Source organism: Ammospiza caudacuta, chromosome 13 (genome assembly GCF_027887145.1).
Source record: "Ammospiza caudacuta isolate bAmmCau1 chromosome 13, bAmmCau1.pri, whole genome shotgun sequence".
Taxonomy (NCBI): domain Eukaryota; kingdom Metazoa; phylum Chordata; class Aves; order Passeriformes; family Passerellidae; genus Ammospiza; species Ammospiza caudacuta.
In genome coordinates this window covers 4,476,758-4,548,169 of record NC_080605.1, presented here as the reverse complement: position 1 = coordinate 4,548,169, position 71,412 = coordinate 4,476,758, and the positions used below count along the sequence as shown (strand labels likewise).

Below are 71,412 nucleotides of genomic sequence, written 5' to 3'. Positions count from 1 at the left end.
GTGTGAGGAGAAAGACAAAACTTCAAAAAAACCCCCATATTCCTGCCAATAACTGAGATTCTTTGGAATTCTGAAGGCAGCGAGACATCCATCTGCCTGCACCACTGAGGGGAAGCAAAGAACTTGTTTGGTTTTTCATCCCTCTGACACACTCTTATCCCCTCCTTCAGATATTTTTGCCTCTGTGTGGAATTAATAATATAGGGGTGGTAAAATGGGATAATTGTCTTTAGCAATTGTAGTTTAGGGCATACAGTATTACATGGCAATGTCCATTGGAAATTCCTGGAGCAGTCACAGCTCAGACCCACAACAAAAACTGACAGAAGGAATCACTTTGATGGAGACAAAGTTTCTTTACACCTGACAGATAAATTGCCTTTGGATTAAAGGATGTTGATGTCCCATGATCACAGATACTTCCAGACACATTTTATACCTGAAGCATTTTTATGCAGATTATCAAATTATGGTATTTGATCAAAGCAAATTTTCTATTTTCACTATAAAACCAGAAATGAAACTGGATAATCTGTGTGGTGAATAGTTCTCATGAAATCCACTTCCCAGACTGGCTGGGTGAACTTTCATTTCCAAGCTCCTCTGGTTCTCACTCACGTGAAAGCAAATTATTTGGAAGTTGTGCTGGGGAAATGGGAGGTCTGCAGGATCAGACACTCTATTTTCAGTGCAATTACTTCATGCTTCATGGCACAAAGGGTATACAGATTTCCTTAAGACTTTTTCTGTCACTTGATGCCAACTATCCATTTCTCCAACTTACACAGAGTATGAAAATATAGAGCAAAGCTGAAACTCTTATCTGTATAATGCTTTATTTCTAAAATAATATTTCCATTTTATACGGAAAATATAAAATGGAAGCATTTATTATTTCCATTTAATTTTTTATTTAACTTTTAATTTTTTATTTTTTAATTTAAATTTATTTTTACTTTTAATTTTTTTATTTAACTTTGCACATGTCAAACCCAAAGAATTACGAACTTAGTGTAGGAAGCTGCTAAGAATCAAAATTCCAATTTAGAGTGTCTAATTATTCTGAATATTTAATTCATTTGAACAATATGCTTCAGAAGAATCATTATCACACTGAAATCCCCAATATTATCTATTATTTGCACAAGTGGCCCTTCATGCCATGAGTTCTGGCATGGTGAATGGGTGGCAGCTCCAGAGTGGGTGTGCCCTTCTGGAGGCAGATGGAAGGTCAGTGCCACTTCAGCCACTCCGAATTCTCCACTGGCCTTGGAAAAGTTCATCATTATTGAAGAGATTATTGCAGCATTTCTTCTGTGCAGAAACGTTCAATAAGGGTAATTAAAAATAAACATGCCAGTAGAAACACAGAAATATTTTGATGTTGTGGGTTTTAGACATAGAATGGGTTCCCATTTTTTTCCAAGTCAGTGGTAAATTTCAGTTGCCTTCAGTTTTGCCAATGTTTTATGCAAGGGCACTGTAAAAATACAAACATTGTGAAAATGCATGAGTAATATTTCACATTCTCTGAACATATCATGTGGGATTAGCAAGTGACCATGCTTTTGTAGTATCTTTGTATTGTAAGTGCTACTCCTGGATGTCTCTACAATATCTGATGGTTTTTTGTTGTTCTGCTGTAAATCCAGGTTATCTTTGTTCAAGGAGAATTTACTGTTTTCCACTAGGAATCACTGATATCATCAAATTTCATGATGCCTTCTCATATTTCACAATGTTGTTGTCTAATATGACACAATCAAGAGTGTGGTTCTATGCTTAAAAATATTTTTTTTTTAATTTAAAGAATTTAAAATAAAGAATCTGTTAAAAATTTATAAGTTGCTTTCTGCAGATTCTGAATATATGTAGAATTCTTGTTGAAGCATTTTTAATATATTAAGAAGAACAAATGATGGTTTTAGAACTGCTTAAATCTATTTTCCGTGTCTGGTTTTATCAGCGGCACTGGCATACCTCATATCAGCCACACAAGGTTAGGCAACCAGTAAAACTCTGTTTCATGATCCTTTAGATCACTGAAGATCAGTTAGATCATTATATATTGTTTAAATTAATTTAAAATTAATTATGGGCAAAGTAGTTTGTGGAGAAAGATGAAGTGGTAACAAAATTAATGGGCTCCCTTCTCTGGGAATTTGGAAATTTTCGTTTTGGCTACCTGTGCCTTTAATTCATGTAATGGAATTGCAGAAATCAAGCAGGAGTTTCTAAAATGCTGATTTAACTTTCAGTTACAGCCCAGGCTTCCCTCTGAATTGTGACAGGTCAGGACTAGTGGGATGTAAATCACAATGTAAATTATAATGTAAGTTGTAGAATCATAGAGGGTTTGGATTGGAAGGATCTCATCCTGTTCCAGCCCCTGCCATGGACAGGGACACCTTCCACTATTCTCAGTGAAAATGAAAGTGCAGTTCAGAGTTGTTTTTCCACTGTGGTCTGCTCAGGAAGAGATTGCCTGGATGTTCTTTCCTGTTCCTGAAAATTCTCTTCCGCCTCTGATGGCCATTCCAAGGATGTTCCTCCCTCACCTCAGCCAGGAATGAGGAGGTCCCCAGGGAATCTTAGAGAATGTTTGGGAAAGGACAGTGAAACAACAAACCTATATTTCATCTCTGGGAGGAGAACTGGGGGAAAAAGCAGAATTTTTGTTGGTGCCAAGGGCTGCCATGCCCATATTCCCACACTGATCCTGCCTGGCAGTGAGCTGTGTGTGGGGACCTCTCTGCAGAGTTGGTTTTGCTAATGGGAGCTGTGACAGACCTCAGGGCTGTTCATTAGCAGCCAGTTCCTGCCTTTGATTCCTTTTTCCTGCAGCAGTCTCCATTGATTTCAGTGGAGCTGCACACATGCAGATCAATGACAGGATCTGTGCTGCTGACGGACTCACAAAAAACAGCAGCAGGGAATTTATGGTGGCCTGCCTGCTCCCAGCACTTTCCTCATGCATTTTCAAATTGCAGAGGGTTTAGAAAACAAAAGAAAGAAATTGCTTTGAAAAAGCCATAATTGTTTGCTTAGGGAACCATGAGAAGGAAGCAGTAAGGAAAAATAATCATTTGGGGGAAGGAATACATAAGGCAACATAATAAATTTTCCTAAAAGAAAGAAAGAGATGCTTCTGATTTCCTGAAGTGTCCTATTTTTAAGGGGCATGTCAAATTTGTTATCTGCTTCCTAAGAGTTAGCAATGAAAACTTGTGGTGGTTTTGCAGTAATTTTGCATTAAACATCTGCCATAAATGCCTCTATTAGGTATAAAAAAATTCTATTATTAAGGAATTGCTACATGCACGAGACCAACTTAGGAAAACTGATCTTTGCTGAACAGTAACTTACAGTTTATGTAACTACAGTTCCACAATGTCAGAGATATTTAAAACACAGATGTGAATCTCTAAACACGCACTTCTAGTTATAGAATCTCTAAAGGAGATATTAATATGTATTGCCATGAGATCTTTTGGGGCACAAGTTAATTCTCTTTTCAGTTTTGTACCATTCTGTCATTTTCTGGTAATATAAATGTGATTCTTGGGACAGCCCTGTGCAGGGCCAGGAGCTGGATCTCAATGATCCTTGTGGGTCCCTTCAAACTCAGGATATTCTGTGATTCTATTAATTTCATTTTCTAAGTCTGTCTTTATTTTGCCATCTTCATATTCACCTTAAAGTGCACAGAATCACATTTTTTAACCCAAACTTCCACTGAAGTCATGGTTGCCATTCACAAAAAGCAGTTCTTCATCACAAACTTAAGCATGTGGGGTGGACACAGATTGAAAACAGCTCCTGGTCAGCAGGGCAGCTGTGCACTGCATCATTAACTCAACTGAAAGGCTGAGATGCAAGTTTATTACAGAAATTCAGGAGTAGATCTGAGGAACACCAAAGTAGTGCTTTTAGAGGGACTCTTTGTCCCACAGCAACCTGAGGTTCAAACTTCCTGCCCGTATTAGGCTGTACAGGAGGGAGAAACAATTAATTAAACTTTTCCTCACTGTACAGATTTTGGATTCCATCTTCTATGTGAATAAGTCCTTGAAGCAGCACAGAAAATCAGATATAGGTGATTCTGGTAACCTAAAAAGGCTTTTGATCAGCTCCTCTCCTGGCTGTTAACAGAATATCCAGCTTTCCCTTTACAACATAAAGAGGTTATAACACAAGTCTCATGTGCACAATTGCTGAGTGACGCTACTCTTGACATGAAGTATTTCACCTCCAATTCCAACAGGGAATTGCTGATGACAGAAGGTTTTCAAATGCACTGTCAAGCCATCTAACAGATCATTTTCTGGCCAAGAATACAGTGGGACTTTGTCACCTTTGAGGCATCTGTAAGTGAAGATGCCTGAAAGGAAACTAAATCCTCAAGAGATGAATATTTGGGAAAGTAAATCCATTTGGTATTGCTGGTAAGGTCAAAGCCTTTTCATGAGGATGAGTTCTTTGCTTCAAACGTGTTCCTTTTTTTTTTTACATTGGGAAAAGCGTCCAAGTGTGCAAGTGCTCATTTTGGAGGATGGAACATTCCTCCAAAGAGAGCAGTGTGCTTATATTTCAAACTGCAGTTGGTTTGCTTAGTTAGGAGTTAGAATCATGTCAAGTTAGGAGTTAGAATCCTGTCAAGCCTGGGATGGTACCCAGTCACTTCCACTCACCCCCCACCCAGTGATAACGAAGCTCAAACTCCTCATTTTGGTTCCACAGCTGTAATGAAATAAAACATCACTGTTTGTGTTAAATGTAGTTTTGGGGCATTGTTGCAGTTCTTTGTCATTATCACTGTCCCAAAACACATATGGCGCTGCCAGGCTGCACAAAAAGAAACATTTGGGGAACGTTTGTGTTGCAAATGGAACAGAGAGTGATATGCACATGGAGCAGATCTGGCTGGGCTGCCTGGTCCCCTGCCTGGGCCAAGGCTGGGCTCAGCTCTGAGAACTGAAAGCATTTGGTGCAAGAAGAAGGAGTAATCCAACAATTAAACCTGGAAAAATCAGTGTCAGCAACAATCAGCACAGAGTAAGCAACTTTTTCCTGATCCTACAGCACAACTGACTGGGTCAGGACCTGAATAACCACAAAAGGATGTGTATTATTAATTGTTCTCTTCACTAAACTGCCATTTATAGATTTAATTGCTGGTGATTAGTTTCCCACCTGTCTTTGGGACAAGTGTCTGGGATTAGCTCCTGCATGCTCTTAAACTTGTATTCTCTGGATGTCAAAATCTACACCCCCAAACTGCTGCTCCATGCCATTTACATTCCTAGGTGTGACTTTTAAAAGTACAGATAAAAGGGCATTTGTGCATTTTTTAAAATGTTTTGCATTGAGAAAATATTGTTTATATGGTACCTACAGCTAGAGGAAGAGAATATGTTTATAAGAAAGCCAGTAAATAAAATTTATTTTATACATCTAATTTCAAAGGCCAGAAATGTTCTAAGGGAATATTATATTTGTTTTGAGAATGGATCAGATATCAAGGATAAGAATATATTTTATTAAAAGTAATTGTATTTGTGATGGTAAGAATAGGAAAAGTAGAAGTTGTAATTTTTGTTCAGAAGAGAAATGTGGCATGACATACTCAGAAAAAGTAGCCTTGAGGGTAAAAGGGAAGTTGAAGGAACATTTAAAAGAAATTTTTTAAAATCTAGTGACATATTCAACTAAAACAAATAAAAGCTTCCCTGCATATTTCCTGATTAAAAAGAATTAGAATAAATACCTAAAAATTCAAGTCTTATCTGAAATATTTAATAATGAGAATGTTTGTGCTAAGGACCAGCACATCCAAACTAACGCTACACATTGAATGTCAGTGGAGAGAGTGTCAGAGGCTGAGGTGTGTAACATTCACATTCCCTGAACATGATTCCTTCATCCAGGGTTTTTCTCCTGGAAAGCTGACAAGCCTCAGAGAAAAGGAAAACAATTCTTATCTCATTTGCTTCTCCTGTGTTGTGCTCATGTGGAATGTGTTTGGAGATTGTTTACCCACAGGCAATTGTTCCATTGCATTCTGCTGGGAGTTGTTTTCACTCTTTGGCCAATCAGGGCCAAGCTGTGTCAGGACTCTGGAAAGAGTCACGAGTTTTCATTATTGTCCTTTTAGCATTCTGTAAGCATCCTCTCTATTCTTTAGTACAGTATAAATATATAGTATTTTTAATATAATATAGTATCATAAAGTAATAAATCAGCCTTCTGACAACAGGGAGTCAGATGCATCATTCCTCCCTGCCACGGGGCTCGCCGTGCATTTACAACAGATGTGTGCCAACAAAATACCAACAGACCTGCACCAAAAGGTGTCCAAGCACTTATTTTGCCTTTGAAGGCCAGTGTGATGCTGAGTTCCAGTAAAATGCAAGTCTAAAGCCATGTGAGACACACAGTTGTCCTCCTGAGCTCAGGGTGCCCAGTGTAACAAAGCCCCTCCTATAGAGCTGCCTTTGACTGGGAGGGCAGCTGTAAATCATGGCTTCTGCATTGATTAAGATGAAGATATCATAAGAAAACTGAAGTTGTTAAAATGCAGAACAGCTAAATAATTTATAAATTGCCATCTCTGTAGCCTTCATTAGGCAATTAAATTCATAACAATAATACTTTCATCTGAGATGGCACATTTGTCTTCAGAGCGTCTGACAGTGGCGTCACACAGTGGAATCCTTAACTGCTTCTGTCTGTTCCCTTTACTATTTCAGGACTCTTAATTCCTTGTCTTACTCCCAGGATCTGACAGGATAAGTTACATCTCTGTTGCTCAGCTGTTCAGTGTATTCCCCCTGCTAGAAATTATTTATTTTACTGGCACATGGTATATCATCTCTCATGTCCAAGTAGACGAAGGATCTTCCTCCAATGTCTTTCTTGCTCTTTAATCTTTTTATGGAAAGCTCCAGCTTTCCCTTCAGACTGCTAAAGAGAATGCTTGAACTATTCTTTAAAGCTGAAGAGTTTCTTCTTTCCCCCACCACCATGTTGGGTGCACGGGAGCACTTTTGTGTGCCTTGGTTTTAGCACTAGAAGTCAAATTTTAAACTTTTTCAGGTGTCTTGGGTTTAAATGTAGTAAACTAAAACCTAAGCTGGGTGTGAAAAACACATAAATTCAAAATCTTCTAGAGTTCTACTGGAATTAAAAATCAAATTATTTTAGATGTAGAACATATTAGAAGCAACCCAGACTTCTTACTGATACTATGATGTTAGTGGTATCCTGTTAATGAACGTTTCAATGGATTTGAAAGTGTTTTCTTGCTTTTATTCCCAAAATGAATGAATGATTATTTTGTATAAAGGCAAAATATCTCCCAGAGATCTGCTTAATTTTTTTGGTGGAAGTTTTGGTGACAATCTATTTTCAATACTAGAATTTTCTCCATAATACTGTTAAAATCCCTTTAACTGCCAGTCTCTTTGCTGTAATAATACTGATTTTGAACATTGTGACATGTAAAAGACATAAATATATTCAGGATATTGCTAAGAGTACCATAATTCAAGTAGTACTAAATTTCTGGGCAAGTTGAATTCAAGTTAGGTTGGATTTTCCTATCCCCTGGTGAGTTTCTGCTTTTAAGTTGCTAACACCATGAGAATTACTGCTTCTATTTAATTAAATATTAGCTTTAATAAACCATTTGTATTGTTTTGTAATTTAAGAGTGCTATCTATAAGTCAGGGGCTCTCTATGGTCTTTGTCCTGGCTGGTATTTTGGTTTTTAACTTATTCCCCAACCCACAACTTGACAGAATATAGTATCTACCCTTTATATTTTTTTTTAGATTAGCTAATTTTACATATAAACAAATTGCTCAAATTCCAGTCCAGTATCACCAAAATATCAATATCAGCTAAAAGGTATCTTTCTTTCCCAAATTGATTGAAAGGTATTATAAACCTTCAACTCTTCAGGAGAAGTTGGAATAATTCTGATATTCTAATACAGATGTTTGAGCATTTAATTTAAATATATTTAATTAAATATGATCAAGACATATTTTAAAAGCCAGGTTACAAAAAAGGTACACATCTTAGTTTATAGCTACAGTTGCTCACAATGGATGAAATTTTTTCAGGCACTATTTTCTTTTTTTTTAAGTAAAATCACATGTAAAATCGCACGTGTAGAATCTCAAACAAATCAGCAAATGCTAAAACAACTGGAAAAAAATAATTTCAATTCACTGATAATTCATAAAATATTGCCCAGTTTTGACACAAGTAATTGCTCTGTTTTATGTAATTTTCCCTTTTTACCTCTAATTTTGTGTGATTTAAGTGTGAAAGTTGGTCAAGCACATTGTTACTCTCTTGACTGTAGGAACTGGTTGTGATGTAGTGGTTTCACACAGTGTTTGGTCATTCCCTGGGTGGAAATCTGTGGCTGCAGACTTTGTGGCAAAATCCCTGCATTATTTAAGCATATCTTTTGCCTTCTGTTGACATCCTCAGGTACAAAGTACCTTTTCCTTTAAAAAATTAAGATCATCATGCTTATCTAGATCAAAAGTGAACTTGATCAAGCATTATACTTGCTAATTTTGCACAAACAAAAAGAAATAAAACAGTCCAAATGTTTAATTGTTTTTTATCCCAGTCTTCCCTTCTCTTACATTTCTGTAGGTTTTTTTTAAAACTGATATCAGAAAATGTGAAATTCCATGAGCTGATGTGATCAGAAGTTTTGAATGTCCCATCACTGGAAATGTTCAAGGCCAGATTGGAGCACCCTGGGACAGTGGAAGGTGTCCCTGCCCATGGCAGGGGCTGGGACTGGATGGGCCTTAAGGTCCCTCTCAGCCCAAACCCTGCTGTGATTGTGCGATAAATGTTTTGCTGGTTATGTTCTGGCCACACAAGGCCACATTTAGCTTATTCTGACATCTCATCCCAAGAGAAGGGAGGACTGGAGGTTTAGGGAAGGAACACATCCTGGCTAAGGTCATTCTTTCCCAGCTTCCAGAAAGTGGAGGTGTATTGTACAAGATCTTGCACACAGATATCAGTGTTAGATAGTTAATACTAAATCTCCGTGCCCTGAGCTTCTGTAATCCCTCTTTGAAGCTGTACAGCCTTTTATCTCCACACCTTCATGTAGCAAACACATTGGCTGCATGAATTCTTTGGTTTAAAGCCGATAGTTCCTCTGAATAAACCCAGGCTCCTGTGTTTTGAGGAGGAACACACATCCATTTGCTCTTTGCATCCCTAGCAACTTTCAGATCTCCTTTATATTTGTTGTCATTATATTGCAAGGGTTCCATATTACTAGAGTTTCGTACCTCCTTGATGTTTCTTGTGGGCAGCTCCTCTAGGCACTGACTCTTCCTCATCCTCACAGTAGCCAACTGACTCCAGTTCCCCACAACCAACCAACCCACTCTTTTATAACACTGTTCTTATTGGCTACAGCTGTGGCCTGTTAAAATCAGGCCTGCTCCTAATCTTTAATAATTAACCCAGCTGCAACTCTTTAGGGGATAAGATTACTTTCTATACTACCTTATTTACTTATATTCTATCCCCCTACATATATTAATTTCTCAGGCTTTTCTTTAGGATGGGAAGTTGTGTAACCTATTTAATTTCCCATCACAGTGAACCTCTTGTGTGCTTCTGATCACACCAGTTGTGTTTGCTGGACTTGTTCTACCTCTCCATTAAACCCATTGGCCAGGTAGTGAAACTAAAGAAAGAAATCACTCAGCAATTCCTTGACAGAGCCAACAGAGTGCAGACTTCAGAATCATTATTTTTTAAATGTGTTATATATTTGGGAGAAATGCAAAGTAAGCACCAGTTAGGGCTTTGCCTGCAGTCTTCAGTCTGTAATTATGCCCTGCTGGGGTAGATTAGATACCTAATTTGTATTCTGATCACTGGAGTAGATATACATTTCAGCAGGATTTGGGGGTTCTGTGGTCTGGCATCTGGTTACTCAGAGAGAAAATAAAGCTATGAAAGTTAGAATACCCCTAGGAGTATCAGCAACATCTGCTGAAGTGAAATAGATGTGTAGCCCAGGTGAAAATTCACAAGGTGCCCTATTAGGAATAACAAGACACATTTCAAAGATTATATTTACACTGGCCTAATATTTTCTTGGTGATATTTAATGTTCTGTAAAATAATGGTGTAGCACACAACAAAACTAAACAAAGAAGTAGCAGTGCCCTCAAGGAGAAGCAGATTGCAGAGTAAATCACAGGCACCAAAGGAATGCATTTGGAGAAGACTCTATTGAGATTAACTTTTTTTAACTGTACTACTTATGTATTTTCTCAGAAGACATAAACAGACTATAAAGCAGCAGCATTCTGGAAGCCATAAACTGAATTAATACCATTAACCCATGCAGTGTTTTTTCATCTGAGAGTGTAGAATGAACCACACTGAGCAGCATCACACATCTCTGGGATATCGATGCTTCTGGTCTTTGAGATGATCGTGCTGTAAAATGAAAATAAAAAACATAACTTTAAACAAAATTTGGATTGTTGAGCTCAGTATGAAGGGAGGTGAAAATAGAGGCTTTATTGTGTTCCTGCAGCACTTGCAGCACTGTGCCAACAGTGTGCCACCTTCGTGTGACACAGGGTCACTCAGGGCAAGGCACTCCCATGTGAGCTCTGCTCAAGTGAGTTGTGAGTTTGAGGGACTGGTGAGTTCCAGAAATAGGAGCCTCCTCAAGCCAGGTCTCATGAGTTCTTGGAGGTCTATTTCTCACCCAGGATAGCTCAGCTACCTTTGGAGGCATAAAATCAGCAGGATGGCTTCTCTTGCAGTGTTGGAAACAAAAAGGTTTTAATAAAAGGCAAAATAACAAAACTCTTTACAGAGAAAAACCGATCCAGGTGCAAAAGGCCCTCCTACCCCTGGCAAAACACCTCACAAAAGCGATTAATTCCTTTGTTCTCTTCTTTTTCTAGTAAATTGCTCATGGGGGACTTTTTGGCTCCTGTCCAATTGGCCATCCTTGAGTTTGAGGTGAAGTCCCCCAGATTCTACGAGGTGTCTTTTTCACCAAATCAAGGAGAGAAACTTCTGGGCTTCTTTCCTGTTTTTTTTGAGGGGACAAAGGATAGTTTTGTTCGTCCATCAACAGGAGTATATTCCCACAAGTTCCCAGTGCCAATCCTGAACCTTTCCCTACATCCCACTGCTGTGTTTGATGCCTTGAGAGGCTGCCCTAGAACAGAGGCTGGACAGAGCTACAGAATAAAGCAGGGATTTACTAAAAGGCCTCAATGGATCCACCTTGGGCAGCACAAGAGCCCAGCCAGGGCTGCACCCAAGATGAACCAAAATGGTCCCAAAATGCACAGCCGGGCACGGGGTCTGTCACTGTGATCAGTTCTGCTCCATTTGCACCTTGCAGTTCATTGTCCCATTCCAGCCTTAGCCCATGCAGTCCCACCCTGCTTGTTTTTCTCTCTCCAGCCCACCTTGTTTGTGCTCTTGGGCTGAGATTGGGATCATTTGTCCTTTGTCCCCAGCTGGAGCAGGAATTGTTTTGTCTCCCTGCTCTGTGCACAGAGCTCACCATTCCCTCATATGAAACTCAGAACTACACACTAAAGCAGCACAGAACCTGTAAAATATAAAAGCTCAAACCTGAGGCATCATGTTCATCTCCTTGTACCATCCAATGCCAACAGGGTCTTTCACAGTTCACTTCTGTGACACCTACTGGGTTTCCAGTGCTGAACATCATTTGGCAAGAAGAGCTGGATTTACATTCCCAGAAGTGTTCCTGTACCTCCTGCACACCTGCAAGGCTGGGCTGGCAGGCTGTCTGTGCCCAGCACACTGCTCACACCCAGCCAGGCAGCACAGTCAGGTATCTCCCAAATGTGCATCCTGGGTTTTGGGCACGGCTCCATTTAATGGCAGCTTCCCCATGAAGAGCACTGTGCTGAGTATTTGGCGTTCCAAGCTTTGTTATTTCCAGGTTTTTTCACCTGCCAACCACCTCTGAGCAATAAAAGTCAAGTAAATCTTTACAGGACCATTAAATACCCCATGGAGGAAAACTGGTCAAATATGAGAATGATTTACACTTATAGCAAATGTAAATTTACATTCTAAAGAGAATTAAAAGTAAAGTTGACTCCATAATTTGCTATCAAACCACTTTGGAAAGGTTTAATCTTGCAAAGATGAGATTTTGAAAATATCAATCTTTTTACTTTGAAATGAGTGAGATGATTAACAACAGAACACTGCAGACCATTTCTGTTATCAGAAAAGCAGAGCTGTGTGTTACAGGTGTCCAGAAGTAATTTCCTCAGCATCAGAAGACATAATTAGTTACTGCAAGTTTGTAATAATTACAGCTCTGCTGTCAGAGAAATTTTTAAAAAGCAAAGCTCCAAATATTTAAAATAAAAGACAAAAAACAATAGAATGACACCTGCTTCTCACTCTGCTGTGGCCTCAATTATATCAACTCCTCTTGTTTTCCTATAATTGCTAAAATTCCACCTGAAATTCACGTGTCCTGCCTTGAGTCATTCAAATATATATTAATGGACTCTGTGTTTGTGGCAGGAATTGAACAGTGCTGGAAACTCAGTGTATGGAAAGCATTTTAAGAGAAAGGCTAAAGGTGAACAGGATTTCATGTGAACTTTTCACAATTTACAACATGACAAATTATTGGAAAATACATCTACTGCATTATTTTCTGCAATGGTCTGGGCACAAATTTACCTGCCCAACACCTTGGCTTCTGCTCAAGTTCATATTGCTATGAATACCTGAATTTTAGTGTTCTACTATTACAAATACAGCGCCCAAAATATTTGTCCCTGATGAGAACAGATTTGGAGGAGAACAAGATTTTTGGGAGGGAGAACAAATAATTACTTTATACCTGTAAGTGTGGTGGAAACTTAATTCTGATTCCACTAAAGCTCATGAATGGTTTATCATTGAATTCTTGAGCATTAATAAAGAATTAGACCAATACAGAATGATTTTAGAAATCTCAAACTCTAATTACTTTTGTATGACACCTACAACAAAATTCTGCCATTGGGTTACATCTGAGTTAACTCAGTAGTCCCTGAAATGCCATGTAATTTGGCTCCAGTTAATATTGCAACTAAAATTCATTCTTTTTGGTGAGACTCATTTTTATTTCTACTTTTATTTTTTATTTTTATTTATGTTCTTATTTTATTTTTAACATATATTCCATTTAAAGAAGCTCATAATTTTTAATTAAGTATTAAAATCACATTAAGGAAAGCAAGTATTTTCAAAGCAAAATATTTTTGCTGCAGGGAAAATAGATTATTTATCCTTTAAAGGAGGGGAGAAGATAAATATTTCATAGTGAGATAAATATGTTGCTCAGTACTTAATCTTTAACCTGTGCTGAAACCTAAGGGATTACAAGGGTTTGCATCAGTATTCAGTTTATTACTCTAAATATTTTGTACCATGGAAGTATAGTTTGTGTTTATTGTTCAACTCAATTCTATTATACTGGCTTATACATAATGCAAAATAAATGTGGATTTTAACTGGAATGTGGTAGTGGCTGGACAGAATCCCAAACACAGGGGGCTCAGCTCTGTTCCACATTGCTCAGCTTGAGCATGGACATTAAAAAGGCTTTTTCCTGCTTTTTGCCCTCCATCCAAATGTATTGTCAAATAAAGCAATATCAAACAACAGACCAAAAGGAGAAAATACTTTCAGTTGTTGGAAGGTCTTTTATTTAAAGTGAGCTCCTGCTTTTAGATGCATGTCATCCTGACAGGCCTCTTCTTTTCTGTCCTGCAGTGACACAGATGATATCACAGCCTGCCCAGGAGATAAGAGATTCTGGGGTAACAAAGGCCCAAAATATGGGACTGAGATTATTGATGCATTTAGAAATCACTTCTTTCCTGTTACAGTGAAGGTGAAATGGATAGGTTTCATAGGGAGGGGCCATCCTGAACTTAAAACTTCCTTCTCCCCATACCTCAGTGCCTGGCTGCTGTAGACAGTGTTTTGATTGTTACTACTGCAAAAAAAGTAGAAATAAAAATATGAAACAGCTTATTAAATCAATGTTTACATATGTTCTTTCAAGGAAACAATGCTGCATTATTTTTCCTTACCTTTTTTTTTATTGTGCTGTGTTTTAGGTATTAACAAGTTCCTATTTACAACTCAGAGTTCCTAATTAATCACAATGACAAAAACAATCTTTCTGTGCAGGCAGGGTTTACCAAGTGGGACTGCTCAAATCTTTTTCATTACATCCAGCAGCTTGCAAACCCAAACTAAGCTGAACTTTCCCTGCTGTTCCCAAATGCTTTGTGGTTTTGCATTATTTAAAATTCCTCGGCACTTCAGGAAGCAAAGATTCTGTCTGGAAAGGTGAGCCCTGAGATTGCAACTTCACACCAAAATGTAGGATTTTGGTGCAGTACATGTGAGTCAAACTGGGCAGGAGAATATCAGTGTAAATGGACTTAGTGCTGTTTAATTAAGTGAAGTACAGATTTAGGGCTGAGAGGGATCAGATCTTTAAATATCACTGCAGCTTGCATTGCCAATGGTCCTTGATTTAAAATAAAATAAATGGCGACTTTTTTTCTTCTCCAGACCCAGAGTATAAATTTTGCAGGTTTCAAGTGGTTGTAGAACTAATTTTGTGCCCCATGGCTTTTCCAGTCTGTCAGTTCCCCTCAGACAGAAATCCAAGGGGAAGAGTGGGATTTTACAACATTGACAGAGATGTTCACCTTCTGCCATGATCCATTGTCCACATTCAATCCCAGAGAAGGTCACCAAGCACATAGAAAAATGAAACCAGGACTTTGGTAGCTTTAATTCAGAGTTTCTTCATGGAAAATATTTAACTACAAATAACCATTTCTGGTGCAAATTGATTTTGCCCTCAATTAATCACTAAGAACACAATTATAGATTGCCCTAAACCCAAAAAACTATATTTTAATAGCATTATACTCTGAACTCTGTAGTCTAGCATTATTTATAAGTTCTACATACCTATTTTTGTAGTTCAGATCTCATATATCTGTTGTATGTAGAAGACTAAGTGATAATTTACTCTCAAAATTCAGTTTTCTGGTATATAAGAGACCAAAAATAATGAAAACACAAAGATGCAAAGGGCTTGAAAATTAAAAAGATTCAATAAGATAAATCTAAACACTTGAAATCAGAAGTCTTCAGATACCATGCAGGCTTAGTTTCTCATTGTCTTTGTATAAAACAATTAATTTTTTTTTAATTGTGTGTGTATTTCCAAGGACAGGCCAAGAGAGAACTTCTCTTTCTTTGCAGCTGGATGTGTGTGTTACTCTTTATTATAAATCAAATTCTGTGATTGGTTCTAGGTTTTGACACAGATTTAAAAGAAGATAAATTTTGTGCTCGAATCAATAAATACATTTTCTGTAAAGCATTGCCTTATTTTTAGTATATTCCTGTCTTTTAGGTCTTCATGAAAGAATTATTCTTGATACCTGTGTCATGAAGGAGAAATATCTCATCTGAGCACAGACAAGATATCCTCATGAAAACAGAGCTGTGCCTAAACCAGCAAGTGTGACTGCTCTCATGTCTAAATAAATTGAAAATTACCTGTTTCCCTCCTGACTGTGGGGTTATTGGGTGGAGCCAGTTTGCAGCTGACTGTTTAAGACCTTCAAGATGTGTTAAAAGTCCCTGAGCTGCTTTGTCCTCTCCTTTGTGCTGGTGCAAAGTTGGGATGGCTCTGTCAGAGGCAGTGGAACTCTGCAGATGCAGTCATTAAGAACAAAAGAAGCTTTACTATCTTTAAAAGACAATGAAATGATAAAAACAAGGATTTGTATTCGTTTGGAAATCAAGGTGAGTTCCAGTTCGTTACACATATTTCAAGAGAATGGCAATCTTCCCTTTGGACACCTCTTACAAAATGAAATTAATTTGAAACCTCTTGCCTGAAAATTGGAAAACCCCTGTTTATTTGTCATATTTATGGGTGATTTACATATGTTTTATGTATATCATCTGATAAATTTCACTCCACCAAAGAATAGGGGATGACAGTTTTTTCAACCCTTTTGGAGACCTCATTACTTCTACAAAATAATTTCTCCCTAATTTATTCCATGAAGAGGCATTTAAAGCAATTGGCATGATTGAAAAGGTGGAAAGAAAGGAGCTGGCATGGCAATATTCAAAAGTCATATTTCACATTTACCTCTTGAGCGGCTCCCTGTGTTTTGTCACTGAGCACAACTCAGGAAGGGAAGCAAATCCATATCCCTTGCCCACCAAAACTGAAGATGAATAACCAGCTGCCTTGCTTCAGTGGGAGAAATCTGGAATCTGGTGCAAAATGTGATGATGTGAAGGAAAAAAAAAATACCATGGCAACCTACAGTAATTTAGAGATATGGAAGAAGCATATGGAGGGTGCTGATTCCATGCACTAAAGCTCATAAATCCCAAATTACCCATAAATACCTAATTGTGTGTAATAGCAACCAAGGGGGCTCTTCTTAGGAGTTGCAAAAAACAAAGTAATTATATTTTGGTTGCTAGTAGCTTAAAACAGTATGTTGTGTTCACCAACATTTATTTTAGAGTGGTATGTGTTATGCTATTTATCAGATTCCCCTGGAGGACCCATTAAGGCTGCTCACAGTAACAAAGTGCAAATAATGAACCTGGAAGTCAGACAAGTTATTCCAAAGACAAATAGAATGCAGCCAGGCAAAGGGAGAGGATTTCCTGAATTTTGCTTGATAATCATAAGTTTAATGATCATAGCTACTCTTCTCAGATATAAACTTTCATTTATGTGATATATTTCTTATTGTCTTCTGATACAGAAGGTGCTGACAAATTTAAGGGCTAGGAAGGCAGCTTAGTCCTCAGAACACTGAGCTAATGAGCTGTTAAAGCATTTTCTGCCAGCTTTGGAGAGAGGATTAAAAAGTAATTCAAGATGCAAGAAGTGATATAACAACTTGTTAATTTACCTAGAGGACTTGTTTCCTTTTCTCCACCAAATGTCAATTTTTATTGGCAGCTTAAGCACGGATCATGGCAAGCACATGATAAATGAAAATAATTTCAAAAAGGAAATCTTAGAATCATAAAGTGGCTTGTGCTGGAAGAGACCTTGAGGATCATCCAGTGCCACCCCTGCCATGGCAGGGACACCTTCCCCTGTCCCAGGCTGCTCCAGCCCCAGTGCCCAGCCTGGCCTTGGGCACTGCCAGGGATCCAGGGGCAGCCCCAGCTGCTCTGGGCACCCTGTGCCAGGGCTGTGCAGTGCTCCCATTCCAAACAGGCACAAATTTGCTTTTACCCTCCTTGTGTTGCTAATAACTCCTCCCTTGACCCAAACCCTAAACTCCACCCCTGTGATACCCAGTAAAAGCCCCATGACCCTGCCCTTACCCATCTTTTGTCTTCATCCCTCTCCTCATCCCCAGAGGTGATAAATGGATTCTGGAGCTTTATAAGATGAAGACTCATTTTGTTCCCATGCCCAGCACCAGCAGCTGCACTCTCCCTGGACATGATGGACTCTGTTGCAATGTGACACAACACAGGGCCTGCCCACCCTGCCAGGGAACAATTCCTCATTCCCAGTATACCACCCAGCCCTGCCCTCTGGCACTGGGAGCCATTCCCTGGCTCCTGTCCCTCCAGCCCTTGGCAATTGTCTCTCTCCATCTTTCCTGCAGCTGTGGCATTCACCTTCTCTGAAAAAATCCCTTCACCCAGGATTTTTCTCCTGGGAAGCTGACAAGCCTCAGAGAAAAAGGGAAACAATTCTTATCTCATTTGCTTCTCCTGTGTTGTGCTCATGTGGAATGTGTTTGGAGATTGTTTACCCACAGGTGATTGTTCCATTGCATTCTGCTGGGAGTTGTTTTCACTCTTTGGCCAATCAGGGCCAATCTGTGTCAGGACTCTGGAAGGGGTCAGGAGTTTCCGTTATTATCTTTTCAGCATTCTGTAAGTATCCTCTCTGTATTCTTTAGTATAGTATAGTATTCTTTAATATAATATAATATAGTATTATATAGCACTATATATTATATATATAGTGTTATAAAGTAATAAATTAGCCTTCTAATTGATTACTTTATTTATTACTAATTCCCCCGGCCCTGGTGCAGCCCCAGCACTCGGCCTTGACCTCAGCAGATTCCCAGGGAATTCCCACTTCTGGAGCTTGCCCAGGTCCCACTGCCCCCTCAGCTCTGTGTCATCTGCAAATAAATTCAAACAAGTGAAGGAGTGGATATCAAGGCTCATTTGCATCTTTTAAATCCTTTATTACACAGCTTTAGTCAATAATAACAGAGAAATTAATAATTACTTCAGTGTCCAGTATCAACTAAGGCCTGATGCTTTTGTTCTATTCATGAATCAGCTGACTTGAGATGGAAATTTGAAATAATGGCACTTTTAATTCAGTAAATGGAATTCTCAACACCCCAGCGCCCAGCCCTGCTGCTGAACACAGAGATCAGATGAAGGGGTGAAAATGCACATGGACTGGGGGAAAGTGAAAAGATTCCTGCAGCAAGAGATTTTAAAACTCAACTTCCTTCTCTGCTGCGCCTCAGTTTTTGAGAAATGATCCATTCTTCCTACTCTTCTGTGGGCTTTGGGAATGCCGCTCCTGTTTTTGTGATGTCTTCAGCTCTGGCTCCATTGTCTGTGAAATCTCTGTGTTCATGCACTCCAAGCAAAGTGCAAAATGCTGGAAACTTTTTCAAAGAATACTGTAGTACTTTTAAATCTAGTCATGTCCTTATCTAATACATCTTAAAGCTTTAATTAAGAACATATAGCTAATGCCAGCTTTATTATAAACACAGGAAATCAACTTCTCATCATTAGTGTTAGGCTCTAAAAAAAGATCAAAAGGAAGCAGATGTAATGAAAGTCTCTCAAAATCAGAAAACATTGTATTAATCTGTTTTACTGGGTAAGACACAGGTTCTCATCACAGCAGATTAGAAAAAAATTCTATGAAACTGCTCAGCTGGACTTTGACAGGGTTGTTTTCAGATGTAGGGTTTGCAGGTCTCTCTTATTTGCAAGCTGAGTGCATCATTATTAGCATTCTTAATTGGCATTATTATGTGTAATACTGAAGTTATGTCCAGAGGTGTCAATTGTGAGTTTCCCCAGCCTGTTGTTACCATGATCCATGCTGGAAATCCTCACCCTGTGTTTGTCTGCTTCAGCCTGATGCCTAATAACTTTTAGCATTTGTTTGTGAATGATTACTTGTCTCTCTGTGGAGATGCTACATCTAGTTTTTATGTGCTGAAGTATTCCTCAATTCCAGTCTGTGCTATACCTATGGTAAAAGAATATTACAGTAATTCTTTTGAATATTATTCGTTTCTCATTGTTGTTATATTACTCTTCCCTTTGCTATTTTGTTCTACCCATTATATTTTCAGGATTAATTAAACTGAGCCTAGAGAGTTTCTCAATGATCTTTTTTCAGGTTAAAGTCCATTCTCACCTCATCAGAAAATGAATATACATGCATGTGTGCTGTACCTAAGACTGAAAGGATAATTGCTTCCACTTGCCTGACCACTGGATAAAATTTTTTGCAGAGTTACAGGCAGTTCCTGTGAATGCTGAGAAGAGATTAGAGGTATGACTTTCATTTGAAAGCTATTCAGGTTGTTTATGGGGAGGCTTGTTCCAATCTATTTTGCAGAAGATTTGTCTTTTCAAAATGTCAGATTCAAGAACTTCCTCAGCCTTTGGGCAGACTGCAAATACTTTGTGGAGTCTCTAAAACTCACAGAATGGATGAAGATCACATAATAACAGCTTTAAATTCAGTTTCCACACCTTGTTTGATTTTAGAGACACTGACTTTTGTTGAAACATGCTTTGTTTCACCTACTGTACAACCATAATGAACAGCTCCTGTCTGCTCACATCTCTGTTCCCTTTGTTGTTCTTTTTTCCTCCTGTGCCCTTGGGTGGCTTTCCCCACGTGGCCAGATTCATATCAACACTTGTGATTGAAGCCTGCTCTCTGCTTTGCAGTCCAATGCTCATTTTGGCTTGGAGTTAAGTGACTGGGATTTGAAATCAATCAGGCTCCTGCTCAGAACCTGCTCAGCACTGGTTAGGTCATGTTCCTTGGGCATAATGAGGCACTGAACAACTTAAGGTTAAATGGATTTTTAAATCAATAAATACAAACCAGGAGCCAACACAATGTCACAATTTTTCCTTCTGCCCCTTTCTTTTTAGAACAAATATTGATGAGAAGCATTTCAATAACAACCTTTCCCATGGAGAAATTCTTCATGATGTCCAACCTGAACTTCCCCTGGCATAGCCTGTGCCTATTTCCTTTTGTCCTGCTCTTGTTCCCTGGGAAGAACCCAGATTCCACCTGGCTTGACTGTTTAAATTTTTTTTTAACTTCAGGTTTGTTTGGAAACAATCCTTGGCTGAAGCACAGCATCATGGCTGAAGCACAGCATCAGCACAAAGTGAATTTGGTGACCATGAAATAATTAAAAGTAAAATAATGTAGGCTAAGGCATTTTACTTAGAGAAGTAAAATAATTCCCAAGATTACTGCACTTAACTTTAATTTCTTATACTCAGTGTAGACAGTTCCAACTGTGCTGATTTGCTGCCAAGAGTGTTTTTGCCATTTCAGCATCTGGAAGCCTTGCTGTTAAATAATCAATATATATTATTAAAAATGGAGAAACATTTACTAAACTTTCCTAGGAGATTTTCCTGACATGCTTTTGACATCCCTTTGTTAATGAAAACTGTTTTCAAAAGTTTTCAATTTATTTGCAGAAGGATGAGGGCAGGAGAAGAGGCATTTCTCGTTCCAAACTTCTCAAAATTAACTAGATAGAATAAATAGTGCTTAGCAAGTAAAAATGTTGAATTTAGCATATTATGATATTACTTCTTTTAATGTTCTTCAACTTTTTTTTGTGATCAAAGGAACTTCAGACTGCTCTAACACAAATGGAAGTTCATGGGGAAAATCCCATTTCCTGTTTTGAACAACTGTAAGTTGCATAAGTAATGATTTTTTTTTTTTGTTACAAAATACACTGAGTGCTTCTGAGTTTTTCCTCTGTCCTTTGTTGTAGATTAATAAACTCTTCAAACCTTTCTAGATGCAATCTGATATTTCATAGGCTGGTATTAAGAGACTTGTCATTCCTTCAAATTTCACAATCCAAGCAAAACATTCAATCTTTTCATCTTTTTCCATTAATAAAAATATTTTGTTTATTAAAAAGAAGAAAGATCATATTCTAGACATCTCTTATCCAGGGCAGATTGGTGACTTCTTAGTGTCACATGAATACTAATCTTAGCTTTTGCAGTGCCCTTGTATTCATCCAAGGAGATATTCTTTATTTTTGAAAGCAAAGAGGAAGAATTCAAATACCAAGAGGTTTAGTTGGGTATTTGGTGGCCAGTGGAGGTGAGTTTTCTTCAGAATTAAGGTTCTGATTAGAGGAGTCTGGCTGGCAATGCTGATCATTCAGGAGAGTGCAAAATCCCATTTTGAATTGTAAAGCTCTAACAAATGCTCCTCATGGAGGAGGAACACAATTACTGGAGAAGCATTTTCCAGGTTTTTTCAAACAGTTCAGTACAGGAACATTTGCTGCCTCCCTCCCAAGTCACAGGCATACGACTCTGGGATTAATCATTCTCAGGCTAAATCCTGTCCTCACAATCTCCTCTTTTAAAACTGTGCTTACAGAGCAATCCCAGCTGAATTTGCCACGAGCAGGAAAATTTCCTTTGGGAGCTGCTGCTAATTCAAGTGACTCAAAATAGCTCATTCAAAACAATTGTATTGTTTATTCACCCAGAAGAACACAGGAAGGCCCATTCCTCTGAGAGCTACAGAAACTTTCCCAGTTTTCTGAAAGTTTAAGAAGCTCAAGCTTGACCCAAATACCTTGAGTTCAGGAGACACAGCAGCTCTCTCCATCCGTAAATTTTGCTGGAATATGAGTGCATCCACTCATCCCTTCCTAGTTTGGGGTTGCTCTGCCCAAGAGATATCCCTGAGAGATGAACCACAATCAATTTCTGTCAAACTGGCCAATAATAGCATAATTTAGTTTAAGAAAGTGAACAATGGTTGGAAAAAAATGTCAGTTTTAGTTCCTTATCAGGTTATTTGTTAGCAGCTTAAATTTAAATTTAGGAGTGAAAAAAACATCTTAGACTCATTATTTAATCTACTGTGATTACTGAAATGATGTTTATTTTAGAGAAGGGAAGGCAGAGGCTTATGTCAGGATAGTTCTCAAATATTTTAATTAGAAACTGCTGAAACACTTCTGGGCATTTTTACTGCACTTTTGTGTAATAAAAGGGCTTAGATAAAAGCAAATATTGTGATTTGTGCTTGTCCCAGAGTTCACAAACTTTAGGACACGTGGGTATGTGCTGGTTTGTGCTGCCTTGGGAAGTCAGGGCCCCTCCTCTCTGACAATTCCAGTTTTTCCAGGGTTAGAGTCACCCTGTCAGCTGTGTCATGCCATCAATCCATTTACTGCTGCCACTTGGGGGGTTTGTGTCATCCTTTGGCTCCACTATTACACCTAATTCTTCTATTTTATTTGATTTTGCAATCCTAAAGTATTAAAGGTGCCAAATTTCAAAACATGACCAACATTACCAAGCGTAACTTCTTTAAAAATGTTGTTTCTTGTAGAAAGCTTCCTATGCTAAACCTTGTACCACCCACCCACCAGCTTTTCCTTCTCATTTTGGCTAAGATCAACATTATTTAAAAGGCACTGCTTTTAAAGTTTGGAAGTGAAAAATAATTTCATTTTTCTGTTTTATACTTTTTTTAAATTAAAAAAAAAAGTGCTTATCTTTTCTGTCTTCCACACACAAGTCTGGTGCTAAATATAGACAGGAAAATGAGATTTCAAAGATGTTGTATCTGGACTTACTCTACGAAAAAAATACATTTTCTATTTTAAGTGGTGGATTTGTTTAAGTTAACTTGATAAAAGCTGGAATTGGTGACAAGATGATTTAATACAACCCTTGCTAACAAGTTGCAGACATTACCAGTGTGTCAAAACAGCACTGCCAGAGGCATTCTGGCATCATGCTGGACTGGTAACTCCAGAGCACTGAAACAGCTCCTGGCAGCTCTTTTATTCCTGAGTGCTGCTGATTAAAGGCAGCTTCAGTTACTGTTTTCTTTCCTTCCAGACATTTTCATTCACATACACCATTATTTTTGCTCACAAATAGAGAGGTAAAGATTTTTAAATGAATAAAAATAAAAATGTAAAAGCTTTAATAAAAATTAAAAAGTAGAAGCCTGTGTCTTGACTGGATGTGAACTGGAATTTTAGAATTCTTTTTTCTTCTACAGTTCAGCTGCTGTGTCTCTGTTGTGATGCACAGCTCAGGTGCACTTGGCACCTCAGGAATTTTTGGATGTTTGCCCTTTGTCCACTTCCTTCAGGAGATCTGTCAATGAAAGAGCTTAGAACTGCTATGGGAATGAATATTCCTGTCATTTCAATAGATAGAAAGTGACATTTGCTGAGAGATATATATGTAAATATTTTTTTATGAATAATGTTGGACTTGAATTTTATTCCTTTGATTTTAGGAACCCGTGGAACTAGACCACAAATGCTATGCAAAACCTTCGATTTTGATCTGAAATAAAAGTGACATTAAATTTTATACTGTATTTTATCCTTTCCCATTTCTGTTCAGGGTGTTGATAATGTCCAAAGATTTCTCCTGTAAGCAAAGAATTTGCAATTAAAACTTATACCTATCCTATCATGAAGAATGTTTTCTGAAACAGTTGCAAGCTTTAGATTAGGTTTTCAAATTATAACAGATTTCACATCAAAGGTGTGATGCTGAATTTTACTCAGAAAATTTGCTATTTCGATTACTTATTTTTAATTGGCTTTTTTATTGTTTGACATATCTTTTGTATAGGCAAATGTGGGGGAGAGATTTGTGTAAAATGAGATGGGAATTTGTGTCTGCTGGAGGTGGAAGCTCAAAACCTGAAGCCCTGAGGTTCCTGACAGGAGGATTTGGTCACATCGTTCTCATCCCTGGAAGGACATGGAGTGGTGAGTAGTGGATTTTGGGAGTGTGTCTGTGTGCTTGTGCAGACAGCTGCTGCTCATGATGCTCCAGCCCGTGCTCCTGCTCAGCTGGAGCATTGGGAAATATATACATAGGGTTGTTTGAAGTGTTTAACTCACCAGAGCTGCTTCCCAAACCTGAGCACAGCTGCTGTTGAGCTGTGTTTGTGCTCAGTGTGGCGCAGCTCCCTGAGCACAGGTACCTGGTGCTGCTCTGGAAGCACCAGTGTGACCAGGACATCCAGAGTGGGCAGGGTGGGTGAACCATCAGCTGGGTATTGATGCACCAAAGTGTCTCTGGATATGCACTTTAGTAATCTGAATTTCTTCTCAAAACTCATTCAGAACTAACTCAGGAACGTGCATGAGACAGGACTGTAAAATGTAACTCTTTATGAGCTGTGGCCACTGCTGGGCCTGTCATGGCCACCAGAGCCCTGCAAGGCCTAGAGCGTGTCCGGGGCAGGGAACGGAGTTGGGCAAGGGGCTGGAGCCCCAGCAGGGCCTGAGGGAGCTGGGAAGGGGCTGAGCCTGGAGCAAAGGAGGCTCAGGGGGCCCTTGTGGCTCTGCACAACTCCCTGCCAGGAGGGGACAGCCGGGGGGCCGGGCTGTGCTCCCAGGAACAGGGACTGGAGCAGAGGGAACGGCCTCAGGCTGGGCTCAGGGCGGGCACCAGCAGGAATTTGCCCATGGAAAGGCTGCTCAGGCCTTGGCAGGGGCTGCCCAGGGAGCTTTGCAGTGCCCATCCCTGCAGGTGTCCCGGGAAGGGCTGGAGGTGGCACTCAGGGCTCTGGGCTGGGGACAAGGTGGGCATTGGGCACAGCTGGGACTCCATGGGCTGGCAGGGATTTTCCATCCTCAGTGATTTTGTGACTCTGTTACCTTGGTGGAGTGAATACGAAAAGTAAAATTTAAAATCCCTGAGGAAATGAAGTCCCAGAGGAAACACTGCAGCAAACACAGGGCAACATGTGTTTTGTGCAGGTGGACAGGCCTTGGTGTTTAAATTGTAGGGACACTGGTAATATCCGATACTTGGCTCCAGATGTTGCATTAGTAGCCACAGATTTAAAGATAACTCTTGACATTGTCAAAGGACCTAATCATCTTCATTTTCCATTCTTTACTATTTATGTCAAATGTTTTATTTTAACACTGCACTACACTAGTGTCCTAAAGTTTAATATGTGTAATCACACAGCCAAATGCAACAGATGTGTCAGTTCTGTGGTGTATTAAAACCACAAAAATAAATGAAATGGGCTCTTTGCTTGTATTCTTGAATTATCCATTTGAGCATTTTAACTGGCAGGCTCCTTCTAATCCCCTGACAGCACCTGGAGGGGTGCTGGTAGATCACCAAAGGGATGGTGGGAGGATGTGACACATGACACTGGGGCAGGATCTGAACTCAGACAAATGAAATCTGTCAGCCAAGCACTCTTATCAGTGCTTGGTTGAGCTGGCTTGATACACAGACTTATTGTATTATTTGGCTGGTTTGATTTTCCTTTTTGTGACAACCTTACCCTGGAGACCATCCATCTCTTTGCACTGTTGGAGAATGACTCAAACTGAATGATATTTCAATATAATTTATAGTCCTACGCTGTAAACAGAAGTGATGGTTGCTTCTAAGCACTGTGAAGAATTTCAATAGGTAAATTGGACTTTTGTTTTCTTGGAAGGCTGGAAATACTTTGGAAATACTTTGGGAAATTTTTCATAGCCTAGAGTAGTAAGTTTAATAGCTATGAAAAAACCCTACAAAGGTCAGGAATTTTTTCCATATATGCCCTGGCTGTTAATGGTGTGTGTGAACAACTACAGCTGCAACAAATTATTTGCCAAAAATTGAAAAGGTAGCTATTATCAGCTTTCAGCTTAAAAACACAGCTCTGATCAGACATCCTGAGAGGAACATCCCCCAACCTGTGCCCATTCACTGTTGAGCAGGTTCAGTTTTCACTCCTCCCCATGAGCAACATCAACATCCTATTTTTGCTCTGATTTCCAACAGAAATAATGATCTTTCAAATAACAAATTAGATTGATCAATCCTTTTTAACTGCATAGCATAAATAAAAGGTTTAGTGTTTATATAAGCTGTGGCTGCCCCTGGATCCCTGGCAGTGCCCAAGGCCAGGTTGGACAGGGCTTGAAGCAGCCTGGGACAGTGGAAGGTGTCCCTGCCATGGCAGGGGGTGGAACAAGATGAGCTTTAAGGTCCCCTCCAAGTCAAACCAACCTATGAGTCTTGGATTCTGTGCAATAATTAAAAGTAAATTTTAGCGTGTGGAGTTTTCTTTTACTCTAATTGTTCAAGTTTCAAAATATTTTTGAAATATACCACAGAAATATTTTTTAATGAAGCAGCTTGCACTTCAATGTTTTATTTTTCATTTTAATAATGTAGTTACATGTGTAAAGTACAAAGACAGGCAATGTACAAAGGCTGTAACTGAAATAGAAATGTACAATATAACACAATAGTGATCCTATTAAGTAATTCTATTTGCTGATGCAATAGAAGGCAAGTCAAAAATGCACAGTCTTTTTTGTACACCTGTCAAATGGCTCTATAATAATTCAAATACTGACAACAGGCATTGTTCTCTGACGGGCAAACAAAGCAACTATTTCAGTGTTTGATCCAATTTTTTTGATTGTGACTATGTTAAATGACATACTGCATCAAACATTTACAAAAACAAGGGAAAAGGGTTTTTTCTGTTCTATGTTCAAATGAGCTAACAAGGGCTGGCACATTCACAGGTGCCAACAGCTAATTAACAAACAGTAGAAACAACTCAAATCAAGGGGATGAGTTTTTGTGACCAAAGTGCTGGCCCAGCCCAGGAGGGACCTGGAGCTGCTCAGAGAGCCCAGAGGAGGCTCCAGGATGGGCAGAGGGATGGAGCAGCTCTGCTGGGAGGAAAGGCTGGCACAGCTGCCATTGCTCACCTGCACAGGAAAAGCTTTGGCTGAGCTCAGGGTGGCCTTGCAGGGCCTGAAGGAGCTGCAGGAAAGATGGAGAGAGACAATTGCCAAGGGCTGGAGGGACAGGAGCCAGGGAATGGCTGCCAGTGCCAGAGGGCAGGGCTGGCTGGGATCTTGGTGTGAGAGGTGAGTAATGTGATGATTGACTCTCACAATTAACAGGCAAATAGCATGTGTATAGGTTTAGAAAAGTTTTATAGGTTCATAGTTCTGTTGTTCCCCCTTTGTGTGGTTATCAAGGGACATCTGGGAGGGCTGGCTTGTCACTGTGGTGACATCTGAGCTCCAATCAGGATTTGGGAAGAGATCTCCACCACTGGACAGCAAAGAAGGGGTCATGGACAGAACTTTGGGAGGGGTTAAAGGGTTAAAAGGCCAAATCTCCATTGTGTGGGTGAGCACAGGGTGGGGAAATCCTCTGCTCCCAGAGCCAGAACCTTCTCTCTATTCAGTCTTCTGTTGTGTTTTTGGTAAGGTTTAATAAACCTTTCTAAATTATGAAAAGTGAGTAAACATTTCTGACATTGGCAATGAGGAATTGTCCCCTGTGAGGGTGGGCAGGCCCTGGCACAGGGTGCCCAGAGCAGCTGGGGCTGCCCCTGGATCCCTGGCAGTGCCCGAGGCCAGGCTGGACACTGGGGCTGGAGCAGCCTGGGACAGTGGGAGGTGTCCCTGCCATGGAATGAGATGGGATGATCCTTCCAACCCAAACTCTCCTCTGATCCCATGGAAGGTGAGAGGTGAATGCATTTCCTAATGTCAGTTTGATTGATCCTGGTGTAATGAACACAAGCACCCCAAAACAATTAATTTCCTCCAAGTCTCCATTCCCAGCTCTTTGCCCACAGACTGTTCTCATATGTTAAGCACCCAGATGTCACTTGGCTCATGCTGTAATTAGAGAAGAATTAACAATGTTCCTAAATGTCTGAATTCTCATATTTGAAAGAGTAAAATGCTGCTAAGAGAGATTTCTGAGGTTTTCCTGGCCATGGAATGCTGCAAGGTGGAATTCCAGCATCACTCTCAGTAGGTTGTGAGGTGATGGCAGTCAGGTTTTGAAAACTAAACTCACTGAGGCTCCCAAATGAGACAGATCTCTTGATTATTTGACATTTGTATGTGTTTGGATGGCAAAGCTCAGCTGTTAGTGACTGTTACCTGTTCTTGCATTTTCCTGGTCAGTGTAAATCTTCTTTACAGCTTTCCTATGAGACCTTTTGTAGTTTTATTCTGGATTTTTTTCTCTGAATTCAGTCAGTGCAGACTGACTACATGCAGACTTCAGCAAAACTGTGTTCAGAGAAAAAATAATTAATTAGTGAAGCAGAGACAAATTCAACCAGGCTGACAATTCCCTAAAGATGATGATTTAGATTCAATCTCCTCTCTAACTCTGCCTTAGACTAACTTTTGGGCCAACAATAAAATACAACCAGAATTTCATCCACTCACAATTTAAGAATTTTACCTCTTTGTTTTCTTTTGCTTTTCAAAGAGACCCCTGAAACAAAATGAGGTCATTTCAAGTTGCAAAGTAAAATCAATTAAACCTCTGAAGTTCTAGAATTGATGGAGAAAAAGTGGCAAGTTTTAGTTTTAATTCGATCTGCATAGTCTTCTCAGTTTTTATTGCCAGGTTCAGTACCTGAGTCAGAAAATAAATCATTCACAGAGCTCTAATGATGTTTTCCTTCAGAACTAAGATTAGGCCATACTGATCCCTGAAGAGATACTAACTGCACTGCCCAGGAGTGGGAGTAATCCTCTCAAAATTGGGTATTGTTAGAGAAAATAATATGTTGAAATGATAATAAATAAATAAAATTTAAATAATAAAATTATAATATATAAAAATATGTTAAATATTATTAAATATTATTAAATATTATTAAAGTAGCCAGTCTGCTGGCTACTTTATCCAGAGAAGAATATCTGTATAAAAATAAAAAAAATGTTTGTTTCTCAGTCAGTTTGTTTATCAAAGAGAAAGACTGTGTATTTTGTCTTTTCCATAAAAATCCATGTATCATAAAACAGCTCTTCTGAGGAAATCTTTGCATCTTGTCTGGGAGTGCTGGTGCATTTTTGCATAAGCATTTCATACTTGTGAATAAGCAGCAGCTTCTATAGCCCAGAGTGGCACCACAGCAGTATGTGTGCAGCATCCAGCAAATAAATCCAATTTTCTGTCAGGTTTGGGAGCCTTTTTCTGCACTGTTTTATGGCTATCATGGCTTTACCTGTGAAACATATCTGAAACAGTTAAATCGTTTTATATCTATGGAAGATTATCATGTGAAGAGATGCTTTATACACAGGTTGTAGGGAGGGCACTGAGCATGTCAGGAATATTTGAGACAAGGACAGGACATGGCCCTGGATCCCTGGAAGTGCCCAAGGCCAGGCTGGACAGGGTTTGGAGCAACCTGGGATAGTGTGAATGGGGGTGGAATGGGAGGAGCTTTAGGTGCATTTCAACCCAAAGCAGTCTGGGATTCTCTGATGCTTGCAGAGCTTTACTGGTTCCAGTTCTGAAGACTGGCACAAGTTATTTTGGACATCAGAGCTCCAAATAAACTTGATTTGATAAGCAACCAGAGACTTTCCTTCCTCCTTACCCTATCATAATTTTTTTCTCTGTCCTCTTACACCACCAGTTAGTTCTGCCCTCTTTCTTTCTCATCAGATTTTAAATTTTCGAGGCAGGGATCATTCCTTTTCTAGTGCTCTTCTGTTTCCTCCCTTTCCTCCCCAAAACTGAGAACACAGTCAGAACATTAAAAAAAAAATTTAAAAAAACTCACCCTGTAAGAAAGAATGCAGTAGCAAATATTCCCTTTTCAAATAGAATCATTACCATAGCACAGCTATCCTTCGGCTCCCAGCAGCTGCAAATGGAACAGGGAGATGTTAGTGCTCACTTCCACTGATCTCATTATACAAACCACTAAGAGGAGCAAGGGAATACATTTGGAGAGCTTTCATGTGGTTAAAGCAACAGGGGAAATTCAGCCTTTGATATCCCCTTGTTCAGTATATCTGCCTCACTTTGTGCCTGCCCCTCAAAAGCAAGGCTGAAAAAATATTAGAGGCATGTTGAAAGGGATTGGAAAAATGAGAAAAGGCTCTAATTAAAAGGACAAAAATACACTTGGAAAGTGTTTCTCAGTGTTTTTAAGTTCAAAACCAGACCACCTATCCAAATCTCCTCATTAAAAGTCAGATTCAATTTTCATGCTGAGAGCTTGATACCAGGTTTCTACCCAGCCAGACAAATACTCAGTGCTTTGATTTCTACATTACCAAGGTGACTAACAGGCACTGATTGATACCTGTGTTTGTGACCTGATGATCTAGGCAGGGAAAAGTCAGCATCCACCTTTGCTAATTTGGTAGTGAAAGCTCAGAGGTCAGGAGATTTGTCCACAACTGCCTGGAATGCAAAGCACAGTCCCTGGCTCTGGAATGCCATGTCACCCTATGGAAACATAAGAACTCTTTCTTTTCTTTTCTTTTCTTTTCTTTTCTTTTCTTTTCTTTTCTTTTCTTTTCTTTTCTTTTCTTTTCTTTTCTTTTCTTTTCTTTTCTTTTCTTTTCTTTTCTTTTCTTTTCTTTTCTTTTCTTTTCTTTTCTCTCTTCTCTTTTCTTTTTTCTCTTCTCTTCTCTTCTCTTCTCTTCTCTTCTCTTCTCTTCTCTTCTCTTCTCTTCTCTTCTCTTCTCTTCTCTTCTCTTCTCTTCTCTTCTCTTCTCTTCTCTTCTCTTCTCTTCTCTTCTCTTCTCTTCTCTCTCTCTCCTCTCCTCTCCTCTCCTCTCCTCTCCTCTCCTCTCCTCTCCTCTCCTCTCCTCTCCTCTCCTCTCCTCTCCTCTCCTCTCCTCTCCTCTCCTCTCCTCTCCTCTCCTCTCCTCTCCTCTCCTCTCCTCTCCTCTCCTCTCCTCTCCTCTCCTCTCCTCTCCTCTCCTCTCCTCTCCTCTCCTCTTCTCTCTCCTCTCCTCTCCTCTCCTCTCCTCTCCTCTCCTCTCCTCTCCTCTCCTCTCCTCTCCTCTCCTCTCCTCTCCTCTCCTCTCCTCTCCTCTCCTCTCCTCTCCTCTCCTCTCCTCTCCTCTCCTCTCCTCTCTTCTCATTTCATTTTTCTTTTATTTTTCATTTTAACCCTGCCATCTCTGTGCCTTGCTGACTCACTCCTCTATTACAGGACCAGAACTATGGAAATTCTAGGATGGAAAGAAAATTTGATACTAGCCACAGTTTTCCTTGAGTAGCTGTAGCAAGACTTGAGGGCAAAACAAAGTATAAAAATCCTGTAAAAATAAATACAGTGCAATCCAGCTAAATAGGTGTCAAAACACCCCAGTAACACTCTATAACTCATTGCCTTCAGAGTGTGGCACTCTATAGGGCAGGCTGCATATGAAATGTGGCCCTTTGCATTTCAGGCTGCTGCAGAAATGCATTTATTTTGGTTTTCTCTGTCTTCCTTAGAAACTGGAGTTTGTGAAGTCCCTGCAGAACTGATTCCTGCTCTCCAGAGAATTCAGCTGCACAGCACTTCCTTGTGCAGCACTCCCAGCCTGGGGGAATGTTCTGGAATGTGACAGAACAAGGAGATGTGTGCAAGGCCACTGTGGTGGGAACTCCATCACAGGAGGCAGCAGCATAAATAGCTGCGTGCTTCCCTTAAGAGTTTAATTAGTCATTGCATTTGAATTATTCACATGGAAAAGATGCACTGGGTAGCTTTTAATCTAATTAGGCTATTAGCTAATAGTAGCCATATCTAAATAGAAGGTGAAGATTTATTTCAGTCAATCAGGGTATACCAGTCTGGGAGCTGATGCACAAAGTTGGGTTCTTCCCATGCCCATTGAAACAGGGTCATCTTAAACCCAAAGAAACAAACCTGGAGTTTAAGCTACACCTTGTGGAATTTAGATCTACCTTGCAAAACTGAGTGAAAGTACTTACAGAAGGAGAAATTTGTCTCTTAATACAATAATTAAAATATATATAAGGAAAATATATAGACAGAATACATATAAAAATATATTTATTTATTCACTGCCAGAAAACATATCCTGTAAATAGTGTAGTTGTCAGCTCTCACAGGACAAAAGCAATACCTGCCTAAAAATAATACACCTGCTTGAAAATTTTGCAAGAACTAGAATAATGAGGCTATATTTTAATTTTACTAAATTTTTGGGCCTTGATTCAAAGATTTATTTTACAGAATAAAAGCATTTAAGCAGGACTTAATATTACTGTTTTATGTCAGTGATAGTAACACTGGGACTTCAGTCTGCATTACTACAATGATTAATTAAAGTCCTTGTTCAGGATGAGTGAACATCATTATTGTTTTTAAATAGGAAAGGCAGATAAGCATTAGTGATTACTCCTCAATTCCCAGTCTCTCTTGTTAAGGACTAAAGAATACTAAAGGAGGTTGTATAGTTTTCATGAAGCTATAAGCAGAGCCAAGAATAATAATATTGCTGTGCAAAGGTAAAGAGTGAGAGCTGAATGAGCTTTAAAATTAAAGCTACAAAAAATCTGCACTGCTGTAAGTGAAAACATTACTGTTATTTTTAGTAATAATGTAAAGGAAATGTGGGCTATAGCTTTCTTTTAAACAATTTTTGGTCATTACAGGATTTTTAGAATGCATCCCTGGATGCAGCTGCATTACTTAAACCTGTAAATAAACTACATTGCCTTAAAAAACCATGGAGAGGAATCCTGTAGTCTTGGATATTTTCAATATATCAGTAAGAATACTGAAATACAAACCTGGCTGCCAATTAACTGGTCATTAGAATTTACACACAGTAAAAATAAAAATCACTGAGAAATGCTTCTGTTGACTTGGCTGAAATCAGGAATTAAAGCCATAAGAAGTGGAAGCCATTTACAGTCAAGCTTTTATGCACAAAATAACTTTTAGGATGGATTTCTACGGAGATATGAAACTCCAAAACTTTTGTTTAGATTCATCTTGCATGTCCAAGTGGTTGGCTTTGGTTTCCAGGTAGGAGAACAGAGAGCAGATTTCTTTGCTCAGTCAAGCAGCTGCAAATTGTGCTGCACTTCCAGCACAGCAAGAAATGTGCACACAAAACCTTTCAATGCCATGATGCCCATAATGAAGTTAGAAACTGGGAATTACTGAGCACCTATGAAATTGCAGGGAATAGAAATGAATGTTAGGGAATAGGACTGAAATCAGTCAAGACCAGACAGATTTAAAAGTTAGAGAAATTTGAAAGCTGGAGAAATGTACATTCTTTGTTGTGAGAGGTTTCATACTTGCTTTTTTCACTGAAAAAAAGGCTGCCCAGAGAGCTTTGGAGTGCCCATCCCTGCAGGTGTCCCGGGAAGGGCTGGAGGTGGCACTCAGGGCTCTGGGCTGGGGACAAGGTGGGCACTGGGCACAGCTGAGACTCCATGGGCTGGCAGGGATTTTCCAACCTTGAGGGTTCTGTACAAATCTGTTAGGCCATGCTCAGAACCCATGGACTCACGTGCTTTACTGAAGAAGGAATTTATCACCTTCTTTCACTGAAGAAATAAGGAATAGGTAAAAGTCTGAGCTTAATAAGAGCATCACACAGCTTAAATGTGGTCAGAAAGTAGGAATTATGTCAATTATCTGTGTTCTTCTCTGGCAGTTCCTTGACAGCAGGTCTCAGAATCTCCTTGTTCTGGCTCTCAGCCTCAGTCAGTGCTCTTACTCTGCAATGTAATTAATTGTATTAAGTGTAAGTGTCCTGCTGCATCCACTCACCTGAGCCTTCCATTGGGCTTTTCCCCTGCAAAGTCATGATTTCTTCCTGGCACCAAAATCCTAAAGAGGACAGATATGTAGTGGTGTGGTTGTGTGTAAGAGCTGTGGAGGGAGCAACTCCCAATGGCCCCTGTGCCAGAAGGAATCCAACAAATGAAGTGTTGGGAAGTGTTGGTAAGGGAAGTGTTGAGAAGTGTTGGGAAGTGTTGGGAAGGGAAGTGTTGGGAAGGGAAGTGTTGGGAAGGGAAGTGTTGGGAAGTGTTGGGAAGTGTTGGGAAGTGTTGGGAAGGGAAGGGAAGGGAAGTGTTGGGAAGTGTTGGGAAGGGAAGGGAAGTGTTGGGAAGTGTTGGGAAGTGTTGGAAGGGAAGGGAAGGGAAGGGAAGGGAAGGGAAGGGAAGGGAAGGGAAGGGAAGGGAAGGGAAGGGAAGGGAAGGGAAGGGAAGGGAAGGGAAGGGAAGGGAAGGGAAGGGAAGGGAAGGGAAGGGAAGGGAAGGGAAGGGAAGGGAAGGGAAGGGAAGGGAAGGGAAGGGAAGGGAAGGGAAGGGAAGGGAAGGGAAGGGAAGGGAAGGGAAGGGATGTACATCTTGTAGTGTCACAAGAGCAGAGCTCTCCTTTCTCTGCTGTCCTCTGTGGAGAGCCTCCAGACAAACCACAAAAGCAGAGGAGGTCAGAGCTATTTCTAATTTATTACAGTATTAATTTAGAGCCATCAGTAACTCAGAGAAATGTGTCCTGAATTAATCCCTTTAAAGCACACATGGTCTGAAAAGATGAAATCCCTATTAAGGGAAATGCATGCAGCAATAACAAAACCTCTCAAATCATCTTTCAAACAAATAAGTATTTTGAGAAGACTTTTTGGGCACATGCTGCAAAGAACAGCAAAAAATATTTGTGGTTCACACTGTTACCTGTCTTTCAGAAAAATATGAAGTGAAGCTGAGCTGAAGCTACATCACAACAATCTCAGGGACCAAGAATTCAAATTTCAAAGGAGATGCAAGCAAACAAAAATATCACCAAAAGATATAAGTTCACAAATAAGAAGAAAATAGGCAAGTGATAGAGATAATGTGTTCTTTGCTGAAGAACATATTTCAGTCACATGAAATGAAATTCATGAATTCATGAATTCTTGTGGTAAAATGATTCTTCCATCAGGACATAAAAGATCATTAAATCAGGGCAATTAATTACTGGCCCAAAAAAACATTTTTCAAAAAACCTTTAATATTCAGGACCCGACTTGGGTACTCAAAACTTATATGAAACCATTATGTTGCCATTTTGGCATTGTCCTTCCTTCAAATAGAAAATATTTACTTCCTTCAGCAACACTGAAGAACTGGAAAATGGAGAATATGGACAAAACTGCAGAAATTTATCACCACAGATGTGAAATCCATCTTTGGTATGATATAAGGAAGGATTATTCAGTAGCTAAGGGTAATCTCACACTTGTGTTGGCTCCAAGTGAGGCACCAGATGCAGTTGCCATCCAGTTCTTTTGTTTAATCTTTATGAAAATAGAGCTGAAGGGGAAGATGATGCAGAGAGCTGGATTAGGGGAAAGGTCAAGGTCTGTTTTCTGTCTGGTTTTTGTGATGGTGTGTCTCACTACTGACCTGGCAGAAATATCAGAATTTTGACCCTTCCTCCAAGTTTCCTGAGGAGCCCAATTAATTTTATGGGTTTTATTTCAGGTCTGTGGGGTTGCCTCAGAAGGGGAAGGTTTTATCTGTGTTTCTGTGTGATGGTACTCAAACATCAACCCTTAGAGGCTCACAGGTTATGTTTCACTCCTAGTTTGGAAGATCCACATTTAGATTCTACAACTGCTCTCTCAGGGCTTCAGACAGTCATGGAATCCTGGAATGGTTTGGGTTAAAAAGGACCTAAAAACCCACCCATGGCAGGGACACCTTCCCCTGTCCCAGGCTGCTCCAGCCCCAGTGTCCAGCCTGGCCTTGGGCACTGCCAGGGATCCAGGGGCAGCCCCAGCTGCTCTGGGCACCCTGTGCCAGGGCCTGCCCACCCTGCCAGGGGACAATTCCTCATTGCCAACATCCCAGCCAGCCCTGCCCTCTGGCACTGGCAGCCATTCCCTGGCTCCTGTCTTTGAAAGGAAATGTTCCATACATCTATGAATCCTTGTGAAATTTTATTATGTATTTTTTGCTTTTTATTAGAAAAATCTGGCCATTATATGTAAATGAGCTATTCAGTGTCCAGTGAATCCCTGAAGTAAGTGAATATAGTAATCCATAGAATCAGCTTTAGTTTTTTGGTGGTTTTTTTCTTTCCCTAGGTATTTTGGATTAAATTAGTTAAATCTGCTGTCTGTTCTAATCCAGTTGTTCTTTCCAAGGTGAATTTTCATTGCCACCAGGGAAGAAACTTTTAAGATGTGGATAAATTTTGCCTTCTCTGCCCCATCCCCTGATATGTTGGTTTGTTTGGTTTTCCTATTCAGCATCATGTATGAACACAATCATCTTTGATACCAAAATTGAGTCATTTTACAGCACAAAAATCATCTTGATTCTAACAAATCTACTCCCTCATTTGAGCAGACATTAAAACATTGCCTCATACTCTCAGCTTTCAGCACCAGGTGAACACAGTCTGTCACTCAAGGTCTCCAAGCAGCATTAAAAAGAGATTTCCCTTTAGACTCCAGGATGCTGCCTGGCACATACAAATCTTTTTCTTTCTTTTAGTTTAAACAAAAATCCTTTACATTTCATTATTGGAAGATTAAGACATTCAATTTTTAAATTTTTTTTTTGTGTTTTGAGTTTAAAACAAACTCATATTTTGTTGACATATCAATCAATTATATAAAGAAATAAAGGTTAAAATTATCAAGGTCATATATAAAGACTGAAAAGATGAAAGATGAAAAATGCAAATTCATAGCCATTTAAGCTCAGTGACATAAATTGAGTCTAAGTTTTGTCTTTTATCCATAACTTATATATAACCTGCATCATACATATATATAATATATATATTTCCAGTGATCTTCATCACTCCTCTCAGTTTTCCTGCTCCTAAATAAGAAGTATTTAGGTTTTTTATTAAAAAATTAGTAAGCCTCTCCAGAAATAAGCAAGGGGTTAGTGTTTCATCATCTGTTTCAAAGTGAAATACTGTATGAAAAAATAACCCTTTCAATTAGATATGTCTTAATTTTTTCCTCAAAACAGCATTTTTCAGTGATTTTGTGCAGTTTTTTTGCATTAAATAGTTTATTTTGTGGTAAGTGATGCATTGCAGGTTGCCCCAAGGCAGGGATGGTTTTCCCCTCACCATTTTCTCTCTCCTTTTCCATCTTCAAGTTCTGTTAGAAATCCACCAAGCCACTGCTCATTTTCTGAAGGTTTGGACACAGAACCGAAACACCCATTATTTTCCCACCTGTAGCAATGCTCACTCTGGAAAGCTAACTTCGAGCTGCAGAAAAATAGGTTCATTAAATGCTATTTGCACAATAATGCACCATGAAGAAGTTATTATTTTAGATTTAAATTACTGTAAATTAGAGAAGAAGCAGGATTAAAATATTCAGAGCAGCTGCCTGAGCTGGTTGCAGCTCTGCTCTGAGGATGGCAAGCTGAGGTGCTGGAGCTGGGCTGTGCAGCTTTGGAGCTGCAGGAAGGTCTGTGGGATGCCACTACCATCTTCAGGCAAGTCAGGGCATAACACAGCAATTTCTCAAAACTAAAGGGCAAAGCATAAATCAGCCTGAAAATCAGCCCTTTCACTTTGCTCAGGTGTTGTCCTTTGTTAAAGTCAAAAATGTTGTATTTTGCCTACTCTTGAACCTGCTCATGCACAGCAGTAACAGATTTTTAAACACATGCAAAGTAGGGTATTCTTAATTTCAAAACAAAAAGGTTATTAATTTTCTTTTTTCAAGTACTGACTGAATGCAGACAGAGGGGACAGACCTGAACATTCCTCATCAGTACTCATAAATTAATTTAAAATATAATAAAATCTAACGTTTACCTTGTTAAGCACTGAAATCCGTTGCTGTAGGATGTGATAATTTATTTTTGATTTGACTCTGAAATGTGAAAAACAATCCATCAAGAGCTGTGGCAATAAAACCACACCTCAAATTGTTGAGAGAGAATGTTTCAACTACTTATTCTTTTTCTATTATACTCTTTCATAAACAACCAGTTGGAATAAGAATAGTTGAGCAATCAAAACAAATGGGGCTTTGATAACCAGATTTTTGGAAAGCATTTGGGTAAAGTGGCAATTTATGCATCTTTAGAAGGATAATTGGACAATACACTAATATTGGAAAACTATACTACATGATTTTCCTGAGGACACACCAGGTTTAATTCTGTCAATTCAAATATTTTGGGTCAATTGCAGAATCAATTTTGTTTTCATGCTGCCTGTGAGGAAAGCTTTTTTCTGTTTAAGTCTTTTTTGATTTCTAAATACTCTGTTGTCCCTTGTCTTAGCAAATTTTCAAGTTTCATTAAAGGCAGTGTTTCAATGCTGCTTCTAGAAACAGTCTGACCTTGCCAATCACTTTTTTTGCTGGTGGATAATGTTGGTACCTTCCAGTTTCTACTTATGACTTGTCTTTGAAATCATCAAGGGGAGGGCTGCTTCAAATTTTTGTCCTCCACCCCTCAAATTCAATATTTACTATCAATGTGGTGTGTGTTTTAAGACATTTACTGCTCTGCATGGAATAGAGTAATTTTTAAATATATTTTTTTTAAGATTAAGAGTAAGAAAGGTTGTGCATAAAACATATTCCATATTATATGGCTAAGGCTTTATTCTAATTAAGAATTATGGGTATGATGGCTGTTATTACTGTATAAAACTGCACTGTGATTCCCAGGAGATTTAGGGAAGCTTTTCAACAGTTGGATCTTGAAGTTTTATTTTCTGTTTCAGAAAGGGAAAACTCATTTGAGGCTTTCAGGCTTCAGTGATTTTGAAATTAAGCTGCTATAGAGAACTATCACAGCACTTCTTATCCATGTGGAAGCTCAGGCCAGATGATCCAAGCTGGAATTGAGGTCTCATTTCTCACTTGCTGGAGTGTGGATTAATATGTCAGAGAGAAACTGTAGCATCAATACAAAATGCTTTTGTAAAAGCCTTTGCCAGCCCTTCACTCTGCCCACTGCAGAGCAGTTTCATGAAATCCTGCACATTCATTGCTCCTGCACACCTGAGAATTCCTGGGCTCTGAGGCAACCCCATGAAAGCAGACTTGGAGCTTCTTAAAAGTCCAAAGGTGCCAGACCTCTGCTGAGGGAAGATTTCTGCTGCTTTTGGTCCCTGAGCTTTGGTGAGGAAGAGGAGGATGTTTGTTGTCAACGTGATCCTTTCACCATCAGTTTCAAGCTCCTGAGATGTTTATCTATAGCTAAAAGTGACAGGAAGTAATAGAGAAATATGTCACCATTTGCCATTGCTTGGAGAAGGGACCAATGAATTTAAGATTCACAGTGAGTACATTGGAAAAAATAAAGCACACAGTCATTTCCAGCACTAATTTCTTTTTGAGCAGGGGGAGGAGGAGAAAAAGGTAATACTTGTATATAATTAATTACTAAAAAATAATTACTAAAATATGGGCTAAGCAATTTTCTTCCTTGAAGTTAACTAAGAAAGCCAAAGGGAAGTGGATTAGGAGAGTTTGAATGGAGAACAATCTCTTTCCATCTTCTCATAGTGGTGTTTAAGATGAGAGAAATCTGACAGCAATGGGTGAGTATTTCCATCTGGTCAAAGGTAAATGCTTTCACATTGAGAACACTTCACCTAAGGCACTCAGAGGTGAATTGCTGAAAATAAGGCCTTTGCAATAAAAATACGAAGCAAGATTGACACCCAATTCTATGATGTTACTCAAATTTAGGGTGACTTACAGTTCTAGAATGTTGAGAGTTTCCTGATTTTGATTCCAAGCTGAACAATGACGCCCTGCAGCCAAAACTAATTTTTTCCTTTTCTGTTTTGATTGCATTTCCCTTCTGTAGAGAACAGTGCTAATGGATGAAGTTGCAGGTTTATTTTAACACAGATCATTAACTGGGAAAATATTCAGGATGACTGTATCCTATTCATAGTCTAAATCTAGTTTATCAACCACACCAGGCAGTGCAATTCCATGGCTTGCGGGACAATTTTCCTAAAAAGAGAAGCACTTGAATAAAGCAGAACTGCAGAATTCTGTGATCTGAACCTGTGTAAGTGTTAGACAGAGTTAGAATAGGCTGTGCTCTGCTTTGGGTCAGTAAAAATGGGTGCCAGTGCTGGCTGTGCCTCAGAGCTTGTGGGAAATCGGGGGCTGATGGTCAGAATCTGTACAGCATTGGCTGTCAGAATTTATTTGCCAGCCACATTTCATATTGCCCTGGATCACTGAGACAGCAGAGGACACATGACAAATCTGAGTGGTATTCTGGTTTAAACAGGGCTATAAACTGTTGCAGTAAAGTAGAAAAAATATAAAGAAAGGCCTCCTTAGATCAGACCTGCTCTGGCTAGCTGTCATTTCTTCTAAGGCAAGCTAGCCCTTTGCAGGTTCCCATGTGAAAGCAATCCTGGTGGGAGCAGTTGGTTAACATCACAATCTAGTCCTGGGTGAAAAACAACCAGCACCTGGATAAACTGGTTTTATACCATTAGATAGAAATGGTGTAAACTATCTCTCACAACTTTCCCTGCATGTACACCCAAGGGTTTTGAGTGACCAATCAATACAGGGTAACAACTTGTTATTAACCAATAAAGTAATTGGCAAGAAAGCTCCTGACCAACTGGAGTCACACACAAGGTCTGTAATACTGCATAAATAAGAACTGTGTGAATAAAGAAGGGACTTTTTCCACCATGAGGAAAATGGAGCCCATGTGATTTATTCCCATAATAAACATGTCCCATTGCTACAGATTAATAAAACCATTGTCTTTGGTCTAAAAAAGAACCTTAATTGGGCTGGGAAGCTTTCTTAGATGGAATCTGGCACAAAGAATTAAGGTATAGACTGCTTCAAAGCAGGAGTTTTCCTTTGTCAGTGTATATTTAAATTTCTCAAAAGCACCCTTATTCTGGGGATGTTTATTTCTCTAACAGGGTGTGTTCCTTCCCATTGGGAACAGGCTGTGGCTCCATTCCTGGTGTCCCTACCTGCCAGCAGTGTTACAGGGCTGTCTCTGGATCTCCTGGAATCAAGCCTTGTTCTGAACAGGCAGAGACCATTAGAACTCTGGAAAAAGTCAGATTCCAAATTGATTAATTAGCAGATCTGCTTTAGCATAAACCCTGTTTTGAAGGATAATAGCTGGAGTCTAAATTAGAAGATCTGATGCTGAATATCTTTTTGTAAGAGAGGTTTGTTTCACAGATGATAAAAACTCTGCTGGAAAGCTCTTTGAAGTCACAAGAGTTTTCTGTTGATGTCAAGAATCTTTGGTCCAAGCCTTAGAGTAAAGCACACTTGCACTCATTTGTGCAAAAACACAATAAATCTGTGTTAATGGGCAGGTACAAGCACAGATTATGTGATAACTGTGTGGTTTTTCTATTAATGTATTCTCCCATGACTTTACATGTTGTTTCATTAATCTAAATCTTCCTTAGCACCACTTCTAATCTAGTCAGCAGGAGCTGCAATAATGTCTAAGCACAGAGAAAGAGCAGTGAAGTATTTGGTTGTTTTATTAAATGCCTATTGCAGTCCTTGATCATGAAGGTACCTTAGTTAAAACCAGTCCTAATTCAAATAAATATTCTGTGGAAATATTATGAAAGCTCTAATTAATCTAGCAATGGAATGTTTGTTTAATCAAGGTATTTCAGAAATACTTTTACAAAGCCTGATAAATTACACTGAAATCCAAGGTGCTAGCAGCTATAAATGATAGCTATCTAAATATTCAAGTCCTTTTACAAGAGATGTGTATGCAGAAAATAAGTAGTTTCTTTTTAAAACCACTAAAACTGTTATTTAATGCAAATGAATTATACAAAGTTCCCAAATGTGAAACTAAATTATTTTATGAATAAACATTTTTAATCATGAGGAAAAAAAACTGTCTAGACTAAAATTCATTGTAATGAATATTGTGATGATGCAGAGAAGTGATGACTCTTGCTATAAATGCTCACTAAATATGCACAGAATTATTTCCTGTTGTATGTGTGAATGCCTTTGAAGAAATGCTGAAATTCAAAGTTTTAGTGTCATGTGCCAAAGCAGGGATTTTTTTCAGCCTTTTAAAATCCAGACTTGCCCTAGAACTTTAAGTCATTATGTGACATTTTCAGGGTTTCAGATCCAAGCTCTCTGCTTTCCTTGCAGCCTGTACAGTCCAGCTGTGAGGTCATTGCTGGTCTTGCCCTGCTTCCTCTAACGACCCTGAGCTGCTGCACTTCTGCAAAACAACTGAAGTGAGTACTACAGGCAGAGACTTGGCAGGGGAGGAAAGGAAAATCATTTTGTAAGTAGCTCAGGGTTCTGTAAATCACACAGCTTGGCCAGGCTTGGCCCCTGTAACACGAGGTGAATAAATATTCCTGGTTTTATCCACCAAAATCCGTCCTGTCCTTGCATAAGATTTGGAGCTGCTCAGAGAGCCCAGAGGAGGCACCAGGATGAGCAGAGGGATGGAGCAGCTCTGCTGGGAGAAAGGCTGGCACAGCTGGCATTGTTCAGCCTGGAAAAGAGAAGCTTCAGGGTGAGAGTTTGGTTTCTTCTCAGCAGTACGTGATAAGTGATTTTCTTGTATTCATTTTGACCCACAAGCCTTCCCACTCTAGTTCTTCCTATTTTCTCCCCCATTACACTGTGGGGGGTGGAGGACAGTGAGCAGGCTGCTAAAATACCTGAAGTTCCTTCTCTATTCCTTATTTTATGGTACCAAACCTTTCTTTGCCTTTTTTGCTATTTTAACTCATTTAGAAACTGAATTTAAATATATTATTCTGATAGAAAATTTGAAAAAATCATGGAAGAAGGTGTTCTTTTGTTGTCAAAATCTTCTTTGTACAGAGGGAAAATTGGGGCTCCTCTTATTTGTACATTCTGTCAACCTGGTGAGAAGGAGCATAGGAACTTCTCATTGCCATAAAGGCATAAGGAGTGGAACTCTGCCTTTATTCTCAGAGGTTAAATCAGTCTGTGCTACAATTCTGTTTATTCCTCAGAGGAGGAGAGGAGCCATTGTTATTCTCCTCCAGCCCAGAGGAGACTCCAGCCTGTTTCAGGTCTGCAGGTAGTACTGCCATGTAAAATTGTTCCATAAGTAAAATAAATCAGTGAAGCAGGAAGAGGCTAAAACAACTGAAATTCCAGGGATTTTCCCCTCCCAGTTTATCCTTTGCTGATGACCATTGTGAACATTGCAGGAATGTGTAAATGCCTGCCAGGGGGAGGAAGGAAGATGGAGCCAAACCTTTCTCAGTGGTATGGAGTGAAAGGAATCTCAGCAATCTGAAATGCAGAAAATTCCATTTAAGCATAAGAAAAAACCTTTTCACTGTGAAGACAGCCAAACCTGGAACAGGTTGTCCAAAGGGATTTTAGGTTCTCCATCCTTGGAGACACCAAAAACCTGACTTGAAGGCAGCTGACCACAACCTGCTCTGCCTGGCCCTGGTGTGGGCAGGAGAGTGGATTAGAGAAATCTCCAGAGGTTCCTCCCAGCCTTATCCAGGGTATGATCCTGTGCTGTCCCCTCCAACCTGTGAACAGCAGCACAGAAATAAAAGAAATAAATATAATACCTGCAATTAACACAGGACAATGTCACTAGGGTGCATAAAATGCCATCTGAAAGTGCCTGAAATGATGGCTTGTGAAAATAAATTGCACTCCAATCACCCAGCTGCAGACAATTTCAGTAAAAACATTACTGAGCTGATATGTGGGTTGATGGTGTTTCCACTGGCCATGGTGTGCAAACCTCCTATTATTTTCTCAACAGAGGCTGCATAATGTTCATCTTTAGAAAAGCTATTGCAGAGATTTGTGGAAGCATAATATGAAAATAAGACTAATGGATTACCTGGGAAAGTGTTCCTGTTACTCACAGCATAAATCAGAGGTCAAATGGTTATTCACCTTAGCATGGCTCAGGCTCCATCAAGCCTTCATGCAGCTTCTGTTTTCAGAAATGAGCCAAAGTACAAATTCCATAGTCTGAACATAAGAATATTATTAAAAATAACACCTCACAGAAAGACTGAACAGAGGAAGGCAAATACATTGGAGAGATTACCTCATGTCTTCCCACGGGTTTGATCATGTGGAGGTAAATGCTTTTCTTGTACACAACAGGATTTTGTCAAAAAACTTGTTGTGAGACAGTGGAGCAGCAAGAGTTTCTATAAATATCTACTAACAATGCTTTGCATTCCTGGGAAGCAAATAAAATGGGGAACAAAGCTGGTAGGAGTATCCAGGCAGTAGAAATGGGATTAAGCACTCTAAATCCCAACTAGGTGAATCACAAGAAATTCCTGAAGCAGACTTTATTCCAGGTCTGCTGAACATTAAATAGTTGTAATTGTGCTGGTCTTGTGCTTTGTAGAATGACAAGAATTAAAATACTTTGAGGGGAGGGGAGAGGGAGAGGGAGAGAAGGGACCTTAAAGCTCATCCAGTGCTTCCTCTGTGCCAGGCTGCTCCAGCCCCAGTGTCCAGCCCGGCCTTGGGCACTGCCAGGGATCCAGGGGCAGCCCCAGCTGCTCTGGGCACCCTGTGCCAGGGCCTGCCCACCCTGCCAGGAACAATTTCTCATTGCCAATATCTGATCTGAACCTGCCTCCTGTCAGTTTCAAGGCATTCCCCCTTCTCCTGGCACTCCAGGCCCTTGAAAATAGATTTGCCAAATTTCTGTTCTTTGCATTGTAGCTAAAACCAGCAGAGTCCAAAAAACAAAGTTATCACGATGCTCTTGAGAATATTAAAGTGAAGAGTACCAATCAGATACTTTTGTTACAAAAATTCTTAGATATAGCCATTTACATAGCTCAGTGTTCTTCCATGCTGTGCATGTAAAAAATTTCAGCACCAGTTGTATTAATTTTTAAATTATTTTGGTTTGCTACAAACTCTCTATTGTACTGATATTTCTAGGAAGATTATTATTATTATTCTGATAATAGTATTTTCACTCTGGGAATATCACTTAATGATGAATCCTATGCCATTTAAATAATCATGAGTCTTTTGAGAAAATAATTACAATATAATTTCTACAGAGAACCATTTAAATTTTGATCAGAGGTTATTAGGGTCAAACATGATGTATTGCCTATCAGCATTTTTCTGATATGACCAATCTATAGGGGTTTCTTGCTCCATTTTCTAATTTTCTTTTTTTGAAACAATTTCATTTCAGATTGGGAAAATTTCTGTAGTAAGAACAGCTTTTTCTTGTCAAACTGTGAGTGATGTACGAGGGGTTTTGTTTTGTTTCTTTTTGCTTTTGAAGAAAGTATTCTGTTTTCACCTGAATATTGATGAGGCTTTTACCAATGACTTTACAAGTATCCAATTTTTATTGCCCGTGATTTTTTTTTTCTTCCTTAAATATTTATCTTTCAGAAATTCAGACACCAGTGACATTTCTACAAGTGAAACAATTAATCTCTTCTTTGGTCAACAAATGCATAAGAGACACTCCAGGAAGTGTGATTTCATTGCTGACATAGATCTTGCATTCATTTCTATACTCAGATACTTCAATCCGTGTGAATCTGATTTAAGGCTTTCATTCCCACAAAGTCAGGAGAACTCAAGGCCATATGTTTAAAGCTAAGCAGTCTGTTATTTGCTCCTCAATGAAGGACAAATGTGCTGTTGTGTTATTTAATTTCCCCAGTTATTTCCCCATTTTATGTATTCTCCCCCGTTTCTGTACAATGGTTCCTCCCTTCCCTGATTTTCCCGCCACTGCCTCTCCTGACAGTTGGTCTCCTTGGTTACCCCATTCCCTCTCAACTGCCAATCTCCCCTTGTTATGTAATTACCCCTCCCTTGCACTCCTTATATGTAAGTTTTCCTCCTCCCTGGGCCCAGTCAATCACCCCCCACTCCTCCTTGATTTCTAGAAACTTCGCCTCTCTGGGGGCTGTGGTTGGCTGTGGTCCCGGGGCCCCTCCTTTATGTTGTATTAATTGGTTAACCCCTTATGCCAGTTATGTTTGTACCTCTCCCTGGTTGGCTAGTTGGGCTTCCCTCCTCTCTCCACCCCCTTCCCTTTAAAACCTTGCCTCTCCCCTCATTCCCGGCCATTTGCTGGTTGGTGGCTTCCCTCTTGGTTCGTGTCATCATAGCTCCAATAAATCGGAGTTAGCCCCCAGCTTGTGGACGCCTCTTTCTTCGTCCTTCAGCGCTCTTCATCCGCACCGTGCATCCAGCCAAGCCCGAGGCCAAGATGCCAAGGGGGGCTGGCAATACATGCGCCGGGGGTGTCGGCCACCTCCCTCTTGCATTGGCTAGCCGGACATTAGGGCCAAGTATGCCCCCGTGCAATGTGCATATTTAACTGTTTTCAGATGTTAATTTTTCCTTATTTTTAGGGAAAGCAGATCCCTCATAAGCTTTCTTTTGTTTGCTAAAGGCAGAGCAAAATTTTAGCACAAGGATCATTTTTCATGACTATGAAGGTCAAGGTACTCTGAAAAATTTCCTTTCTCATTATGGAACCAGTCAGAGGTGGGAAACCTTGTCCAAGTTGTATGGCACAGAATCCCAGGATCAGTGGGGTTGGAAAATCCCTGCCAGCCCATGGAGTCCCAGCTGTGCCCGATGCCCATCTTATCCCCAGCCCAGAGCCCTGAGTGCCACCTCCAGCCCTTCCCGGGACACCTGCAGGGATGGGCACTGCAAAGCTCCCTGGGCAGCCCCTGCCAAGGCCTGGGCAGCCTTTCCATGGGCAAATTCCTGCTGGTGCCCGCCCTGAGCCCAGCCTGAGGCCGTTCCCTCTGCTCCTGTCCCTGTTCCTGGGAGCACAGCCCGGCCCCCCGGCTGTCCCCTCCTGGCAGGGAGTTGTGCAGAGCCACAAGGGCCCCCTGAGCCTCCTTTGCTCCAGGCTCAGCCCCTGCCCAGCTCCCTCAGGCCCTGCTGGGGCTCCAGCCAGGATAGCATCCTAGTGCTATACAAAGAGCAGGGTATAGACCTGCCAAAGGTGCCTTTTTCACCACATTTTAAACTTTCATAAATACAGAAAGACTCTGCAGAAGGCACTAAAGCCAAGTCAGCAGCCAAAGTGCCAATGTCCTGCGCCCAGCAGCGCGGCCCGGCCCGGCCCCAGGCTCGGCGCCGCGGTTGCCCGGTAACCGCGCCCGGGCCCTCAGCGTCTGTGACGGCGCCGCGGCCTCAGCGCCCGCAGCCGCCCCGATGCTCATTCGCACCCGGTGCGCTCACCGGCGGCACTCGGCCACTGCCAGCGGAGTTGTTCGCAGAACAGTGCTGTCTGTGGGCAAGAACTCGCAAAACATTGCTCTGCGAGGGACGCCTAAACTTGCAGAACAGTGGTTTCTGCCAGAGAGTCCTGAATTTCGTTTGAAGGTAAAGACTGACTCAAGTTGTGCTTTCTGGTTTTGTCACATCTGTGCTCTGAAAGAGAATGCCAAAGGGAAATACAGGATCGGATAATGCCAGTCTTCAGTTCGGTGGCACGTACAGCTGAGGGGATGAACAATACATGGTCTGCAGATGGTGTTTTTTTCTCACTGAAGAAATGCAACATTTCCTAAATATACTTGTCTATACATTTTTTCCTATAGTATTTATTTAAACTACTTATAGGTGAATGAGTACTGTTCAAGTTTCAGTGGGTTGTTATGATCTGGTTATTAAAATTATTAAGGAGATGCCCCTGGATTAAGGTGCAAACCGAGACCATGTGCCAAAGTCAATAGTTTGGATTTCATGGAACAGTAAATGTGAGGAAGAGAGAGGGAGAAAGAAATAGAAAAAGAAGAGGGGGAGGGAAGGGGCTGGGAAGGAGGGAATAGAGTGATAGAGACAGATTTAGTAGAAAATATCACCATTCCATGGATCCCATCCCATCCCATTCAGTCCTTTTCTGGTCTCTGTGGTGAGGTCTCACAAAATGTGAGACTCCAATGGATTATTGCAGATTTGGGCAAGGTGGGACTGCCCAGGTACCTCCCTGGCGTGGGGCAAGTTTGGCTCTGTCTCTTACTACTCTCAAATGATATAAAATCTTTAGCACCAGTATGTCTTTTGAGTCTGCCATGAATTGGGTTGTGGATTTTCAGATCTGCTGTGTTTCTCTGCATGCCATGCAGTCATCTGGTGCAAGGCCTCAGGAATGGCTCTGGGGGCACTTTGGAGGTCTTTGCTGGGTTATGACACCCCCTCAGCTGCCCCTCATGGGAATGTCCCCTGGATGTGGCCTTCTGGGGCTGGGGGGTTTTACAGCTGAGCCAGTTTGTCTGAGGGAGGATGGGTGTCCACTGCCCCTTACCAGAGGTTGTGCCTCACCCCCAAAATTTCCTCCTTCCCCCTCTGTGGATGGGAAGTTTGTGTGCCAACCTGGCCTCAGCAGACGAGTCTGTGGCTATGACTTCCCCAGCCTGAAGGCAGAGAGAGCTGATTTTCAGGACAGCTGCTGGATTTGACTTTAGTGGGGATATATTTTTCTCCCTCAGCCTTGTTCACTTCTCCCCAGACCTGAGCTAACAGGACAATAGTGTCAGCTTTATCTTGTCTCAGGTTCCCTTAGGCAGCTTAACTCCCAGTGCCAAGTGCCAGTCAGGAGGCATTTTCAGGGAATGGTGGGCTTGAGGGTCTCAGCTTCTTTATTCAATTTTGGCACAATTGGTAAAAAGTCCTTTATAGCAATACTTAAGCCATTAACCATAACATTCCAGTCTCTCACAAGTCCTGTGAGGAGCAGCTGAGAGAGCAGAGGGTGTTTAGCCAAAAACGAGGAGGGCTACTCATGCTGTTTTTAAGTAATATTTGAGCTACAGCTTTGTCTGTTCAAACTATTATTAATAGTCAGCATTTTAGCTCCAGCTTTCAGTACAATCCATCTTTGAATGGAATAAGGTACCCATATAGTTCAAATAAAGTCCAACTAAAGGCTTAACAACACTAGCTGCTTATGCCTAATGAGCACTTAGCTACTTTCAAATCATATAAAACCTTTAGCACCAGTACATCCCTTGAGTCTGCCATGAATTGCGTTCTGGATTTTCAGAGTTCCCTTGTTGTTCCTTCCAGTTCTGTTGAGGCGTTGTCACTCCTCTGTGACATCATCTCTTCACAATGGCTTCTGGAGTGCCAAAGACACCAACACCTCGACTTTTGCTCAGGGAAAGACTGAAGGCTGATTCTGTGAGTAGGCACTGGGGCTGTGTTAAGGCTGGAAACTGCCCTGCTCTCCCTGCTCTCCCTGCCCCTGTTGGCCAGCAGTGCTCTGAAGCTGCAGAGCCCCTCCCCAGCCCTTTGTGCCCTGCTCCTGTTGCTGGGGCTGTCCTGGTGCAGTAGGGAACACTGTGGGATGTGTCAGGGACAGCCCAGCGCCTTGCCTGGCTGTGCCAGCAGAGCCAAGGGAAACCAATGTACAGCTGAAGCCCTCAGCATGGGCTTCTTTCCTTCCCCTTTGCCACAGCCATTCCTTCTGTCAGGCTGGGCACTCACCTGTGCTGCTCTGACCATCCTGCCCTTGGGCACCCGGGCACGTGAGGGGGAAAGCTCAAACTCTGCCCAAAGCCTTGAGAGCCACGGCTGGTCCCAGCTGGAAGAGCTCCCAAGGCAGCTGTTCTCTCCCAGCTCCTGGGTGGGCACAGATGCAGCCCTGCAGGCAGCACTGGATGGAGCCAGGGCCACAAAGGTCCCTTGCTGTCTGCAGCTCACTTGGCTGAAGATGCCCCACTGCTGAGGCTCTGCCAAGGAGATCCCTCTGTGTTCTTCTGTCCAGGGCTCTGTCAGCCCACACAGAGAAAACCAATGCTAATTGATAGAGAGAGCTAAAACTTGGACACATTCCTGTGCACCTCACTCTTGGTACAGCTTTTCTTGCTTGCTTCTCTTGGACTCAGCCAGCAGTGCTATCTCCTGGCTGTGAGTTTTGAGTGTTGTGCAGGGATGGAGTTTGGGCAGTTCTGAGAGCTCCTCCCCACTCTCTGAAAGGCCACTGCCTCAATCCAGGGAAAAGTAAGAGGAAACAAATGCCCAAAGAGCAGAAATCCCCAACCATGTCCCATCAAATCACAGAGACTTGTGGGACACAGCCATGTGGCTGGAGTATGTGTACTGCACTCTGTATTATTAATTTATTGGTGCTGAGTATTTCAGCAGCAAACTTCCAGGGCTTCCAGAACTGTTCTAGTGGCTGTGATCACAAATCATTCATCAGTAGTAAGTGAACAAGAAAAGCCTCCATGAGCAAGGGCATTTCTGAGACTCTTGCTGGTTTTTTGCCTTCCAGCTGACTCCCTCTGCCTTCCAGAGGGAGATGTCTCTCAGCACCAAGCAGAGGCTGGCCAGAGCTAAGAAGCTGAGTCTGCCTCACATTGTCCAGCCTCAAGACAAGCCTGGGACCTCCCATCACAAGGTAGCCTTTCCCTGCCCTTGCTGTTTGATGCGATAATTGAGGAGGATGCCAAGAGCAGCTTGGCTTGAGCCTGCTCAGCCTGGTCCAGGAGCTTTTGGTCAGCCCAGGGCAGAGGTGGAGGAGCCACTGTTTGCCCAGCGTGGGCTGGGCTGATGTGCTCACCCAGAGTCTGCACTTCACTGGGGATCAGAGCAGAATCTTCCTCCCAGCAGCTGAACCTGTCTCTGCTCTCTCTGGCCTCTCCCTGCAGTTCTCAGCAGCTGCCCCAGAGCAGCGCTCGTTTCAGCCTTGCCCACCAGAGGTGGTGTTTCAGAACTACAGCCCCGGTGAGGTCTGTGAAGTGCCGCTGGTTCTGAGGAACAGGGACAAGGTGAGTGCTGGGACTGGAGGTTTAACGCTGTGCTGGAAGAGGAGAGCAGAGAAGGGTGCTTAAGGATGGCACCAGGGCATGTCCACCTGTGCCATCACAAGTGGCAAAACCATCATTCCATGTCTGTCCTGCAGGTTCCTCACTTGGTGAAGGTCACATTGAAGAGCTCACCTTATTTCCAGCTGGTGGGCCCCAATGACGTGTGCCGCAAGGTGCCACCAGGCCTCTACACCACTGTCCGCATCCTCTTCACCCCTGGGCAGAGAAAGGTGAGTCTGGAGGGCCCAAGAGGTTGCTGTTTTCAGTGGAAAGTGGACCTGCAAGGCTGGACTCAGGGCATCTGGCCTGGCTTTTGAGGACCTGTTTGGTTTCAGAGGATCTAGAACTGGGAGATACTCTTTGCCCATGCTAAAGATGGAGATAAAGGCTCTGTGCTGAGACAGTTTCTTTTGCCACAGGATTATTTCCACCAGCTCCTCTGCACCACTGAAAATGAAGAGTTCATTGTGCCAATTTGGGCCATTGGTGGCCGAGCCATCCTGGACTTCCCTGACCAGCTGGACTTCTCCAAGTGTCCGGTCAAGTACACGACCCAGAAGACTCTGCTGGTTCACAATGTTGGAAACCGGCCTGCTCGTTACGAGCTGAGCACCCAGAGGTGAGGCAGCTCATCTGTCCTTGTACAAAGGATATCACCTTTGGGTGATGGCAGAGTTGGGAAAGAGCAGCAGAAGGAACCAGAGCATCAGAGCTGCTGCCCCGCAGCCCTGGCTGGAAGTGAGCAGGATGTGTGGGGTTTGCCATTGCTTCTCGTGGTTTAAGCAGGATGCAGTCTTTGGGCTTTCTCTGTCTCAGATTTCCTGGAGGGTGCTGGAACATGTTGGTAGCTGGCTTGCACCCTCCTGAGCACAAGCAGCTTCTGAAATGCTTACTCAGCACTGCCAGCCAAATAGACCCATTCTCTAGGAGGCCACAGGCACGTGGCTTTCCAGTGGTCCCCGCATCAGATGCCCAATATGAGAAGACAATCACTGTTTCTCCTGTTGGCTGAACTGGGGAGGGTAATGCATTTTTGACACCGTACCTGCAAGGAAACCAGTTCAGTTGGCTGGTGGTGTGTTGAGGGTTATGACATCCCAGAGGTCCTGGTGTAGGAGCTGAGCTCAGGAATGCAGCACAGATCTGCTGTCTAACCTCAGGCAGCTGAGTGGCCTTGATGTTTTTTTCTCTGGCAAAACAGAGGTCAAAAGGCAAATTGACTTTTCTGCTGTGAAACGTGAGGGTCCAAGAGGAGCTTCCACCAAAGCCTGCCAGAGCTATTGGCAGCTCCAATCCAGGCTCCTCAGATGCTGCTCAAACAGGCTGCTGCTTTGGACTGTGCAAACATGTAGGCAGGAACTTGTAAATCCATGCACAGTTTTTCTCTGGGATTTCCAGATCTTGTTTTGTCACCACCAAAATAAATCCCCAATAAAGTCTGGTATCCTTTTACAGTGTGCTTGCCCACAGTTCTGTTGAGTGCTACAGAGCATGTTGGATCCTGCTTGATAGGGATTTAAAGAGTTTCTGAACTTTAAGAATTAAATCTTGAAGTAGATGAAATAGAGCCTAGATGTAGTGACAGAGGGAAAAATGGAGCTTGTGAGCTGCTGACTCTGGACAGAATTTTTCAGCACAGAGATGGAGCTGCTGTAACCTAACAGACTGAATTTATTAGAATAGTTAATGCTGCTTGACATCAGAATTAATTGACCATCACTTAAAAGTAATAGATGTTAAGATTAGATGATATTTGAGTTTCTTCCTGCAATAAGTGTTAGTGGACACATGAGCAATTCAATTAGCCCTATTTTTTTTGTCTCCCTTGGTGTGGGAGGCAACTTTTAATGAGATCAAGTCTCCCAAAATCAAATCATTTAATAATGGCATTTAAGACACCAGTGGACAAAAGAATGTTTGGCTGTAGCAGATAACTGTACCATGGGACTTGAAACAGATTGCAGCCTCCTTGCACACAGCATCTACCAAAAGTGCAGGTGAATGGTGCTTTGAGAGACTTGGTCACAAAATTGCCAGCTTTGCTCACTGGTCAGCTCTGTTTGTAAATTATGTTAGGAGCACTTGGTCCTTGGTATCCATGGCCATAATTTTTGCCCAGCTCTGTCAGTAAGGGGAGCTGATATCTGATGAGAGTAAGCAAGATGCAAATGACCCTTGAGCCTCATTGCAGAGAGCTGGATACAGAGTATGGGGGAGATGAGGTCATTTCATCCCACAGGATCTTGTGAAGGCTGGATCTCCTTACACTAGAGTCAGTGGCTCTTTCTGACCCTGTCTGTTCTGTCTTCTGCTGACTGTGGTTGGTTTGCTCTTTGCTTGCACAAGTGAGCAGAACTGGACTGCAAGAGGGTTAACATCCCCAAATCTCCACCAAGAGTCCTACTGTCTCTGTGTTGCAGCCCTTTCTCTGTCACTCCGGGCATGGGAACTCTGGATGTTGGTGACGCCGTGGAGGTGGCAGTGGAATTTCAGCCACTGAAGACTGGTGACCATTCCAGGTCCCTTGTTGTGCACTACGACACAGGTGAGTGCTGGGCAGTGCTCAGGGCACTCTGTGCATCCCTCAGAGCAGAGCCTGTTCTGAGCAGAAAGGCTGGTGTGGCCGTGGGTTTCAGGAGGGAGATGATGATACTTTTCATGGCGTTCATGTTCTAGTCATCTGGTTTGTAGTCATGCAGTTTGTCATCTTGATCCTCGTAGAGCTCCAAGTAAATGCCATTTCTAGAGAGCATGTCTGGTATTTGTTGTTTGCATCTCGCCTGGGAAATGCTCACCTGCAACAGGAATGGTGAGCTTGAAGTCTGAGCCCAGATGAATCCCAGGAGCTGGCTGGGAATAATGAAGCTTTGAAAGCTCTGGAAATGAGGGAGCCTTGGTAGGGGTCTGTTCTAGAGGGTGAAACGCTGGCAGGTTGTCAGGACGGCGTCATGCTGTGCACATGCAGCTCTCAGCTTGTGATCCATGGACTGATCCGTGGAACTGCTCGTTCAGCTAAAAGCTGTGACACTTTCTTCTGCTGCCTGTGGTGTGCTCTGTTCCTTGTGCTTCCATCAGCCAGTGACGTGAGCAAAGACTCCCCTGTGCTTTGTTCCAGGTGAAGACACCCACACAAGCCTTCATGGCAGAGCTGTGGATGCCCACATCGGGCTGGACAGGAATACTGTGACCCTGGAGAAGACGTACATCACCATGTCAAACAGCGCAACTGTGCTCATCCACAACCGCAGCGACATCACAGCCCGCTTCCAGTGGAAGGCTGTGGATACTGAGGAACAGGAGGAACAGCTCAGGCTGAGGTGGGTTTGAAAGATCCATTTCAGAGACATTCCTTGCCCAAGGGTAAAACTAACATATGCCTTCAGGAGGTACTGATGATTTTGAATGGTTTTGGGTAAGTAAACCAGCCCATCTCTCCTGCCTCCCCCAAGCAGTTGTGTGTCAGGAAAAGCTGCCTGAGGTGGCTGGTGGATTCTCCCTCAGCTGTGGCAGAGGCTTTGAGCCAGAAGGCTCTGTTGAGGGCTGCTGCCTTTGGAAAGCTCTCCTGAGCTTGCAAGTGTGGAGTGAACAAGTGACCCTCTGATCCATTTGGGACCCCATGGCTCAGGGTCAGCCCTTTGCTGTGGAGCTGCTCCTGCACTTCCACTTCTCTCTGCAAAGACGTGGCTTATTAAACAACCTGCTGGGTTTGTCTTTCCTGTGCCTGCAGGCAGTATCACAGGATATACCAGCAGCAAAGGCACAAGTTGTATAGTTTTCTGAAGGAGCGTGAAGTGGACATCACTTGCCGAGAACGCCTTGCTCTTCTCAACCACACCTTCCAGAGTGAGGTAGCAAAGATCAGAGGAGATCCCATGCTGTTAGACGATGACATTTTCTCCCTTCTGCCAAAGGTAAATGATGGCTGAGAACCTCCCTTCCTGCTTCTCTACTTTCTCTTCCTCCTCATCCCTGACTAAGGTCACTTGACTGATCCCTGCCTCAGCTGGCTTTGTGTGCCAAGAGAGAAGTCATCGGGATTCTGGTGAGGTCAGAGAGCTGGTTGCAAAAAGCATTTCTGCCCTGTGGGCTCCTGGCAGGCAGCAGGAGCCTGACTAAAGCTTCCAAACTCTGTTCTCAGTGTTATTGATGAGTGTTACTCACTCCTTGCTTGTCACTGATGCTCTAGATAACAGCTTACAGGACTGTGGTTGAAAACAAGAGTTGTGGTGTCCGAAGATAAAGGTTTTGCTGTGTCCTTCTGCTTTAGGAGGGTGAGATCATGCCGAAGTGCTCGGCTGAAATCAGCGTGTTCTTCACGCCCCAGGCAGCCCAGGTCTATGAGCGAACAGTTTACTGTGACATCTCAGGTACGGCTCCTTCCCCTGCCCCTCTCTGCAGTGAAGGCAGCTGCAAACACTCCCCCAGGTCACTGGGCTCCTGTGCCATGGCTGGGGAGGGCCCTGCTGGCACATGCCCACTGTCCCTGCAGCTTCCAGGGCATCTCCTCTATTTTGATTTTTTCCCTCTCAGCTGTTCTGAATGCTGCCTGTATTTAGTCTGCTCCTCCTCCCTTGGGGAAAACACTCTGAGGTGCACCCAGAAGGAGGAAGAACAAAATTTCTGGCATTTCCTAAAGTTCCACACTCAGCACAGGGGTAGAAGAAAGGATGGTCTCTATGGATGTACTGCATCTCCTGAGGGAAGGGAAGGGTCCATATCTGCTCCTGGGACATCAGGAACTGGTCCCATGCAGCACAGAGTCAGGGACTAGCACTAAGGCAGCCTGGAAAATGCAGGAGAGCAGAAGGAATTCCTGTACTGAAATAGAAATCTCTCCCCAGGCCGTGAGAACAGGCTGCCCCTGCTCCTCATGGGGGAAGGCCTCGGGCCCCGGGTCCATTTCCACTTTGAGGAACTGAACATCGGGGAGGTTGTTGTCAGAGTAACCCACAGATATGAGGTAAGCAGCAGGATTGGGGTGGGTCCTGCTGGCTCCTAGGGTAGCAGTGAGCCTTGTGGACCTGTGGAATTCCTGGCAGCTTGGGTAGTTGTGATGCTGGTCAATTTTGGGGGGATTTCTTGGAATCTGGATCTTTTGGATGGGGTCAGAAAGGTGTGTCTGTTGTTCGTGAGACCCCAGGCCCTGCTTTTGGGCAGCCTTCTTTGGAGATCAGCTGGGAGGCTTCCTGCAAAACCACTTGACACCTGAAACCAACACTGGGTCAAAAAGCTGCATGTTCAGAGGCTTTTATTCCAGTCCCAGACACAAATCACCTTTGTGCTCAGGCTGTCCAAAAGCAGCTGGAACGAACTGGCTGCATTTGAGTTCAAGTCCATTGCAAACAGTTTTCAGCCATGTCCCTCCTGCACGTTTGTGGGAGTCAGAGGAAAACCATCCACCCTCCTGGCTCAGCGCTGGTCAAAGCCCTTGGCAGTGCTTTCCCTTGCTGACCAGCCCCTCACCACACCTCAGCCTTGATGTACCTCTGGCTCTAGAAAGAGCAAAGTGTTTCTGGGAAGGAAGCCAAGGAACTTCCTACATCTTTGCTTCTGGTTTCTCCCACTCCTGCTGTAAACAGGTTGGGCTGCAATGGAAGCTGAACGTGCCCTGCCCATGGTGGGGTTGGACACGTTTGAAATCTCTGTGGTGCTGTCACTGGTAATGCTGTGATGCCCAGTGCTGCTCTAAGGGCCAGGTGTGAATGAACTGGGTGATGCTGAGCAGCCCCTCTGTGCTGCAGGTCAAACTGGACTGTCTCTGCCAGTGGGAAAACCCCAGAGTGGCTCTGGTTATATGAAGTTATCACTGCTTTGAATGAAACACCCAAAGCTATACAAAGCTGTATTTCAATGGTGTATTTTTGGCTTCTGCCATGCAGCAGCACAAGGCATCTTCTGTCTTTTACTGGTGTTAATAGTTTAATTTGAAAGTGACTCAGACTTCTGTAGGAAAGGAACATTCCTCTATTTCCACTTTGCTTTTCTGCTGCTGCAGGCATACCTGATCAACAAGGGGCCTATTGAGGCTCCCTTCAAACTCATCCCTCCAACCACAGCCATGGGCTCCTGCTTCACCTTCCTGCCCCAGGAGGGCATCGTGGCACCAGAGAAGCTCCAGGCCATCCGGGTCTCCTTCTGTCCCACCATCCGGGGGGAGTTTGAGGAACAATTCTGCTTCCATGTGGCTGAATCCCCTAAGCCTGTGATCTTCACTGTCAGGTGAGGAGGGCTTTGGGAGCTTGTTGGGCACATCTGTAGCTGTCTCTGGGTGATCATCTTCCATCTCCCTCATTTTGTGGTGGAGCAGAGAAAAAAGGTGTTGCCTGAGGTGGCTCTGGCTCTGGCATCCCTTTAGTGTGGGGGTGCCTGCTGCCCTGTGTGGGTACCCAGGAGCTGCAATGACTCCTCCCTGCAGGGATGTCTCCTGCTTAGGCTGTTGTGGGCAGTGGGATGGATCAGCTTTGGGCAGCAGCTGCTCTGGGATGTCCCACCTGAACACCCAGCAAGGCCCCCAGGGCTTTGAGATGGGCCAGCCTGGGTCATTCTGCAGCAGCAGCAGTGTTTGTAAAAACTCCTGTGAATAATCCCTGCCAGATGGGCAGCAGCAGCCTCAGCTCCCCTCTCCCAGCCATGCTGTGGGGACAAGCTGTGCTCCCAGCTCCTGTGCACAGAGGGCTCTGGTGCCTCCTTTGCACAGCCAGCAAAGGGCTGATGTGGGAGTCAGGAACCGTGCAGCAGGAACTGTGCCAAGGACTGGGGCATCTGTCAGCTGCTGAGCACTTTGCTTTGGCTGCCTCCTGCCCCCGTGGGTGCTGTGCTGAGCACAGGGTGCTGGGGTGATTTGAAACCCAGGGTGGCTCTGACAGCAGCATTTATCCACCCTTTCCCTAAGGACACCCAAACCCTTTGTGATTCCCTTTAACAGAGGCACTGCCTCCTTGCCTTTGTCCACCCTCTCCCTAAGGACACCCAAACCCTTTGTGATTCCCTTTAACAGAGGCACTGCCTCCCTGTCTTTGTCCCTGCAGGGGCTCTGTGACAGGACCCACTTTCCATTTTGATGTGCCCGCCCTGCACTTCGGTGACATCGCCTTTGGTGAGTGTGCCCTGGGCTGGCACCACAGTGTCAGAGCTTGCTGTGGTGCTGAAATGGAGCCCTTGAACATAAGAGCATTCATCACTCATGTTCCTCCACCACAGCCTCTTCAGGGTGTTCATTCAGGGCTGCTGGTGCCTCAGGTACCCTTTTGCCATCATGAGATCAAACGGGACCAAAGGAATAAAAAGTCAGCATCACTGTTTGGCCACTTCTTGTTTCCCTTTTAGTAAGTGGCACAATAAAGAAAGGCACTGGGCAGGAATATGGTTCTGTAATAGCAGATTCATCCTGCTTAATCTGATTTCATTCCTAAGGTTTCTTCAGCTGGGAGCAGCTCTTTAATCTTTGTTTCTTTAAACTGTGCTGCTGAATGTTGTCTGCATGTGTTACCTCAGTGGCATTTGAGAGCGTGACATCCTTTTTGTGCCTCTCCTGCCTCCCTGCTGCAGTCACTGTTGATGGGCATGGAGAAGCCCTGGGCTGTGCCTGCAGTTGGTTTTTCCTCCCCATCTGGGTTTAAATGACTCTTGGTAAGCAGGCTGGGAGATGTCTGCTCCACACATAGCTGGCCAGCCAAGCCGTAGATCCACTGCAATGAGCTGTAGTTCAGATAACAAAGAAGTAAAATCCAAGCACAGTTTTATCCTCCCAGCAGGATATTCACACCAGCAATCATGAGGTATTGATGCCTAAATTGGGATTTGTGTCATTTTCTTAGGTTTTCCTCACACCTTGAAGTGTTGCCTGTTTAACACCTCCCTGACGCCCATGGGCTTCTCCCTGTACATTCCTGGGGATGGCTTGGGAGTGCCCAGTGTTAGCAGCACTACTCAGATAGGCAAACCCAGCAGCCAGCTGTGGAGGAAGGAAGTTCGAGTTCTGAGGAGGTCACGGGAATTTACCATAAACCCCCACAGCGGGACCGTCCGTGCCCTGGGATCCCAGGATATCAAGGTATGGGAAGAGTCCAGCTGCTGGGGCTGAGGCTTCACTGCAGTGTGGGAGGGCTTTAGCTCTGGTGCCAGCTTTGAGCATCCTGGGAGTGAGAGATCTGCACTGCTGGGAGGCCTCTGCTAGCTGGGTTACCTGGGATGTTCCTCAGGGAGCACTGTTTTGTTTCCAAAATCATACGCTGAGATCAATACCATATGGTCAAGTCCTGAAGCCATTCTTGTGTTTTTGAGAACAATTTATTTGATTGCAAGTGGGCAGAGGAAGGATGAAAACAGAAAGTTGCTGTTAAAGAGAGAGATATCATTGTGGAAAGCAGTTTTCTTTTCTTCCTGGTCTTGTTTCTCATCTCCTGGGCAGCAGATGAGTTGTATTCACTGCAGGAATCTTCAGTGGGGACAGAAAATACTCTGCAGCCACAAACTGCCCAGCATGTGCTGGGCCACACTCTGCCCTCAGCTTCCTGCTGTAAGTCTGGACTTGTTCCATTCAAGACAACAGACTTCTTCTGCATTTATGTCATTGTAGTCAGGTGAAAAATTAGTCCCTTTAGCAAATCTCAAATTGCCAGAGGACTTTTTTTACTCTCAAAGACTGTTGCTCTACTTAGGGACCAGCAGAAGAATTAAAGCAAATCCTCCCTTTGTCTACCATGGAACAAGAGCTGGAGGACAACACACATGGGTAATGAGAATTTTGGGAGTTAGCAAATACTTGCTGCACTTCATTTCTTTTCTGCCAGGTCACCCTGTGTCCCAACACTGTTGGGGACTACAATTTGGAGCTGGTGCTGGACGTGGAAGATGTTGGCAGGAAGGTGTTTGCACTGCCCCTCACAGCCAGGTACCAACACCTTTCCTGCACCTGCTTGTCTTTACTCGGGCATCCAGCACCAGCACACTGCCTGGCTGCAGCTCCAAAGGAGAAGTGCTGCTTCATGAGCTGGATCTGCCCATCTAGACATGAGAACAGTGCCAGGAAAGCAGCCCTTAGTGAGATACCCCCCTGCTCACAGCCAGCCATGGCCCTAGCCCTTTTTCTAAAGGGAGCAGGAATAACATGAATTGTTGGCCTGGGCTTTGGTGCTTGAGCTGGAACAAATTTCCAAAGGCTTGCCTGCCCTTCTTCCTGCAAGTGGTGAACTTATGCTGCTTGTGACCACCCTGCAGCAGTGGTTTGGAACACAGTGAGCAGCCTGCTGAGAGCTGGGGTCTGGGTCCCTTCAGCAGTGCATGTGCAGTGGGGAAGAGGCTCCAGGCAGGAGTGGGGAGAGCAAGAGGTCTTACAAAGAGGACTGTAGTCCTTAATGTGGAAGGTTGTGGGAACTCAGCACATCACTCCTGATGTCCAGAGTTGCCGAGATAACCCTTGGGGGGGGGCTCAGAAATCCTGGAATGTTGCCAGAAGCGCTTGGTGGTTGGATTTTGACCCTGCAGGGGATGTGCCACCTATATGAGGACAAGAGAATCACTTGGGGATAAGTGGTGTAAGAATTATTTATTCACAGGGTGGAAATACAGGTTTTAGGATTTTGGTGCAGGGGGGGTGTAGAAGACAAGATGGAGGAATCGGGGCGTGTCTTGCCCTTCTTCTTTCTTCTTCTTGTCGTCCATCTTCTGTGGTGATGTTGGCACTTTGGAATTGGTTCATGTTGAATGTACACTTGTTAGTATGGGTAAAAGGTATTGGAAAGTAAAGGTAAATATATTGTACGTAGTTTTTAGTATAAAAATAGACAACCGCCCAGTGGGAGGTCAATGTGCCCTTGGCTGCCTTGCTGGTCAGACCTCTGTCGGGCTGGAAGAAAATTTTGTAGATAAGAAATAATAAACAACACTGAAGACCAAAAAATATGAAGAGTGCACTCATCCTTTGGAGCGCGGGCTGTCCCAAGGCCATCCTATGCGTGACCGGGCAGAGACAAAAGGCCGGACCGGTCAGAAGGTCAGCTCAGCTTTTGCTGCTTCCCTCTGGCTCTGTTGAGTCATGTTCTCAGAGCTGAGACCAAAAGTCATTCTTGCTGCAGCAGAATTCCATCCTGCTGTGCTGCTGTGGGTGTCAGTTTAGTGCCAAGAGGGATGCAGTTCCCTGGTGCTGTTCCCTCTCCCAGGCAGAGCCATCCAGTCAGTGCCTGGGCTGCCATTTTGTAAAGCAAGCACAAATGGGGACAGTCAGTGTAGAGATCCATGGGGGAAGGAATTGAGGCAGCTCTAGGAACTGGAAGAAGTTGGTCACCTGCACTGTGGGCCTTGTGCCCTTCACTGCTGGAAGAGATGATTCAGTTTTTAGGCAGGACAACAGTGCTGGAGGAGAAAAGGGAGTCATTTTCACTGATACACTGGAGTCTTGTGTTCCTTGAGCCTTGGTGGGCACTGGTCCTCACTGGAAAGACTCCCCCAGAGCTCAGGGACCACTGGCACTGTTACGGGAGTCCTTGCAAGTGTCCTTGGGCAGAGAAGGGGCAACACTGCTAAGACAGCTCTGGACTACTGTAGTATTGCTCTACTACTCTACTCTGTTACATTTGCAAATACCTTACACTCCATTGCATGCTCTTGGAGGACAAAAGTTTTCCATGCTCCCAGTGTCTCTCATTCCCCTGGGGTCATTTCTTCGCCCAGGTGCATCGTTCCTACACTGCGAGTGCTCAACCCTGTCGTGGAACTGGGGCACTGCTGCTTGAAGGTGCTCTATGATGAGAAGGTGACCCTGGTGAATGACAGTGACTTCCCTGGCTGCTACTGTCTTCTCCCTCAGGTTTGGCCTTGCATCCATCTCCTCCCCTCAAATGTTACTGGGGGGGTTATTAGGGGAATAAAAGGGTTTGGATAAGACCTTGCTGGTTTCTATTCAAAGCTAAAGATTTTCTGAGAACAGGAACCTAAATACAAACTTTAGGAAGCAGTTTAACATCTTGAGGAAGATGTTTAGAGTCTAGTCCTTGACTTGCTTTCACGTGGCAGAGCTTCGAGAGCAGTGAAAATCCGATGCAAGGAAGCTGTCAGCACCCAAGTGGGTGTCTCTGATGCAGCAACTTTTGGACCCCTGGGGATGCTGAGCACCTACACCTTGCATCTTGGTTTTTGCTTTCTTGCTTTCTCCTGAGAATTTTTACAAGCGTGTGGGAGTTGCTCTTGTGGTAGAGGTTAAGGAGTTTAAAGTTTCCTCAGTTCTGAAGATGCCTTTGATTCTGTCCCTGCCAGGAACACAAGGAGGAGGCTGCTGCGTGGTACTCCAGCCTTGCACCGTCTGGGATTATCGAGGCTCACAGCTCGGTGCAGATCCCAGTTACACTCCAGGCCCAGTTGCTGGGACAGTGCAGCATCACTGCCAAGCTGGCCGTGTTTGGGAGACCAGGATCCGCACTGGTGAGAGCAAGGGGACTTGTGTGCCTTGAGCAACTCATCCCAGTGGGGTGTAAACTGCACAGGGATTCTTCCAGGAGCTTGTGATTTATGGCGGGTGTGGACAAGGACAGAAGGGACTGGTGGCACAAGCAGCAGCTCATGCCTAGGAAAGAGGAAGAGTGGAAGCCTCACAGGTGGCAATCTGAGTGCCTGACCCAGCACAGAGTTACAAATCTGGGAGATGGGATAACAAGCCCAGGCTGAAACCCAAACCAGTCCCTGGGTCTCGTACTCTGCCATGTTATCAGATGAACACAAGTGCTGCTTCATTACAGCTGTTCAGCATCACATCCCTGAATCCTGCTAAAGCAAGCACTGTTTGCTAAAGGAATGTTTTCTGCAGAGCTGGACTGAGGCTTCTCTGAAAGCCAGGTCCCTCAGGTCTGAGAAATACCCAGCATATCTCCTCAAGAAAAGCCCACCCAAAACAAAATGAATGTCCGCACAACTTGCATCTGGAGCACAGGCTTTGCTTGTTTTTTCCACCAAGTTTGGAAATGGATAAGGCAAGCAATTCCTGAACTAAAGCCTCCTAAAAGAGGACTCTGAAGATTCTGAAGAAGACTCCAAGGATTGTAAAGAAGATTCTAAAAGATCTCCCAAAAGAGGCACATATCATAACAACAAGTGGCTACAAAATACAGGCCCAGTCTGCCAGACATGGATGCTCTTCATCCCTCCATAGTCTGCTTTGTGCCATGAGCACCCCACAAAGGCAGCAGTGCTGCAGCATGTGGACATAGTTTAGCAAAGAATTCCATGTTCCTTGTCCCATCATCTGTGCTAGCTCTGCAAGAACAATCCTTTTGAGTTTCAGACTATTAAGTCAGTTCAGACTTTTTTTTAAGGAAAAAATACTGCTTGAATGATGCAACTACTAATTGATGCGCCTTACTCATATATATGAAGATTACACATCAGCACAAACTGAAGGCAGCTAACTTGCCTCATCTCCACTCTGAAGAGCCTCCTTGCCTCTGGCTCGTGCTGCTTTCACCAGTGCAGCTTTTTGAATTGTAAAGAGTCTTCAAGGATGGCTGTGCAGCAGCAAAGGTTGGGGAAGGTGCTTTGGGCCAAGGTGGAGCATTTGAATGAAGCAGGCAGGAGGTAAAGGAAAGAGCCGTGTGGAAGAGGTGTGAAGAAGCAAGCATGGCAAACCAGCAGTGCTTTGTCCTCTGATGATGGGAGCTTGTGGCTTTCAGGTGTGATCACTGCAGACCCCACACTTGCTCCAGGCCTTCTGTTTCAGTCTGCACCACTGACAACTTCCAAGGGCCATCATTGTCCCCAGTCTAGGAATGCTCTTGGAGCTGGCTGTGTTTTTAAAACTGCCTTTGTTGCGTCTTTTGACCTTTCCTACCTTCTTCCTGGAACAGGAAATCTGTTTAGAGTGCGTTGGCCAGGGCCCCGTTGTCTATGTCCATCCCAGGGAGATAAACTTCGGCTCTATCCCAGTCCTAGAGGATTGTTCCAAAACTCTCCACCTCGCCAATCAGTGTGAGATTCCTGCAACCTTCCAGGTGGAGATGGTAAGTGTGTGTGGGGCTGTTTTCCAGGGACAGGTGCTGGTTACCAGCAGCCCTTGACTTGTTTTTTGTATGTAGTGTTTCTGTATTGTTCTGTGTGAGTGGAAGCAAGATATTCCATCCAAGGGCAAGCAAGAGGAGCCAGGATCTCAGGCACGCCTCTGTGAAATAGTTTGCAGAGAGATTGGAGCAGAAATGAGTCTGGATCATGTTTGCAAGTTCTCTATTTTATGGAAGATACTTAGCTGTGCAAGTCCTGTTTTCGGAGCTCTGAGATCAAGAGAAGCCTGTGGCCCTTTGCTCCTAAGAGGGCATGGATTTCCCCATGGACTCCCCATTCCATCTGCATTTGTTTGTGCCAGACTTGTGTTAATGGCAGAAAGCAGGGTGTGAGATGTGCCCTCAAACTGCTCATGGGGAGGCAAGTTTCACAACTCCTGTGGGTCAAACCAGTGGTGCTGTTGCAAATAAATGCACCTGTGAGGGTTGTGCACCCCCAGAGCCTGTGGTCTCTGCAGCATTGCAGAATGGCTCTGGAGATCACCTGCAGAGGAAGGTTGTTTCATTCCTGGAGGTTACAGAGGGGGACAAGCTGCAGGGCTGGAGCTACAGCTTGAAAAAAGCTTTGAAAAGAGATTTGATCTTCCGTATATTGGGTGGGTTCAACTTCTGGAGCTGGTTAAAGCCAACCCTGATCAAGTGGACTTGTTTGTATTTGTGGATAAATCATCAGGTGCTGTGTGAGAGTTCAGGCTCAGCCTCCTGGGCCAAGGAGGAGGGGCGTGAATTTTCCTCTTGCTGCTTTTCTAGCTGTATGGGGGATAAATGTTATCCCAAAGTGGAGGACTGGCAGGGCAGTTTTTCCTGACTCCACAATGGAGTTCTGCTTTCAGCCTCTGCAGGGAGCAGTGCACCTTGGCTGGGTGCTCATGGTGTGTAAAGGTTGGGTTTCACGTGCTCCTGCCAGGGCCAGACCTGCAGAGCTGTGTCTGTACAGCTGTGCTGGTGCAAGGCCTTTCCCCCTCCTTTGGGTACCTTCCAGCTCCCTTGCTCAGTCCATGAAGTCCATGAGAAAGCAGATGACAAGAGTTCTTGGGAAGAGTGGGCCATGCCCACAGAGCACATGTTGTCCAGTTTTTTTTCTGCTTCCTGCTTTCCTGCTCTGCTATAAGCATTTAGAGGTGACTTTTCCAAAGCAGAGGGCCCTGGGGCACCTCTCTACAGCTGATGATTGGTGGGGAGTGAGGGCTTCAGTCCTTCAGGGGTGTTGAGAAACACTGATGGCCCCTTGGGAAAGGAGATTTGGGATTTTGCTCAGCTGGCTTTGCAGAGTTATCCTTCAGGCTCTCAGCAGTGTCCTCCAGCTGTGTGGCTGCTGGGCTGGGATTTGAGCAGTCCTGCCTTCCTCCAGCCATGAGCCTTTGTGCACACCCAGCTCCGCTGCCAGGAAGCCAGCAGGGAGTAAACAGCTTCCCTTGGCAAGCGCTCCAAAGAGAGCCAGCAGGGGGAATTACCTTCTCCTGAGGAGGAGCTTCCCTTGGGTTGAGCAAAACAGGGCTAATGACCCGAGTCTGTTAAAGGAAGGTAAAATACAGGTTGTATAAGCTCTTGGGGAGTTGCTGTGCTGGACACCATAGCTTACATTTAGGGAAATTAAACATTTATGGTTTTTATACTCATCTCTTTAGCCTTCCCGTTTTCTGCACCTCACAGCAGAGCAGGGTCCATGGCTTCCATCTAACTTAGTGTTTGGCTTTTCCTACAGGCTGTGGAACGTTCCTGCTGGAGGATTGAGCCCAGTAAAGGAGTGGTCCCCCCCCGTTCTGAGGTGTCCGTGGCTATCGTAGCTAACCTGAATGACACAGTGAAATTCCAGGAGAAGCTGAAGGTGTTCATTGAGAACAACCCTGTGACCATCATCCCTCTCCAGGCTGTGGGCATTGGCACCACAGTTGTCACGGACAAACCTCTCGTTCCGAAGCTCGACTTGAAGTCCTGCTTCAGGTAGGAGACTCTAGAAACTTCCACATCTCCTGTGTGTTCAGCAAGGAACAATATTTCCATAGCCCTTCAGGGTAGATCTTCAGTACTCAAGGTCCCAGCTCTGTTTCCATGAAACCACAGGAATTCATTTAGAAATATGTCAAATATCCAGATATCCTGGAAAGCCACAGAAATGGAAAAGCTGGAAGACCTGGCAGGGCTGAAGCTTTGAGCCTGGGCAGCCTTTTGGGCAGAGGTTTTAATTGCAGAGTGTGCAGTCAGGGAATGCCATCAGGGTGAAGCTGAAGCTGAGTGATGCCAGGGAAATAACAGCTCCCGTGACATTTTCCATCTCTCTTCTCTTGCAGCTTTAGTCGCTGCTTTTACCACTTCCAGCTGACGAACAGAGGCCGCCGCACGCAGCGGCTCTACTGGAGCACGGAAGGGTTCCGCACCTTCCGCCGCCGCGCTCGGGCCCCGGCCCCCGCGGGCCCCCAGGGCAAAGGGGCTCCCCCCATGCCCAGGCCTGGCAGCCCCGTGTTCAAGCTGTGCCCAGTGCAGGTGGACCTGAGGCCGGGCCAGACTGTGGACATGGTGCTGGAAGGCTGCTCCAGCACTGTCCAGGTGAGGCCCTGCCCAGGGCTGAGCCTTCCCCATCAGATCCCCTCCACTGCAGCTTCTTCTGCAGCCCCTTGACACTGGCCTGGCACAAGGAGCATGTGACTTCAAGAAACTGTTTCAAGGCCAGTTGCTTTCCTTGCTGGCCACCATCAGTTGCTAAGGCTCTTTTGTGTTAAGCTACCATAAACCCAACTTGCTGATCCCAAAATACAGACTGAAAGGAAGTACTGCTCCTTTGAGCAAACAGGGCTTACCTGTGTCATGTGCTGAGGCAGAAAGGAAGAGCAGAGAAAAGAAGTTGCACTTAGGCTAGAAGCCCATGCAGGAAGCAAATTAAACTACTGTCAAGTGCTTTTTCTGAGGGAAAAACCCTTTACCCAGGCAGTAAAACAAATGCCCTGGGAATGGCAGGAGCGTCTGGGAGCAGCATTGCTTTTCCTCTGAAGACAAACGTGGGCACAGGGCTGCTCTAGCTATGAGTCCTGGAGGGGGAAAACACAGCATGCCAGCTCTAATGATCAGTGCAATGTCATCCAGGCAGGAAACTGTTCCCAGACATCATCAGAATTGACAGTTTGACTTTGGTCAACTTTTCTATCACTGCTTGCCCCAGTGTCTCAGCCACCCCTGGTGTCCCAGGGACAGCCAGGTTCTGCAGCACCCCTGGAGAGCAGCTCAGAGGGGGAGATTTTAGCAGGGTCTGGGAGTGTTCTCCTGCCTGGACCTTTCTTTCCAGGGGAAATGAAACTCTGCAGAGAAGCTGCCAGCTAAGTCTGGTATGCATTCCCTGGCTTCAGGAGCCCTGGGCACAGATATTTAGAATAAATAGGTGGCAGCACAGAAAGAAAAGAAAGCTGTTGAGGAGAGCAGAGACTAATTTCAGTCCCTAATAACAAGTGACAGGAATGGGGCCCATGGGTGGGTGGCAAGGCAGTGTGGGGTGTTGGGCCTGCCAGCACACACTGGGACACAAGGGAATCTTGTGTGCAGGAGGTGAAGGAGCGGCTGCTGTGCCACGCTGTGGTGGGCAAAGAGACAGCAAAGAAACAGATCCTGCAAACAGATGTCATCTGCAACTTCATCTGCCCTGCAGTGCAAATGTCCCCCAGAGCCATCGCTTTCCGTGTGGAAAAGGTAAAGTCACCAGATTGCATCCTGGCATTTAAAGGTGTAACTCTTAACTTGGCTGGAAGTAAATAGAAATATATGCACTTCTGGGGCTGAAAAGTGTGAAGTGCATTGGAAAGGGAAGGAGGTCTATGGCACTGGAGGTTGTTTTCCCTTGTCTCCTGTTTCTGTAGAAACCCAGTGATGTCCTGACACTGCAGTACCAGCCGCTGACATTAAAAAACACCAGCTCCCTGCCATTCAGCGTGGTGCTGGACTTGGAGCAGCCCTTCCTGGTCTGCAATGTGAACCGGAAGCCCCTCCCTGCAAATTGCAACGTGAGCCTCTGTGGGCTTGTGCAGTGGGGTTTGAGGAGGAGGGATGTGGTGCTGCACTTCTGCTGGGAGCTCCTCAAGTTGAGAAGCTCATTCTGTAGTGTCAGCAGTGGATTGGCCTGAGCTGAATCAGCAGAGCTGCTGAAGGAATCAAAATCTTATCTGAATTGGTAACATCCATGCTGGCTCTAAAACATGAGGAGAGGGGAGTAGGAAAGCAGATTGAGGCAAGGCATGCAGTAGAGGTGTCTCCTGGAAAGCATGCCAGCTCTCCAGCAGCCACCCCCTTGGATTGGGGCTGAGCACAGCACCGGGAGCCTGAGGGATCCTGGACTGGACTGTGGTGCCTGCAGTCAGACCCCTGCTGTAGAGAGATGAACCATGAACTGAGGAGCCCATGCTGGGCTCACTTTGAGCATTTACTGTTTGCTGCTGTCAGACCTTGGGACATCATCCCACAGGTGATTAATTACTGCTCATCTCCTTGCAGCCTTTGACAGTGGGTGTAGGGAAGGACCTTCATCTCTGCATCCGCTTTAACCCAGCTTATAAGAACAGTCTGATCAGCTGGGTGGTAAAGAAGGTTCTCAGAGTGAGCTTCATGGAGCATCCTCACGTGGAGAAGATCCCTCTTCGGGGGGAAGTCTGCTTCCCAAATCTCCACCTCCCCACCAAGGCCGTGGACTTTGGCTGCATCATAAATGACACTGAACAAGAGTTGAATATGGAGATGACCAACTGCAGCCCACTCCCTGTCAACTACCACTGGTCATTCCTGACAGATAGCCAGGTGAACACCATCAGGTATGAGCATCATCATCCCCATGCTGCTGCGAGCATGGAGCTGCTCCAGCCTGGCTCTGAGTGGCTGTCACTGAGCTCAGCACACCAGCACCCAGCCAGGAGCTGCAGTGCAGTGAGGAGCTGCTCTTGCAGGCACCTCTCTCCCCCACTACAGGTCCACCATCACAGTTATGTTATTTTCCAGGTTCATCCCTTCACCACCTAAATTCAAGCCACGGTCATTAAAGAAGAGGAGAGTGTTTCTACGGAGATACTCCAGGACTGAAAGTGTGGAGGAGCTGACCGAAACCCCGGAAACAACGCAGGATTCTGCCCAGGAAGATTCTGCCCTGGAGGATTCTGTCCTGGAGGATCCTGCTCAGGAAGGTCCTGCCCAGGAGGATGCTGCCCTGGAGGATCCTGCTCAGGAGGATCCTGCTCAAGTGGACTCTGATCAGGAGGATTCTGCTCAGGAGGACTCTGACCAGGAGCCAGCAGATGCACAGCATTCCCTGGAATCAGAGGTGGATTTTCTTGTGCACCTACCACTTGCTTTGCCTCCTCAACTTGCCACCAAAAAGTCATACTCGTGCCAACCTCTCTTTTTGCTGCCCTTCTGTCCTGTGCCCTGAAGGTGGCAGTTGGGCATGGGGTGTCTGGGGAGGCAGAAATAGGAAAGTTTTGCTCAGAGAAGCTCACTCAGATCCTACACACTATGCTGAGTTTGGGATTTTTTGGCATATTTTCTTTACAATGTAAAATGAGGTCTTTATCGGCATCATGATGAGAAGGCTTTCAGCTTCCCATGTGTGTCAGTCCATGAAGAGTCCTGATCTCCACGTAGCCCCTTCCCAACCCAGCTAGAGCACTCACATCTCTGCCTTCACCCAAAAGCTGGTATTGCAGTGACAACTCCAGAGCAAGACTTTGCAAAGTCACTTATTATGGAGCAATAGAAGTCACTTATTATTATGCAGTTTAAAAAAAGAAAAAGATGTAAGGAAGCAGAAGAGTTTCTCAAAAGCCCAGTGTTGGCATTAAGTTTATGGAGAAGGGTTGTACCTGCTCACACACAAATACCAGTTTGCGCTGGGGCATATTTGGCCCTAATGTCCGGCTAGCCGATGCGAGAGGGAGGTGGCCGACACCCCCGGCGCATGTATTGCCAGCCCCCCTTGGCATCTTGGCCTCGGGCTGGGCTGGATGCACGGTGTGGATGAAGAGCGCTGAAGGACGAAGAAAGAGGCGTCCACAAGCTGGGGGCTAACTCCGATTTATTGGAGCTATGATGACACGAACCAAGAGGGAGGGTGCCAACCAGCAAATGGCTGGGAATGAGGGGAGAGGCAAGGTTTTAAAGGGAAGGGGTGGAGAGAGGAGGGAAGCCCAACTAGCCAACCAGGGAGAGGTACAAACATAACTGGCATCAGGGGTTAACCAATTAATACAACATAAAGGAGGGGCCCCGGGACCACAGCCAACCACAGCCCCCAGAGAGGCGAAGTTTCTAGAAAGCAGGGAGGAGTGGGGGGTGATTGACTGGGCCCAGGGAGGAGGAAAACTTACATATAAGGAGTGCAAGGGAGGGGTAATTACATAACAAGGGGAGATTGGCAGTTGAGGGGGAAGGGGGTAACCAAGGAGACCAACTGTCAGGGGAGGCAGTGGCGGGAAAATCAGGGAAGAGAGGAACCATTGTACAGAAACAGGGGGGGGAATACATAAAATGGGGAAATAACTGGGGAAATTGATCAACACAACACCAGTTGTTTCTACACTGCACAGTTTTTCTGAATCAGGAGAAACAAAGCCCTATATGAACAGTGTGGCTGAATGTTTTCAAATAGAAGCACAAAATCATCTTTATTTCTTGATTGTTGCCATGTATGCACAAGTAAACCAGGAAAATTCAGGTGGCCATCCTGGAATCCTGGAATGGCTTGGCTTGGAAGGGACTTCCAGAGATTATGTAGTTCCAACCCTCCCTGCCTGTATGCTGGGGGCACCCAGTTCCCTCAGGCAGGTTTGATGTAGGAGGGGCAGATGGAGCCCAGGTCTGATCTGTGGCTGGGCATGGACCCACACTCGACTGATGGCCTGGACATTGTCACCCTTGGTTTGTGCCCAGGCCCCTTTCCAGCTGCTCCTGGTGTGGGAGGTGCTGGAGCCTGCAGCAGCGTGATCTTGCTCAGAGCAGCCAGCTCACTGCAGCCCGTGGTGCTTTTTCCAGGGGCTGTCATCCACTCCTGGGGCATCTCAGAGGCCACTGAGGATGAGGGGACTGAGCTGGTTCTCAGAGATGGAGCACCCCAAGCTGGGAATGCAGGAGGTAAGTGGGAATTTGTCTCACGTCCATGTTTCCAGTGTGGGAGGTGGTTCTGTAGCCCCAGTGCCACTGGTGGCCCTCAGCACTGCTCACAGAGGGGCCTCACATCCCTCCCAGTCCATCACAAAGCTCTGCTGAAGCCAGTGCTCACTGGAGAGGCCATGTGGGACGTTTTGTAGGGCTGCCCCAGGATGCTCCCTGTGCAGCCCCTCTGGAGGGCATTGCTCCCCATTTACCTCATCAGGTGGTTTTCAGGACATTTTTGTAGGAACTTTGGCT

At 43.6% G+C, this 71,412-nt stretch overlaps 1 protein-coding gene across 1 annotated transcript; it reads left to right on the top strand.

The window, feature by feature from the left end:
* Positions 1 to 47,393: 47,393 nt before the first annotated feature.
* Positions 47,394 to 70,037, top strand: LOC131563693 (hydrocephalus-inducing protein homolog). The gene is made up of 24 exons (XM_058813809.1): positions 47,394 to 47,564; positions 50,461 to 50,586; positions 50,873 to 50,956; positions 51,091 to 51,225; positions 51,415 to 51,614; positions 53,416 to 53,540; positions 54,111 to 54,312; positions 54,723 to 54,906; positions 55,263 to 55,362; positions 55,837 to 55,955; positions 56,991 to 57,214; positions 58,024 to 58,091; positions 58,813 to 59,048; positions 59,788 to 59,888; positions 61,667 to 61,802; positions 62,249 to 62,413; positions 63,829 to 63,981; positions 65,744 to 65,982; positions 66,330 to 66,585; positions 67,573 to 67,716; positions 67,884 to 68,027; positions 68,515 to 68,828; positions 69,013 to 69,387; positions 69,929 to 70,037. Exons 1-24 carry the CDS (start codon positions 47,394 to 47,396, stop codon positions 70,035 to 70,037), a joined length of 4,110 nt encoding a protein of 1,369 aa, XP_058669792.1.
* Positions 70,038 to 71,412: the final 1,375 nt, after the last annotated feature.

What these genes read in the sequence shown, in the direction of transcription:
- LOC131563693 (XM_058813809.1), top strand. Translation starts at nt 47,394, where the DNA reads ATGCTCATTCGCACCCGGTGCGCTCACCGGCGGCACTCGGCCACTGCC. An exon ending in GAGGAACAGCTCAGGCTGAG is followed by an intron (nt 54,313 to 54,722) that starts GTGGGTTTGAAA and finishes CTGTGCCTGCAG; the next exon opens with GCAGTATCACAGGATATACC. An exon ending in CCCTCCCTGCAAATTGCAAC is followed by an intron (nt 68,028 to 68,514) that starts GTGAGCCTCTGT and finishes ATCTCCTTGCAG; the next exon opens with CCTTTGACAGTGGGTGTAGG.